This window comes from Pseudorasbora parva, chromosome 16 (assembly GCF_024679245.1).
Source record: "Pseudorasbora parva isolate DD20220531a chromosome 16, ASM2467924v1, whole genome shotgun sequence".
NCBI lineage: Eukaryota > Metazoa > Chordata > Actinopteri > Cypriniformes > Gobionidae > Pseudorasbora > Pseudorasbora parva.
In genome coordinates, this window is record NC_090187.1 from 1,027,130 (window position 1) to 1,099,218 (window position 72,089).

General features: G+C 44.6%; 3 protein-coding genes across 3 annotated transcripts; 1 reads left to right on the forward strand and 2 right to left on the reverse strand.

The window, feature by feature from the left end:
* Window positions 1–2,753: 2,753 nt before the first annotated feature.
* chrnb4 (cholinergic receptor, nicotinic, beta 4 (neuronal)) lies at window positions 2,754–36,242 on the reverse strand. The gene is made up of 6 exons (XM_067419004.1): window positions 35,992–36,242; window positions 32,204–32,349; window positions 30,450–30,494; window positions 29,475–29,584; window positions 27,240–28,302; window positions 2,754–5,753 (listed from the first exon to the last, which is right to left on the reverse strand). The coding sequence occupies exons 1-6, from the start codon at window positions 36,179–36,181 to the stop codon at window positions 5,580–5,582; spliced, it is 1,728 nt and encodes a 575-aa protein (XP_067275105.1). The 5' UTR covers window positions 36,182–36,242; the 3' UTR covers window positions 2,754–5,579.
* An 11,297-nt stretch (window positions 36,243–47,539) lies between these two features.
* Window positions 47,540–49,799, reverse strand: LOC137043762 (high mobility group nucleosome-binding domain-containing protein 5-like). Its single transcript, XM_067420178.1, has 2 exons — window positions 49,332–49,799; window positions 47,540–47,659 (listed from the first exon to the last, which is right to left on the reverse strand). Exons 1-2 carry the CDS (start codon window positions 49,797–49,799, stop codon window positions 47,540–47,542), a joined length of 588 nt encoding a protein of 195 aa, XP_067276279.1.
* A 1,301-nt stretch (window positions 49,800–51,100) lies between these two features.
* Window positions 51,101–52,079, forward strand: LOC137043763 (uncharacterized). Its single transcript, XM_067420179.1, has 2 exons — window positions 51,101–51,256; window positions 51,402–52,079. Exons 1-2 carry the CDS (start codon window positions 51,101–51,103, stop codon window positions 52,077–52,079), a joined length of 834 nt encoding a protein of 277 aa, XP_067276280.1.
* The last annotated feature ends 20,010 nt before the right edge of the window (window positions 52,080–72,089 follow it).

Sequence of the window (72,089 nt, forward strand, 5' to 3'; positions counted from 1 at the left end):
TCCATCATAAAAGTTCATCCATCCATCATAAAAGTGCATCTATCCATCATAAAAGTTCATCCATCCATCATAAAAGTTCATCCATCCATCATAAAAGTGCATCTATCCATCATAAAAGTTCATCCATCCATCATAAAAGTTCATCCATCCATCATAAAAGTGCATCTATCCATCATAAAAGTTCATCCATCCATCATAAAAGTTCATCCATCCATCATAAAAGTGCATCTATCCATCATAAAAGTTCATCCATCCATCATAAAAGTTCATCCATCCATCATAAAAGTTCATCCATCCATCATAAAAGTGCACCTGTCCATCATAAAAGAGCATCATAAAAGTTCATCCATCCATCATAAAAGAGCATCTATCCATCATAAAAGAGCATCTATCCATCATAAAAGTGCATCTATCCATCATAAAAGAGCATCTATCCATCATAAAAGAGCATCTATCCATCATAAAAGTGCATCTATCCATCATAAAAGAGCATCTATCCATCATAAAAGAGCATCTATCCATCATAAAAGTGCATCTGTCCATCATAAAAGTGCATCTATCCATCATAAAAGTGCATCTATCCATCATAAAAGTGCATCTGTCCATCATAAAAGTGCATCTGTCCATCATAAAAGTTCATCCATCCATCATAAAAGTTCATCCATCCATCATAAAAGTGCATCTATCCATCATAAAAGTTCATCCATCCATCATAAAAGTTCATCCATCCATCATAAAAGTGCATCTATCCATCATAAAAGTTCATCCATCCATCATAAAAGTTCATCCATCCATCATAAAAGTTCATCCATCCATCATAAAAGTGCACCTGTCCATCATAAAAGAGCATCATAAAAGTTCATCCATCCATCATAAAAGTGCATCTATCCATCATAAAAGAGCATCTATCCATCATAAAAGAGCATCTATCCATCATAAAAGTGCATCTGTCCATCATAAAAGTGCATCTATCCATCATAAAAGTGCATCTATCCATCATAAAAGTGCATCTGTCCATCATAAAAGTGCATCTGTCCATCATAAAAGTTCATCCATCCATCATAAAAGTGCATCTATCCATCATAAAAGTGCATCTGTCCATCATAAAAGTTCATCCATCCATCATAAAAGTGCATCTATCCATCATAAAAGTTCATCCATCCATCATAAAAGTTCATCCATCCATCATAAAAGTGCATCTATCCATCATAAAAGTTCATCCATCCATCATAAAAGTTCATCCATCCATCATAAAAGTGCATCTATCCATCATAAAAGTTCATCCATCCATCATAAAAGTTCATCCATCCATCATAAAAGTGCATCTATCCATCATAAAAGTTCATCCATCCATCATAAAAGTGCATCTGTCCATCATAAAAGTGCATCTATCCATCATAAAAGTGCATCCATCCATCATAAAAGTTCATCCATCCATCATAAAAGTGCATCTATCCATCATAAAAGTGCATCCATCCATCATAAAAGTTCATCCATCCATCATAAAAGTGCATCCATCCATCATAAAAGTTCATCCATCCATCATAAAAGTGCATCTGTCCATCATAAAAGTGCATCTATCCATCATAAAAGTGCATCTATCCATCATAAAAGTTCATCCATCCATCATAAAAGTTCATCCATCCATCATAAAAGTGCATCTATCCATCATAAAAGTTCATCCATCCATCATAAAAGTGCATCTGTCCATCATAAAAGTGCATCTATCCATCATAAAAGTGCTCCACACGGCTCCGGGGGTTAATAAAGACCTTCTGAAGTGAATTGATGCACTTGTGTAAGAAACATATCTGCAACACTTTGTATTAACTACAGCTTTCATTTTCAACTTACAGGAAAAGCATAACTGGCAGCTTTGCAGATGATGTTGGGTGTATTATAAGTTAAATAACGAAGGTGGTCCATTTTTTGGGCTTCAAATTTTGGGCTCCCATTCACTGCCATTATAAAGCTAGGAAGAGCAAGGACATGTATTAATATAACTCTGATTATGTCCGTCTGAAAGAAAAATGTCATACACACCTAGGATGACTTGAGGGAGAGGAAATTATGGAGTAATTTTTATTTTTGGGTGAACTATTCCTTTAATATTATTTGAGGAAGTCTTTATACCTCAGAGCAAAGTCCAACTGATAGCTCTATTTGTCCAACAGCTTCTGTTTTAAGTGGAGTAATGGCTCTAATCTAAGAGAAGATCATCTTGCAATCCATAGAGCAATAAACAGAGAAAGAAAACTGCTTCACACCGCTCCGCTCTCGTCTCAGTGTTAGTATGCGATGACCTCCAAATCAGAGTTATCCTAATGTTCCTTCCTGAGAACCAGCAGGATTGAGCCAGTGTGTGTGTGTGTGTGTGTGTGTGTGTGTGTGTGTGTGTGTGTGTGTGTGTGTGTGTGTGTGTGTGTGTGTGTGTGTGTGTGTGTGTGTGTGTGTGTGTGTGTGTGTGTGTGTGTGAGGGAGATATCCAGCAGGTGGCGCTGCACACTGTGAAGTTTCTGTCCACACCGTCCATCAGCTCAGCTCTAATACAGAAGATGAGAAGTAAAGCTCATCTGATAAAGCTTGTGTTCAGAACACACACACACACACACACTGACGAGACGACGAGGGTGAGATGATCCAACTAAAGCATCCACACACACATTTAAGAAGATGTTTTTATTTAAATATGGACATCAATAGTTGCAAATCTGATCAAACACCAGATAGTGATTCAAACCTTGAGTTGTAAGTTCCCTTCCACAAATAAATCTGACGAAGACCTGAATCTCATCAATAACTGCAGGTGTTATGGAAACAACAAAAGACAAACAATGCACATCCTCTACAATAAATAAATATAATAACTTATAATAACTGTGTCTATGAGAAAAAAATGATGTGGCATTGAGTCTCCGTCTTCTGTGGATTCCTCTGATGAACAAATCACATCTCAGAAAGAGAAAACATTATAGTTTACATGACACACACACATAACCATAAATACAAACCCGATTCCAAAAAAGTTGGGACACTGTACAAATTGTGAATAAAAACAGACTGCAATGAAGTTTCAAATGTCAATATTTTATTCAGAATACAACACAGATGACAAATCACATGTTTAAACTGAGAAAAAAGTGAAAAATAAGTTGATTTTAAATGTCATGGCATCAACACATCTCAGTAAAGTTGTGCCGTGGCCATGTTTCCCGCTGTGTGTCATCCCCTCTTCTTTTTATATCAGTCTGCAAACGTCTGGGGACTGAGGAGACGAGCTGCTCAAGTTTAGGAATAGGAATGTTGTCCCATTCTTGTCTAATACAGGCTTCTAGCTGCTCAACTGTCTTAGGTCTTCTTTATCGCATCTTCCTCTTTATGATGCGCCAAATGTTTTCTAATGGTGAAAGATCTGGACTGCAGGCTGGCCATTTCAGTGCCGGATCCTTCTTCTGCGCAGCCATGATGTTGTAATTGATGCAGTGTGTGGTCTGGCATTGTCATGTTGGAGAATGAAAGGTCTTCCCTGAAGGAGACGCCGTCTGGATGGAGCAGATGTTGCTCTAGAACTTGGATAGACCTTTCAGCATTGATGGCCTTTCCAGATGTGTAAGCTGCCCATGCCACACACACTCATGAACCCCAGACCATCAGAGATCAGCTTCTGAACTAAAACCTGAGAACAATTTGGGTTGTCCTTGTCCTCTTTTTGTCTGACCCCAGAACAGTTTTCCACTTTGCCACAGTCCATTTTAAATGAGCCTTGGCCCAGAGGAAACGCCTGCGCTTCTGGATCATGTTTAGATATGGCTTCTTCTCTGACCTGTAGAGTTTTAGCCGGTGACGGCGAATGGTATGGTGGATTGTGTTCACCAATGTTTTCTGGAAGTATTCCTGAGCCCATGTTGTGATGTCCATTACAGGAGCATTCCTGTGTGTGATGCAGTGCCGTCTAAGGGCTGAAGATCACCAGCATCCAGTTTGGTTTTGACCCTTGACCCTTACGCTCAGAGATTGTTCCAGATTCTCTGAATCTTTGTATGATATTATGCGCTGTAGATGATGATAACTTCAAACTCTTTGCAGTGTTTCTCTGAGAAACTCCTTTCTGATATTGCTCCACTATTGTCCGCCGCAAAATGTCTCACTTTCAACATTTGATATTTTATCTATATTCTACTGTAAATACAATAAAAGTTTATGAAATTTGTAAATTATTGCATTCCTTTTTTATTCACAATTTGTACAGTGTCCCAAGTTTTTTGAATCGGGTTTGTAAAAACAGTCAAACCAGAAGCAGCGTTTCTCACTCGAGGTAGATTCAGTTGAAACTGCATTAAACACAATCTCGAGAGTATGAAAGCATTTAATCGACTCTTCTGTGGAAGCGTTTTTACATATAATAGAATACAATCTGCTTTGTGTGCATCTCTTCATAAACCAGCTGCTGTTACTGATGACATTCAGGTGATTGGTTTCATAACGAGTACAATCCATCACAGAACCTTTGAAGAACAGAAAGAGTTGCAACACTAAAACATTATATTTCAAAAGTTGTAAATAAAATACTATTGGAGTACATTAAATTATATGATTTCAGTCTTTAAAATGTCACATTTAATTCAATGTGTTGCCGTTTCTTCCTAATTACTTGTGAAATTTACTAGCAATTTCGAATTGAAAGTACTTCAATAAAACGTCAACAAAAAAAAAAAAAATGTGTAAAAACATGTAGGATAATTAAAAGCGTGTCATTTCTGTCGACGTCAAAATAATCTTATCCCAGCTTTATATGCAGAGAAAACATAGGCCATTTGTGGATTTATTGCCTTGAAAAGTGACTAACAATGACTCAACCAATAAGATGAGTCGGTGGGTGGAGTTAACTACTTTTTCTGACCAATGGCAGACAAGGCGGGTGAAAACCATTATGAAAACAATCATAATTTCTGCAGTTTAGCGCCATTAGTCACCCGAGAGTCAAATACTGACATGTTCTGGGCATAGACTGTAATAAATATGGCCGTAGTGTTAGTGGCGTCACCCATAGGATTCCGATGAGCCGTTCTGAAGCGTAGAGACGAGTCGTCGCCATCTTGTGAGCGAGTCATCGCGCGTCACTTCCGGATAACAGGAAATGGGCAAAAAGGCGGGATGTGGGCGGAGCTTAGGTGACGCAATGACTATAGACGGCGGATAAATGGCTATCCACCTGTCACTCAAAGTAACCACGCCCTTAATTATGCAGAGCTTTAAGGCTTTATATAACGTAAACGAATGAGTTATAAAATAATTCACCCCCTCACTGTCGTCATGAAGGTCAAAATTAGCCGTGTAGACCAAAACCACAATTTGTCCCAGACTGTAAACATGTTTTTTTCTGCGGTAAAGTTGGGCATTTTAACATGAGGCTCAATGAGATTCTGCTCCTTCTGGAGCCGCTCTAGTGGCCAGTGGAGGAATTGCAGTTTAGATTACTTCCGTATGTCGCGGGAGGAGCCGCTTGGTTCTGGGTCACATGATTCCTGGTCTGAGGAAAACGCTCTACATTGCTGTGCTATATAACAGTAGATGCTCAGTCATATCCCATCCCGTCTGGAGCTCTCCGAGCCGGATTGCTGCATGGGAACGCCCTGGTTCTGGAAGAGCGGCTGGAGGAACAGACCCAGAGTTCCCACCACACACACGATCACAAAGATCCACAGAAACAAGCGGTCCACCACCATGGCCACATACTTCCAGTCCTCGATGACCTAGGCAGAGAAAGCCTCATTAATAACATTACTGACCGCTAATGAAGGACGAGCACACAGAACGAGTGCTCCATCCTCAGACTGATGACCTCTGCACTTCTTCTTTATTAGGAGTGCAAAAATTACAACAGAGTAAACACAGAATACAACAACAAAACACAAAAACAAAAATAAAACAGCAGTAATAGTAACAGCAATAAAACTAAAATAAGCAGAACTGACAAATAATAGTAGAAGTATTTAAATAGTAATAGCATGTATAATAATAATGATGATAAATGTAAAAAATATTTTTTGAACGCTCTCTCTCTCTCTCTCTCTCTCTCTCTCTCTCTCTCTCTCTCTCTCTCTCTCTCTCTCTCTCTCTCTCTCTCTCTCTCTACTTCCTGCTTCGCTACTGTTCGGACGCTCTTGCTTACTGCTCCGCGCTTTGCTCTATCGCTTCTATATTTTATCTCATAATTTTAACTTCAGCAAATCAACACAGTGCTCTAACAACAAAGCTTGACTTCAACGATAAAACTAGAAACTCTGTTGACTGGATTACTACAAAAAGTGGAACATTTCATCTGACCAGCCTCTCGCTGCCATCAGCTTACATTCCGGAAGGGAAAACACAGCTGCCTACTATCGAAAGGATAAGAAAATGCCTCCTCTAGCTAAGGAATCTTCTTGCTGCACAAACTGCCACAGACTTTTACAACGGATTGCAGTTCTTGAAACAAAGTTATTTGCGGAACCACCAAACCGGACGAATCACACAGCAGAGCTTCATCATGAACGCCCTCTGCACACAGCCGGTGAGTCCCATAAATTTAGTGCTACTCAACAGATAGAGAAACAAGAAACTGATCGACACACTAATCGATGGCACAAACAGGGGGCAAGACCCAAACGCACTCGAGACATCAGATTGTCACGAGCTTCATATATTGCTGCCGTTGCATGCTCTACCCCAGACACAAGGATTGCAAACTCTAGTTTCCGACCACCATCGATACATCTCGAAAACAGATTTGAAGTATTAATGAATGAGGGTGATGAATCCCCAAACGTGATGAATATGATCGAACACAGATTGCATCAGCCCGCAGCTAACACTAATGCTAACAGGCGCTCAAGGTCGAGCAGACAGCGGCCCTCAGCTCAGAGCACAGCCGAGCCAAGGACTCTGATAGTGGGTGACTCTACAGTCAGAAACATTCGCAGCAGAGATACAACTACATGCTACCTTCCACAAGCAACCATTTCTGATGTAAACAGGGAAATTGAGAACATTCTGATGAAACATAAGACTGCAAATCAACTTATAATTCATGTGGGGAAGAACGATATTCAGAGAGAGCAGTCAGAACTCATGAAGTCGGACTTCAATGAACTTTTTGAAACACTTAGAAAACTGAAAGTTCAGTCGTTCATCAGTGGACCACTGCCAGCAAGAGGAACAAATAGATTCTCACGGTTGCTTGGGCTTAATACATGGCTGCAAAAAACCTGTAACATGAATGGAGTGAACTTCATTGATAACTTCAATCTCTTCTGGAGTCAGAGACAACTGTTTACATCAAATGGCCACCACCCAAACAAACTTGGTGCAAGAGTGCTAAAGGACAATATTTATTTTTCCCTTCATCATCCTTCAGCTGTGTGTTTTAACCCACTCAACCTGATACAGAGTATGGATGACCACAGGACTTCATTTCATCTCCTGAATGGACACTCGGCTGACACATCCCACAAGGACAATGAGAACTCCACACAGTCACAACAATTGCTCACGGACACACTCCCAGCTGAGCCCTGCCCACAGAGCTCACTACAGACAGACTGTGAAGGATTAGAACTGCTCCAAGATTCAGCACCTAAAGATGACTTTCTTGAAAATGGACAGCAAAGCCAGGACAACATACTTCAACTTCCGATAACACCAGAGCAAGAGCCCCTCTCACCGGACATGTCATTCCTCTCTCCAGCATCCCCGCATCTGGGCTTCTCAGAGAAAATGGAGGAACTGATTTTTGTTGGAACTAGACTATCACACTCAATTGCTGCGAGCCCCCAGATATAAACCAAAAAGCGTCGAGCCCCACAACCACCAAAGCCTGTGGGCCCAGCTCCCCCTCCTCCTGTGAGATTTCTTCGGTCACAACGCCAGGGCCCACACCCTCCTCCATCTGTTGTAGGTGAACCAAAAACAACTGATTCCAGCTCTCAGTGATGTGTTTTGGGTCCCCGCTATGATAACAGTAACTTTATCAAATGTTTACAAAACAAGTGGGAACCCAGTGTGTCTCCCTCTTTCTCTATCTCTGTCCTGTTACGTGAAAGAAAGTCTAAGGCCTTGTCAGGCCGTTTAACAAACCAATATAATCTGCTGCCTGTTACCTGTCAAACTAAGACTAATGTGGGTGAAAAAATTAATACTGTTAAGTTAGCACTTTTAAACATCTGTTCACTTAAGAACAAATCATTCCTAGTCAGCGACTTAATAACCACTAACAACCTTGATTTTTTGCTTCTAAATGAAACGTGGTTAGAAGAAAACTGTAGTGCAACAGTCCTCAATGAAGCAGCCCCTCCTAACTTTACTTTTATGAGTGTTTGCAGAGCAGTTAGGAGAGGTGGGGGTGTTGCTGCTCTTTTTAAAGATGTCTATCAATGTAAGCAAGTATCATTTGGTGACTATTTGTCTCTAGAATATCTGGGTATTGTGTTAAAAGGTTCTCCACGCATCCTGCTTATCATTGTTTACAGGCCTCCAAAGTACTCTCCAGCCTTTATTGAGGAATTTACAGAACTGTTATCAATAATTTCCTCAGAGTTTGACTGTTTTGCTATTGCTGGGGATTTTAACATTCACATAGATAATATTGAATCCAGTACAACAAAAGAGCTCATGACTGTTCTTAACACTTTTGATTTGACACAGCATGTAAATGGACCCACACACAATCGTGGACACACCCTAGATTTAATTATCAGCAAGGGTCTAAACATTTCATCGATTGTTATTAAGGATGTGGCACTGTCTGATCATTTCTGTATTTTCTTTGACATATCAATCACTCCTGCCATTGAAGCTAGATCTGTCTCTGTCAAAAAGAGATGCTTAAATGAGAACACTAATGTGCTGTTTATGAAGGCTTTATCTCTAAAACCAAGCATATCTGCAGACTCTGTTGATTTTCTCCTTGACTCCTTTAACTCAAAAGTTAAGAGTGTAATGGATGATATTGCCCCTCTGAAAGTCAGGAAAAAGAGTACCAAACAAAAGGCACAATGGAGAAACTCAACAGCAGTTCAAATAATGAAAAGACAATGCAGAAAATCTGAACGAAAGTGGCGGAAGACAAAACTTGTAGTCCATTATAACATCTATAAAGACAGCCTTCATGCTTTCAATGTTGAACTAGGCAAAGCTAGACAGACCTTCTTCTCAAATATTATAAACAAACACATAAACAACACGCGCACTCTTTTTGCTACTGTAGACAGACTAACAAACCCCCCGAGTCACATTCCCAGAGAAATGCTCTCAGACAGCAAATGCAGTGAGTTTGCTTCCTTCTTCTCAGAGAAAATCAAAAATATCAGAAAGGCGATCAGCACATCCTCTAGTTGCTCTGGGGTCAGTCAGATCAGACCAAACCCTCGGAAAATTACTATGTCTGATTTCGAAACAATTGACGGTAAAATTTTAGAAGACACAGTACAGCATCTTAAAACATCAACCTGCACCCTTGACGCACTCCCCACTTCTTTTTTCAAAAGTGTGTTTAACTGTTTGGAAGCAGATCTCCTAGAAGTGGTGAACTCCTCACTTCTCTACGGGACTTTTCCAACCGCCCTTAAAATTGCAATAGTTAAGCCTCTTCTGAAAAAGAGAAATCTAGATAACTCCATACTGAGCAACTACAGACCAATCTCAAATCTCCCCTTCATAGGCAAAATCATCGAAAAAGTTGTTTTCAATCAACTAAACAAATTCTTAAACTCAAACGGATTCTTTGACAATTTTCAATCTGGTTTCCGACCGCATCACAGCACAGAGACAGCGCTCGTAAAGATTATAAATGATATTCGCTTAAATACTGATACAGGCAAAACATCAATTCTGGTTCTACTCGATCTCAGTGCTGCATTCGACACTGTTGACCACACCATACTTCTAGACAGACTGGAAAACTGGGTCGGGCTTTCTGGGATGGTCCTCAGATGGTTCAGATCATACTTAGAAGGGAGAGGTTATTATGTGAGTATAGGAGACCATAAGTCTGAGTGGACATCCATGACATGCAGAGTCCCACAAGGGTCAGTTCTAGCACCTCTCCTGTTTAACCTGTATATGCTGCCACTGAGCCAAATAATGAAAAAGAACAATATTGCTTACCACAGCTATGCTGACGACACCCAGCTCTACTTAGCACTGTCACCTAATGACTACAGCCCCATTGACTCGCTGTGCAAATGCATTGATGAAGTTAACGACTGGATGTGCCAAAACTATCTTCAGTTAAACAAAGACAAAACTGAAATCATTACATTTGGAAACAAAGATGAAATTCTCAAGGTGAACGCGTATCTTGAGGCTAAAGGCCTGATAACAAAAAATCAAGTCAGGAATCTTGGTGTAATTTTGGAGTCAGACCTGAGTTTCAGTAGTCATGTCAAAGCAATAACTAAATCAGCATACTATCATCTGAAAAATATTGCAAGGATTAGATGTTTTGTCTCCAGGCAAGACTTAGAGAAACTGGTTCACGCTTTCATCACCAGTAGGGTGGACTATTGTAATGGCCTTCTCACTGGCCTTCCCAAAAAGACCATTAGACAGCTGCAGCTCATACAGAATGCTGCTGCCAGGATTCTGAGCAGAACCAGAAAATATGACCATATCACACCAGTCCTCAGGTCTTTACACTGGCTTCCAGTTACATTTAGAATCGATTTTAAAGTACTATTACTTGTTTATAAATCTCTCAATGACCTAGGACCCCAATACATCGCAGATATGCTGATTAAATACAAACCCAACAGATCACTCAGATCAGCAGGATCAAGTCAGTTAGAAATACCAAGAGTTCACTCAAAGCAAGGAGAGTCTGCCTTTAGCTCTTATGCCAGCCGTAGTTGGAACCGGCTTCCTGAACAGATCAGATGTGCTCCAACAGTAGCCACATTCAAATCCAGACTCAAAACACATCTGTTTAGCTGTGCATTTACTGAATGAGCACTGTGCCACTGTACGTCCGACTGATTGCACCTTATCTATGCATCATTTTTTAAATTTTTTTTATTTATTTTTATTTATTTTTTTATAACTGTTTTAGTTTACCTGTTCTTTTCTTTGGTTATCATCATTTTATTACTTTTAATTCTCTTTACATTGTATTCTTTTTCTTATGCATTTTTTAGTCCTATTTTAATTCCTTTCTATGTAAAGCACTTTGAATTGCCATTGTGTATGAAATGTGCTTGTAGTAAGTTCGATAATGGAAGGAAGGAAGAGGACACAGGGGTCGGCTGGACGGTTGATACTTTCTTTATTTATAACTCAAAACTTGTAATAAACTTCACAACACACACTGCGGTGTGGATTCTCATAGACGCTCGATTACTTCCGGGTCGGCACTTCCGGCTTCCGGTAACTCAGTCTCTGTGCGCTCGTATCAACCGTCCGATCTCTCTCTCTCCTTGATCTCCGGTTCCACCGAGGTTTTATTCCCTCTCCGCGCTCATTACTAGAACAAGAGACAGGTGTTATTAATCTGCTTCCAATCCACTCACTTACCGCTTGTCCCGCGGCTCTCTCTCCCGCTGCAGACCTCGCTGAACCACGCCCCCCTTGCCACATACCCCCACCGCCCGACTCAGGCCGGGGAGCCGTCCGGCCTGCAGCCCCCCCCCCCCATTTCTGGAGAGGAAATCGGCCACAGCCATCTGAGCACCCGGCCTGTGGACCACCTGGAACTTAAAAGGCTGAAGAGCTAGATACCAACGGGTGATCCGCGCGTTGGTATCCTTCATGCGGTGGAGCCATTGGAGAGGAGCGTGGTCCGAACAGAGGGTGAACTCCCGCCCCAGAAGGTAGTAGCGGAGGGTGAGAACGGCCCACCTGATGGCAAGGCACTCCTTTTCGATGGTGCTGTACTTAGCCTCTCTCTTCGAGAGCTTACGGCTAATGTACAGCACCGGCCGCTCTCCCCCCTCCACCTCCTGGGCCAGGACTGCGCCCAGCCCCCTGTCCGACGCGTCAGTCTGCAACAGAAAAGGGAGAGAAAAGTCAGGGGAGTGTAAAAGCGGCCCGCCACATAGAGCAGCCTTAACTCGGGTGAAGGCCTGCTGGCACGGCTCCGTCCATTGGACCGTATCTGGTAGCCCCTTTTTAGTAAGGTCAGTCAGGGGGCTGGTGAGGTCCGAATAATTTGGTATAAACCGTCTATAATATCCCGCCAGCCCCAAGAACTGCCTTACCTCCTTTTTGGTCTTGGGCCTCGGGCAGGTCGCAATTGCGGCGGTCTTATCAATTTGGGGACGCACCTGTCCATGACCCAAGTGGAAGCCCAGATACCTTACCTCCACCCGCCCAATTGCACACTTCTTCGGGTTGGCCGTGAGCCCCGCTCCCCTCAACGACCTCAAGACCGCCCGGACATGTTGCATATGCCGCTGCCAATCGTGACTGTAAATCACGATGTCGTCCAGGTAGGCAGCAGCATATGCGGCATGGGGACGCAAAATCCTGTCCATGAGGCGCTGAAAGGTAGCGGGTGCCCCGAACAAACCGAAGGGAAGCGTGACGAATTGGTGCAATCCGAACGGCGTGGTGAAGGCTGTTTTTTCTTTGGACAATGGAGACAAGGGGATCTGCCAATAGCCCTTCGTTAAGTCCAATGTCGAATAAAATCGAGCCGTGCCCAGCCGATCAAGCAACTCGTCAACCCGCGGCATTGGATACGCGTCGAATTTCGACACTGCGTTCACCTTGCGGTAGTCCACACAGAACCTGACCGAGCCGTCGGTTTTAGGGACCAAAACGATCGGGCTCGCCCAGTCACTGTTGGACTCCTCTATTACTCCCATATCGAGCATTGCCCCTAATTCTTCCTGAACTACTTTTTTTTTGTGTTCAGGTAAACGATACGGCCGGCTGCGAACTACCACGCCCGGCTCGGTCTCGATATGGTGCTGAATTAAGTCGGTACGGCCCGGTAGTGGCGAGAACACGTCGGCGAATTCCGCCTGTAGTTTTGAAAGATCAGTGAGTTGGGACGGTGAGAGGTGATCTCCCCCAGGGGCCAGTGCGACCGATTGTGCTTTGATGCTCGCCTCTGGCCCGAGATCATCCTCTCCCCCGATCACTTAGATTAGAACTGCTCCAAGATTCAGCACCTAAAGATGACTTTCTTGAAAATGGACAGCAAAGCCAGGACAACATACTTCAACTTCCGATAACACCAGAGCAAGAGCCCCTCTCACCGGACATGTCATTCCTCTCTCCAGCATCCCCGCATCTGGGCTTCTCAGAGAAAATGGAGGAACTGATTTTTGTTGGAACTAGACTATCACACTCAATTGCTGCGAGCCCCCAGATATAAACCAAAAAGCGTCGAGCCCCACAACCACCAAAGCCTGTGGGCCCAGCTCCCCCTCCTCCTGTGAGATTTCTTCGGTCACAACGCCAGGGCCCACACCCTCCTCCATCTGTTGTAGGTGAACCAAAAACAACTGATTCCAGCTCTCAGTGATGTGTTTTGGGTCCCCGCTATGATAACAGTAACTTTATCAAATGTTTACAAAACAAGTGGGAACCCAGTGTGTCTCCCTCTTTCTCTATCTCTGTCCTGTTACGTGAAAGAAAGTCTAAGGCCTTGTCAGGCCGTTTAACAAACCAATATAATCTGCTGCCTGTTACCTGTCAAACTAAGACTAATGTGGGTGAAAAAATTAATACTGTTAAGTTAGCACTTTTAAACATCTGTTCACTTAAGAACAAATCATTCCTAGTCAGCGACTTAATAACCACTAACAACCTTGATTTTTTGCTTCTAAATGAAACGTGGTTAGAAGAAAACTGTAGTGCAACAGTCCTCAATGAAGCAGCCCCTCCTAACTTTACTTTTATGAGTGTTTGCAGAGCAGTTAGGAGAGGTGGGGGTGTTGCTGCTCTTTTTAAAGATGTCTATCAATGTAAGCAAGTATCATTTGGTGACTATTTGTCTCTAGAATATCTGGGTATTGTGTTAAAAGGTTCTCCACGCATCCTGCTTATCATTGTTTACAGGCCTCCAAAGTACTCTCCAGCCTTTATTGAGGAATTTACAGAACTGTTATCAATAATTTCCTCAGAGTTTGACTGTTTTGCTATTGCTGGGGATTTTAACATTCACATAGATAATATTGAATCCAGTACAACAAAAGAGCTCATGACTGTTCTTAACACTTTTGATTTGACACAGCATGTAAATGGACCCACACACAATCGTGGACACACTCTAGATTTAATTATCAGCAAGGGTCTAAACATTTCATCGATTGTTATTAAGGATGTGGCACTGTCTGATCATTTCTGTATTTTCTTTGACATATCAATCACTCCTGCCATTGAAGCTAGATCTGTCTCTGTCAAAAAGAGATGCTTAAATGAGAACACTAATGTGCTGTTTATGAAGGCTTTATCTCTAAAACCAAGCATATCTGCAGACTCTGTTGATTTTCTCCTTGACTCCTTTAACTCAAAAGTTAAGAGTGTAATGGATGATATTGCCCCTCTGAAAGTCAGGAAAAAGAGTACCAAACAAAAGGCACAATGGAGAAACTCAACAGCAGTTCAAATAATGAAAAGACAATGCAGAAAATCTGAACGAAAGTGGCGGAAGACAAAACTTGTAGTCCATTATAACATCTATAAAGACAGCCTTCATGCTTTCAATGTTGAACTAGGCAAAGCTAGACAGACCTTCTTCTCAAATATTATAAACAAACACATAAACAACACGCGCACTCTTTTTGCTACTGTAGACAGACTAACAAACCCCCCGAGTCACATTCCCAGAGAAATGCTCTCAGACAGCAAATGCAGTGAGTTTGCTTCCTTCTTCTCAGAGAAAATCAAAAATATCAGAAAGGCGATCAGCACATCCTCTAGTTGCTCTGGGGTCAGTCAGATCAGACCAAACCCTCGGAAAATTACTATGTCTGATTTCGAAACAATTGACGGTAAAATTTTAGAAGACACAGTACAGCATCTTAAAACATCAACCTGCACCCTTGACGCACTCCCCACTTCTTTTTTCAAAAGTGTGTTTAACTGTTTGGAAGCAGATCTCCTAGAAGTGGTGAACTCCTCACTTCTCTACGGGACTTTTCCAACCGCCCTTAAAATTGCAATAGTTAAGCCTCTTCTGAAAAAGAGAAATCTAGATAACTCCATACTGAGCAACTACAGACCAATCTCAAATCTCCCCTTCATAGGCAAAATCATCGAAAAAGTTGTTTTCAATCAACTAAACAAATTCTTAAACTCAAACGGATTCTTTGACAATTTTCAATCTGGTTTCCGACCGCATCACAGCACAGAGACAGCGCTCGTAAAGATTATAAATGATATTCGCTTAAATACTGATACAGGCAAAACATCAATTCTGGTTCTACTCGATCTCAGTGCTGCATTCGACACTGTTGACCACAACATACTTCTAGACAGGCTGGAAAACTGGGTCGGGCTTTCTGGGATGGTCCTCAGATGGTTCAGATCATACTTAGAAGGGAGAGGTTATTATGTGAGTATAGGAGACCATAAGTCTGAGTGGACATCCATGACATGCAGAGTCCCACAAGGGTCAGTTCTAGCACCTCTCCTGTTTAACCTGTATATGCTGCCACTGAGCCAAATAATGAAAAAGAACAATATTGCTTACCACAGCTATGCTGACGACACCCAGCTCTACTTAGCACTGTCACCTAATGACTACAGCCCCATTGACTCGCTGTGCAAATGCATTGATGAAGTTAACGACTGGATGTGCCAAAACTATCTTCAGTTAAACAAAGACAAAACTGAAATCATTACATTTGGAAACAAAGATGAAATTCTCAAGGTGAACGCGTATCTTGAGGCTAAAGGCCTGATAACAAAAAATCAAGTCAGGAATCTTGGTGTAATTTTGGAGTCAGACCTGAGTTTCAGTAGTCATGTCAAAGCAATAACTAAATCAGCATACTATCATCTGAAAAATATTGCAAGGATTAGATGTTTTGTCTCCAGGCAAGACTTAGAGAAACTGGTTCACGCTTTCATCACCAGTAGGGTGGACTATTGTAATGGCCTTCTCACTGGCCTTCCCAAAAAGACCATTAGACAGCTGCAGCTCATACAGAATGCTGCTGCCAGGATTCTGAGCAGAACCAGAAAATATGACCATATCACACCAGTCCTCAGGTCTTTACACTGGCTTCCAGTTACATTTAGAATCGATTTTAAAGTACTATTACTTGTTTATAAATCTCTCAATGACCTAGGACCCCAATACATCGCAGATATGCTGATTAAATACAAACCCAACAGATCACTCAGATCAGCAGGATCAAGTCAGTTAGAAATACCAAGAGTTCACTCAAAGCAAGGAGAGTCTGCCTTTAGCTCTTATGCCAGCCGTAGTTGGAACCGGCTTCCTGAACAGATCAGATGTGCTCCAACAGTAGCCACATTCAAATCCAGACTCAAAACACATCTGTTTAGCTGTGCATTTACTGAATGAGCACTGTGCCACTGTACGTCCGACTGATTGCACCTTATCTATGCATCATTTTTTAAATTTTTTTTATTTATTTTTATTTATTTTTTTATAACTGTTTTAGTTTACCTGTTCTTTTCTTTGGTTATCATCATTTTATTACTTTTAATTCTCTTTACATTGTATTCTTTTTCTTATGCATTTTTTAGTCCTATTTTAATTCCTTTCTATGTAAAGCACTTTGAATTGCCATTGTGTATGAAATGTGCTTGTAGTAAGTTCGATAATGGAAGGAAGGAAGAGGACACAGGGGTCGGCTGGACGGTTGATACTTTCTTTATTTATAACTCAAAACTTGTAATAAACTTCACAACACACACTGCGGTGTGGATTCTCATAGACGCTCGATTACTTCCGGGTCGGCACTTCCGGCTTCCGGTAACTCAGTCTCTGTGCGCTCGTATCAACCGTCCGATCTCTCTCTCTCCTTGATCTCCGGTTCCACCGAGGTTTTATTCCCTCTCCGCGCTCATTACTAGAACAAGAGACAGGTGTTATTAATCTGCTTCCAATCCACTCACTTACCGCTTGTCCCGCGGCTCTCTCTCCCGCTGCAGACCTCGCTGAACCACGCCCCCCTTGCCACATACCCCCACCGCCCGACTCAGGCCGGGGAGCCGTCCGGCCTGCAGCCCCCCCCCCCCATTTCTGGAGAGGAAATCGGCCACAGCCATCTGAGCACCCGGCCTGTGGACCACCTGGAACTTAAAAGGCTGAAGAGCTAGATACCAACGGGTGATCCGCGCGTTGGTATCCTTCATGCGGTGGAGCCATTGGAGAGGAGCGTGGTCCGAACAGAGGGTGAACTCCCGCCCCAGAAGGTAGTAGCGGAGGGTGAGAACGGCCCACCTGATGGCAAGGCACTCCTTTTCGATGGTGCTGTACTTAGCCTCTCTCTTCGAGAGCTTACGGCTAATGTACAGCACCGGCCGCTCTCCCCCCTCCACCTCCTGGGCCAGGACTGCGCCCAGCCCCCTGTCCGACGCGTCAGTCTGCAACAGAAAAGGGAGAGAAAAGTCAGGGGAGTGTAAAAGCGGCCCGCCACATAGAGCAGCCTTAACTCGGGTGAAGGCCTGCTGGCACGGCTCCGTCCATTGGACCGTATCTGGTAGCCCCTTTTTAGTAAGGTCAGTCAGGGGGCTGGTGAGGTCCGAATAATTTGGTATAAACCGTCTATAATATCCCGCCAGCCCCAAGAACTGCCTTACCTCCTTTTTGGTCTTGGGCCTCGGGCAGGTCGCAATTGCGGCGGTCTTATCAATTTGGGGACGCACCTGTCCATGACCCAAGTGGAAGCCCAGATACCTTACCTCCACCCGCCCAATTGCACACTTCTTCGGGTTGGCCGTGAGCCCCGCTCCCCTCAACGACCTCAAGACCGCCCGGACATGTTGCATATGCCGCTGCCAATCGTGACTGTAAATCACGATGTCGTCCAGGTAGGCAGCAGCATATGCGGCATGGGGACGCAAAATCCTGTCCATGAGGCGCTGAAAGGTAGCGGGTGCCCCGAACAAACCGAAGGGAAGCGTGACGAATTGGTGCAATCCGAACGGCGTGGTGAAGGCTGTTTTTTCTTTGGACAATGGAGACAAGGGGATCTGCCAATAGCCCTTCGTTAAGTCCAATGTCGAATAAAATCGAGCCGTGCCCAGCCGATCAAGCAACTCGTCAACCCGCGGCATTGGATACGCGTCGAATTTCGACACTGCGTTCACCTTGCGGTAGTCCACACAGAACCTGACCGAGCCGTCGGTTTTAGGGACCAAAACGATCGGGCTCGCCCAGTCACTGTTGGACTCCTCTATTACTCCCATATCGAGCATTGCCCCTAATTCTTCCTGAACTACTTTTTTTTTGTGTTCAGGTAAACGATACGGCCGGCTGCGAACTACCACGCCCGGCTCGGTCTCGATATGGTGCTGAATTAAGTCGGTACGGCCCGGTAGTGGCGAGAACACGTCGGCGAATTCCGCCTGTAGTTTTGAAAGATCAGTGAGTTGGGACGGTGAGAGGTGATCTCCCCCAGGGGCCAGTGCGACCGATTGTGCTTTGATGCTCGCCTCTGGCCCGAGATCATCCTCTCCCCCGATCACCGTCGCCAACAACACTGATTCGACCTCATTCCATTTCTTCAGGAGATTGAGGTGATATATTTGCCGTGCTCCGTTCCTATCGGACCGTATCACTTCATAATCGAGATCTCCAACCTGTCGAGCGACCTCAAACGGCCCCTGCCATTTCGACATTAATTTAGAGCTCGATGTCGGGAGTAATACAAGCACTTTCTCTCCCGGTGTGAATTTGCGTAGTCTCGTACCCCTGTTATACGACCGGCTTTGGCGGTCCTGGGCTTGCAACAAATTCTCCCTAGATAGCCGCCCCAAGGTGTGGAGTTTTGTTCGCAAGTCCAGTACATATTGAATTTCGTTTTTGGCCAAAGAAGGCCCCTCCTCCCAAGTTTCTCGTAGGACGTCCAGCACCCCACGGGGCTGTCGTCCGTAGAGAAGCTCGAAGGGGGAAAACCCCGTGGAGGCTTGCGGGACCTCTCGCACAGCGAATAAGAGGGGTTCTAACCACCGATCCCAATTTTTGGCGTCTTCCTGTACGAATTTACGGATCATGGATTTAAGAGTGCGATTAAATCGTTCGACCAAGCCGTCTGTTTGTGGGTGATAGACGCTTGTCCGAATCGATTTGATGCCCAATAACCCGTATAATTCGCTTAACGTGCGTGACATAAACGCCGTGCCTTGATCAGTGAGGATTTCCTTCGGAATCCCCACTCGGGAGATTAAACGAAACAGTGCGTCCGCAACACTCTTCGCCGAGATGTTGCGGAGAGCCACTGCTTCCGGATATCGTGTTGCGTAGTCCACGATAACTAGCGCAAAACGATGTCCGCGTGCGGATCGCTCTAATGGCCCGATGAGGTCCATCGCAATTCTCTCGAAGGGGACCTGCATTAATGGAAGGGGGCGCAATGGCGCTTTTGGGGAGGCCAGGGGATTCACCAACTGACATTCAGGACAAGACGCGCACCACCTGCGCACATTGTCGTGAATGCCTGGCCAAAAAAATCGGGTCATTAAACGATTCAGCGTGGCCGCCTGTCCCAGGTGGCCCGCCATTGGGTTAGAGTGAGCCGCCTGGAAAAGCATTTCCCGGCGGCTCTTTGGTACTAACAACTGGGTTGTATCCACTTTTGTCTGAGCGTCTTGGGTCACTCGATACAACCTATCCTTAATTATGGCAAAATAAGGATACGTGACGGGCAAGGCGGGTTGAAGGGACTGACCGTCGATAGTGCGGACCTGTTGGAAAGCATGTTTTAGAGTCTCATCTTGGGACTGCTCCAGAGGGAAGTCATCGCGGTCCGAGAGAATCAGTCTCTCGACCCCGCTCGTTTCCTCTGAAGCGGTTCCCGAGGGCCCCGCATCAGTCTCGCCAACCTGCACTCGCATCGCCCCGTTCCTAGCCTTGTTCTCCCAAGCGGCATCCGCGCATAACGACCCCAATAATGCCGGAAAGGCGGGCCAATTTGTCCCCAGAATTAGCGGATGCCGGAGGTGGGGACTAACCGCCACCTCAACACTATGATTTTCTCCCCTAAACTGTATCGTGACTGGGACAACCGGATATTCCACCACATCCCCGTGCACACACCGCACCTTAACCATGCGGCTTGTATCCAATGCCCCCGGTTGCATCAGGCTTTGATGGATCGAGGTTTGGTTACAGCCGGAATCCACCAAGGCCTGATATGTACCCCCCTTGATACTCACAGGAATTTGGTACTCTCCTGCTTGATCAGGGGTGGTCCGCTGGAAGTCCGGGACCCGGATCATTGTCCCGACGTCCATCATCGGACATCGGTCCACAAAATGGTCCGGGTCGCCGCACCGCCAGCAGGCCAGCCCAGGCCTGCCCGCCGCCCCTGCGGCGGGGAGTGGATTGGAAAATGAGCGCGGAGGGGGGGTGGAACCGGAACCGTTATCCCCGCCCGACCCCAGCAGCCCCGCCCCCCTGGGCGGGGCCCTCGAACTCCCGTATTGCCCTGGGCCCATTCCACCCCGACCTCTGGGGGGAATACGAGGGGGCCCTGGAGGGCGGGACCTAGGGAGAGGGACAGGGCGAGAAGGAGAGACAGAGGGGGGAGAGAGAGAGGGAGAAGTTAGTAGGGGCTCGCCGACCCCCGGGCACGCCACCAGATGGTCCTCCGCCAGGTTGATGGCCGTCGTCAGCGACGTGGGCCGGTGGCACTGGACCCACTCGGCGGTCTTCCTGGGGAGCCGAGCGATGAACTGCTCCAGTACCACCAGATTGACGATGTGGTCCACGTCGCTTCCACCGGCCAATAGCCATTTGCGGCACTCGTCCCGGAGCTGTTGGGCCATCGCGAAGGGCCGACCGGCCTCACCCCACGCCAGCGAGCGGAACCGCTGTCGATGCTGCTCGGGGGTCCGGCCGACCCGCTGGATGATGGCCCTCTTTAGGTCTTCATAATCCAGGAGGTTCGCCACCGGCAGTTGTTGAGCGGCCGCCTGGGCTTCTCCCGTGAGCAGTGGTATGAGGCGCACCGGCCACTGTGCCCGGGGCCACCCGCAGGCCTCCGCTGCCTTCTGGAACAGTTCGATGAAGGCCTCGGGATCGTCCTGTGGCCCCATCTTATGTAGGGGCACGTGGACCGGTGCGCTGGCGAGCCCGGCGGCTTCGGTGCAAACCTCCCGGGCTGTCCAGCTCCGGAACCTCTCGCGGTCCTCTTGCTGGCCGCGGACGATGGCCTCGAAACGGCGCTCCTGGTCCGCCCGCAGGTCCAGCATGGACTGGTGTTGTTCCTGGTGGAGGGCCGCGAGAGCGGTGATGATGTCCGCAAACGGCGTGGCGGAGGGCGTTGGTGTTGTCATGGCGGCGGCGCGGTCCTACTTCCTTCCCGGGTTTCGGCACCACTGTAGTAAGTTCGATAATGGAAGGAAGGAAGAGGACACGGGGGTCGGCTGGACGGTTGATACTTTCTTTATTTATAACTCAAAACTTGTAATAAACTTCACAACACACACTGCGGTGTGGATTCTCATAGACGCTCGATTACTTCCGGGTCGGCACTTCCGGCTTCCGGTAACTCAGTCTCTGTGCGCTCGTATCAACCGTCCGATCTCTCTCTCTCCTTGATCTCCGGTTCCACCGAGGTTTTATTCCCTCTCCGCGCTCATTACTAGAACAAGAGACAGGTGTTATTAATCTGCTTCCAATCCACTCACTTACCGCTTGTCCCGCGGCTCTCTCTCCCGCTGCAGACCTCGCTGAACCACGCCCCCCTTGCCACAGTGCTATATAAATAAACTTGCCTTGCCTTGCCTTGCCTCTCTCTCTCTCTCTCTGGCATTGATTTAAGCACACGATCGATGTGCTTTGGTCAAAGCGTGAATGTAACCTCTGTTTGCTAATTGTCTTTCCGCTGAAACCTGTTCTTTGTCAGATCTAAATGACATTCAGCTTTTAAAGGGTTAGTTCACCCAAACCTGAAAATTACCCCATGATTTACTCCCGCTCAAGCCATCCCATTTATTCATTTAGCAGATGCTTTCATCACAACAAGTTCCAGAAGTACTATGTTTTGGACAGTAGCATAAGCTAGAATAGGGAGTGAATAGATCTGTCCATCATAAAAGTTCATCTATCCATCATAAAAGTGCATCTGTCCATCATAAAAGTGCATCTATCATCATAAAAGTGCATCTATCATCATAAAAGTGCATCTGTCCATCATAAAAGTGCATCTATCATCATAAAAGTGCATCTGTCCATCATAAAAGTGCATCTATTCATCATAAAAGTTCATCCATCCATTATAAAAGTGCATCTATCCGTCATAAAAGTGCATCTGTCCATCATAAAAGTGCATCTGTCCATCATAAAAGTGCATCTATCATCATAAAAGTGCATCTATCCATCATAAAAGTGCATCTGTCCATCATAAAAGTTCATCTATCCATCATAAAAGTGCATCTATCATCATAAAAGTGCATCTGTCCATCATAAAAGTGCATCTATCATCATAAAAGTGCATCTGTCCATCATAAAAGTGCATCTATTCATCATAAAAGTTCATCCATCCATTATAAAAGTGCATCTATCCGTCATAAAAGTGCATCTGTCCATCATAAAAGTGGATCTGTCCATCATAAAAGTGCATCTATCATCATAAAAGTGCATCTATCCATCATAAAAGTGCATCTGTCCATCATAAAAGTTCATCTATCCATCATAAAAGTGCATCTGTCCATCATAAAAGTGCATCTATCATCATAAAAGTGCATCTATCATCATAAAAGTGCATCTGTCCATCATAAAAGTGCATCTATCATCATAAAAGTGCATCTGTCCATCATAAAAGTGCATCTATTCATCATAAAAGTTCATCCATCCATTATAAAAGTGCATCTATCCGTCATAAAAGTGCATCTGTCCATCATAAAAGGGCATCTATCCATCATAAAAGTGCATCTGTCCATCATAAAAGGGCATCTATCCATCATAAAAGTGCATCTGTCCATCATAAAAGTGCATCTGTCCATCATAAAAGTGCATCTATTCATCATAAAAGTTCATCTGTCCATCATAAAAGTGCATCTATCATCATAAAAGTGCATCTATTCATCATAAAAGTGCATCTATCCATCAAAAAAGGGCATCTGTCCATCATAAAAGTGCATCTATCCATCATAAAAGTGCATCTGTCCATCATAAAAGTGCATCTATCATCATAAAAGTGCATCTATCCATCATAAAAGTGCATCTATCCATCATAAAAGTGCATCTGTCAATCATAAAAGTGCATCTATCCATCATAAAAGTGCATCTGTCCATCATAAAAGTGAATCTATCATCATAAAAGTGCATCTGTCCATCATAAAAGTGCATCTATCATCATAAAAGTGCATCTGTCCATCATAAAAGTGCATCTATCATCATAAAAGTGCATCTATCATCATAAAAGTGCATCTGTCCATCATAAAAGTGCATCTGTCCATCATAAAAGTGCATCTATTCATCATAAAAGTTCATCCATCCATTATAAAAGTGGATCTATCCGTCATAAAAGTGCATCTGTCCATCATAAAAGTGCATCTATCCATCATAAAAGTGCATCTGTCCATCATAAAAGTGCATCTATCATCATAAAAGTGCATCTATCCATCATAAAAGTGCATCTATCCATCATAAAAGTGCATCTGTCAATCATAAAAGTGCATCTATCCATCATAAAAGTGCATCTGTCCATCATAAAAGTGAATCTATCATCATAAAAGTGCATCTGTCCATCATAAAAGTGCATCTATCATCATAAAAGTGCATCTGTCCATCATAAAAGTGCATCTATCATCATAAAAGTGCATCTGTCCATCATAAAAGTGCATCTGTCCATCATAAAAGTGCATCTATTCATCATAAAAGTTCATCTATTCATCATAAAAGTGCATCTATCCATCATAAAAGTGCATCTATCATCATAAAAGTGCATCTATCCATCATAAAAGTGCATCTATCATCATAAAAGTGCATCTATCCATCATAAAAGTGCATCTGTCCATCATAAAAGAGCATCTATCATCATAAAAGTGCATCTATCCATCATAAAAGTGCATCTATCCATCATAAAAGTGCATCTATCCATCATAAAAGTGCATCTATCCATCATAAAAGTGCATCTATCCAAGACATCCTATAACTTTGATTATATTTGTTTGAAAGAAGAATGACATTTACCTGGCAAACCTGGCAAAGAGTGATCAAAGTTCTCATCAAAGGTTGTGATACTCATGCGTTGTATTTCAGTTTTACAGTTTTAAATATGGGTAACCCCCGGACTTGTATGCACTGGTATGGACTTTAGCCAGGACATTTATTAATATAACTCTGATTGTGTTCGTCTGAAAGAAGAATATTTGGGGCTAATATCTGACTGTATATGCACAGAACTGAGAGAACTGTCCTGTAAATTCACAGCGCTAGAGCTAAAGAAACAGACTACCGTAGATACTACCGTCACCAACACATCACTCAATGAGGAGTCAGCAAGACTCACAAACATCATGTTTGGCACGTTGTTATTTTGCCACATAAGTATTTCTGTGTACCTTTTAGGTTAATATGAGCATTATGGCTTGTGTTTAACAAGAGAAACCATAAAAGTCTATAAGCCATTAATCACTATAGCTTTGGCATAAAATTGTGCTTAACATACACTTACGTTGAAATCGTGTTTAGAAATTAATTATTTTCATTCAGCAAGGACAGCAGTTAGGATGCACACACTTTTGGGCTCCCAGAGATCGGTTTTATTAGTGGTAACAGAAACTGAAAATATAAAAATATAATCTATTCGCCAGTTCACGAAAAGAGAGGTTATAGAGGGCAGAGAGAGAGAGACCCCAGGCTCAGTTCATCGAAAAGAAAATGATCTAACTAGAGTCGCTAGTTGTGTAGCCAACCATTACCTGATCGTCAACTCAATAACAGGGCTCCAGACTGCGATCAGGGCTGCATTTCCCAGAAGCCTAACAGCAACATTTCACACTAACTAAAGTTTGAAAGATGGAATCGCGAAGAACGGGACCTTTAAACAACGTGGAGCTGGACGTGAACATTAGAACTGCATCGGACTAAAACTAGCAGAAAACGCTTGCGTCTGGCGTCACATTGAGCCGGGTGTATAATAGGACCCTTTGTGCCAAACAAGCTCTTTTATTTAACAAAAAACAAAACAAAAGATGGAATTACCACTATAACCAGTAGGTGGCAGCAGAGGAGCACTTGTTTGACTAATTTACACTCCCATTTCCTAATATATGAAAAAAGTAGAAAGTCACAAACCAGGTCTGAAATCTAATTATGAGAGCACAGTTTGATTTCAGGCATTGATTTCACTATGATTTCAATCTCTAACATGGCCTTACAAAGAGATTCTACTTCAGATAAATGCTGTTCTTTTGATCTTTCTATTCATCAAAGAATCCTGAAAATGAAAATGTATGACGGTTTCCCAAAAAATATGAACTGATAATAATCATAAATGTGTGTTGATGATCAGATCCTCGTATGAGAATGATTAGTGAAGGATCACTGAAGACTGGAGTAATGTTGATAAATTCAGCTATGATCACTCAAGGAATGCGAAGCTGAAACCCGTGTCCTGCAGACGTCTGTGCGCAGCGGTTCTTAAAGCGCTGACTCCAGCTGCAGTCCACTCTTTGTGAATCTCCTCCACATTTTTGAATGGGTTTTGTTTCACAATCCTCTTCAGGGTGCGGTTATCTCTATTGCTTGCACACTTTTTTTCTACCACATCTTTTCCTTCCCTTCACCTCTCTATTAATGTGCTTGGACATAGAGCTCTGGGAACAGCCGGCCTCTTTTGCAATGACATTTTGTTTCTTGCCCTCCTTGTCTAAGGTGTCAATGGTCGTCTTTTGGACAGTTGTCAAGTTAGTAGTCTTCCCCATGATAGTGTCGCCTATGCTGCGTCCCAATTCGCCGACTTATACTACATCCTAAAAGTATGTTCTCTTTTTGTGAAGAGGTATATACTTTTGAGTGTGTAGCAGAAAAGTATGGAAGCTTCGGGACTACTTTGCCATCTTTAACCGACTCTGTCGTTTACGAGCATCCCGTAGCCGTTTATCTGCCCTGTCAATCATCGTCAGATTCGTCACAGTTCAAATTCTCCACATTCAGATTAATCTCCTGCCGTATCGGAGAGAAATGTAGCCGCTCGTTGATCTGCCGTGTGTGTGTCTTTAATGCAGAGACTCTCCTCGTGTGTTTGCAGTTTAAATATAATGATGCATTTAAAAGTTAATGGCCAAACGTGTCATTACAAAATTCTCAATGCTGCTGCAGGTGAAATATAATGTGGTCAACACTGAACAAATATATTTTTGACAGGTTAAATATTGATAGTTGGTCACTCAAACCCCTTTATCTAAACCTTTCTACTCAACCGTCAGACTCGCACATCCGCCATGTTTGTAGTTTTTTAACACTTTATCCGCGTTTGTAGTTCTAATCGATTCCTCGTCCAACTCGCAGTGGGTTGTGGGTAATATCAGCCATTAGAGTGCCCATCGATCCGCACTTTGAATTCGGACCGGAAATAGTAAACCATCCGGGAATCTTTGGAAAACTCTTTTCAACATACTACGATTGGGACACACTAATTCTATTTTCGAATACTATTTAGGATGGATAGTGTGTGAATTGGGACGCAGGGCTAGTCTGAGAGATCATTTAAAGGCCTTTGCAGGTGTTTTGAGTGAATTAACTGATTAGAGTCTGGCACCAGGTGTCTTCAATATTAAACCTTTTCACAATATTCTAATTTCCTGAGATCCTGAATTTGGGATTTTCCTTAGTAGTCAGTTATACTCATCAAAATGAAAAGAAATACACATTTTAAATATATCAGCCTGTGTGTAATGAATGATTATAATATAAAAGTTTCACTTTTTGAATGGAATTAGTGAAATTAATCAACTTTTTGATGATAGTCTAATGATATGACTAGCACCTGTATATTCACACAGAGACCCGCTATTTTAATTTCTAATAATATTTCTGAATTTTTGATTAAATAAATGAGCCTTGATGAAACTCTCTAGTGTCTCTGGGAAATAATAAAGTCACTCACACTTTGATCATCATCATTTTCCATCATGTGATCGGCCACGTATCGAACGCCATCCACCGCCTCCTGAACCTCGGATCCCCAGTCTGCGGCCCTGCTCCCCCTCAGGTCCTGTGAGGAGTTGTGTCCATTGGGCAGGAAGTCGGCAGGCCGTGGGTCTCCTTTCCGAGAGCTGTAGCCGTAATGTGGTTGAGGGCCCTTGTTGTAAAAGTGTCCCGGTGATGAGAGAGCCGAGGCGGGCGGCATAGCCAGCAGCGCAGATGCCGATGACGATATGCCGGATTTACGAGGATCTGCGTAACCGAAGCCCAAAAGCGATCTGGGATCGGGAAGACGACGCTTCTCCCGCAGGCACTGCCGAGCCGAATTCCCTTGAGGTCTCTGCATGAAAAGCAACGCTGGAAGCTTGACCAGGAATACAAGCTTAACCCAGGCCGGCATGCTGTGCGTGCTTGGGGAGCGATGGTGCACGTTCAGCACACACACACTCGTGATGATGGAAAACGTGACCAGGACCATGGTGAACATCAGGTACTTCCCAATCAGGGGAACGTCCAGGGACGTCGGCGGCACAATCTTGGAGATCAACAGGAGGAAGACAGTAAGCGCCAGGAGGACGGAGATGCACAGCGTCATCTTTTCTCCGCAATCCGATGGCAGGTAGAAGACCAGGATGGCCAGCGAGGTGATGAGCACGCAGGGGATGATCAGGTTGATGGTGTAGAAAAGAGGCTTGCGCTTGATGATGAAGTCATACGTCAGGTCCACATAAGTAGGGTCCAAATCGCTGACCGTCCTCCTTCCCGGAAGAGCCAAGATGTCCCATTCGCCGCTGGGAGTGAAGTCGTCCATGCTGGCCACCGCAGACTTCAAGACCAGATCGATCTCGGTGTGATCGTACGTCCAGGAGCGGAACTTCAGCGTGCAGTTCTGCTGGTCAAAGGGAAAGTGCTTGACCTCGATCTTACAGGCACTCTTGTATATGGCAGGAGGAAGCCAGGCGATGCTCCCGTTAAACAGGACAATGGCGTTGGTGAAGACCGTCACTTCATACGTCCCATCAGCACTGAGGAACGGAAGAATATATATCACACATTCAAATCAGAATTGTCAAATCTTTCTATGGTCGACCGATAGTGTGTGTGTGTGTGTGTGTGTGTGTGTGTGTGTGTGTGTGTGTGTGTGTGTGTGTGTGTGTGTGCGTGTGAATGGGTTGGGAGGGGCACGACACTAGTCAGCACGGGGGTAAAACAATTTTTATTTTCCTTCACACACTGCACACAGCAACAATTTTTAATAAAGTGACCAAAACTGCCTGCCACCTGACAGACGATCTGACAATGGCTTTCTTATTTAGGTTTAAATAAAAGGTAATGTGGTGGATAAAACATTTTCTCATAACATTTTAAAGCCGAGATCGAAATACAGAACATCACACAAATATATAAAAGAACGTTTTGATAAATAAACCTAAAAAAATACCAGCCTAGAGAGGAAAAGAACACTTTGAGTGTGTTTACTGCACGTTCTTAAGCTGATTGTGCCTAAAGGGGGTTCATTATATATAAATATATATAAATATATATACTAGGGACGGGTGTTGTGAACTAGCCCTGGCTATAAACACTGTGATACATGCATTTGATTGTTCTTATATAAATATAAATATAATACAAAACCTTAATATGGCACGGCAGGATTTTAAACAACTCCCTGAGTCGCCGCGGATAGGCACCGAATGCCGCCACCGGTGTGTGTTCACTTATTGAATGTGTTTGAATTTTAAAGGCGCGGTGCGAACCTCAGTGTTCTTAAAGAGGCCGCACTACGCCACTAAGTGCCACGCCACGTCTTTAAAATATTGAGCACCTCCCTATTGCCAAAATGGTATGATCCTCATTTCATAACACCCGCAAAGATTTGAGATCGGTGGTCGAATACGGCTCCGCATAACGATGCATCGAATCTTCGACTATTCGGGGTCACCCTGGTATATATATAGCAGATTATTTATCTTATTTTAGCAAAAACTCTCTTCATTTTTAATTTATTTTTCCCCGAAACAAGACAATTACTTTTGCTTCTCTAGTAAGTACTTCTTGTTTTATTTTATTTTTAGATGTTTGGACTAGAAACAAGACAGAAATACTGAGTAAGAAGAGCATTGTTAGCAGTGTTCAGTGAGCTGTGGTAAAGGTTAGTGTCAGTAGATGAGCCTGATCTCTTATGGACACTCACTTGTTGTACAGCACTATATCCGGCAGCCAGATGTGTCTGGACGGGATCCGGAGCTTGTCTATTCCTTCATATTCGGCCGGGTCCCACGACAGCCGATAATCATTCCAGTTCTGCAGATAACATTGCATTCGTCTTATTATTTCATATACAGTGAGGAAAATAAGTATTTGAACACACTGCTATTTTGCAAGTTCTCCCACTTAGAAATCATGGAGGGGTCTGAAATTGTCATGGTAGGTGCATGGCCACTGTGAGAGACATAATCTAAAACAAAATCCAGAAATCACAATATATGTTTTTTTTAAACTATTTATTTGTATGAGACAGCTGCAAATAAGTATTTGAACACCTGAGAAAATCAATGTTAATATTTGCTACAGTAGCCTTTGTTTGCCATTCCAGAGGTCAAACGTTTCCTGTAGTTCTTCAGCAGGTTTGCACTGCAGGAGGGATTCTGGCCCACTCCTGGCTGTGCTTCGGGTCATTGTCATGTTGGAAGACCCAGCCTCATACCCATCTTCAATGCTCTAACTGAGGGAAGGAGGTTGTTCCCCCAAAATCTTGCAATATATGGTGCCAGTCATCCTCTCCTTAATATAGTGCAGTCGCCCTGTCCCATGTGCAGAACCCCCCCCCCCCCCCCCCCCCCCCAACAAATAAATAGTTTAAAAAATCATATATTGTGATTTCTGGATTTTGTTTTAGATTATGTCTCTCACAGTGGCCATGCACCTACGATGACAATTTCAGACCCTCCATGATTTCCAAGTGGGAGAACTTGCACAATAGCGGGGTGTTCAAATACTTTTCCCCTCACTGTATGAGCTTTCCGTCGCTCAGACCAGCCACAATTACACACTTGGTTATCCGCCTGATGACTGGACGTGATGCAGACACGCATGACCCCGGACCGGCTGAAGGACACTGAGCTAAAGCGGATTTAATCCACGAATAATTGAAATATGATTGACTGACCTGAGTGAGCCAGACGTTTGTCGTCATGATCTGTTCTCGTTCATTCTGGAAACAAAGAAGTTATAAAGTTGACTTTTGAAATAATTATATAAGAATGAAGTGTTGCTGTGAATGCCGTGTTTTCAGCGGCATTAGACTATAATCATTATGATCAAAAACATAACTTGCAACTAACGGGATGAGAAAGTGAATTGAGATTATAGGTGGACCCGTTCAGACATTTAATACTAATATTGACTTCTTTGTGATATTAAAATTATTTATTTCCTTCAGCTTCCAAGGCAATATTTCTCAATTTTGTTTATTTTAAGGGTTAAATAAAAGTGAGACCATTTTTTTTTAAAGTTTCCGTTGCTTGAAATAAAATAAAATATAAAAATGTATTAATTTATTGTGATTTATAAATATATTTTAATTTAGTTTAACTCGATGTACTAAAATAACTAAGGACGTGTCACTACACTTCAAAAAATGCTCTTCTTACTCAGTCATTCTGTCTTGTTTCTGGTCTAAATATCTAACAATTCTTAAATCAAGATGGATTTACTAGATTAGTAAAATTACGTATATTTTTTCTTGTTTTGTTAGAAATAAAATCTAAATGAAGTGAGTTTTTGATTAAAACAGGCAAAATGATCTGCCAATGGGGTGAGAAAAATAATCTGATTTCTGATTGAAATCTTGTTTCCGTCCCAAACAGAAATAAGATTATTTTTAACTTTTTTATTTAACTTCAGTTTTATTTAACTATAATAACCCCTAAACTAAACTAAACAAAAATGAGAAATATTGCCTTGGAATGTGATGAAAATAAATAATTAAAATATTACAAAGAAGTCAATATTAGTATTAAATGTCTGAACGAGTCCACCTATAATCTCAATTCACTTTCTCATCCCATAACACGGTTTAACTAAAATTACTAAAAATAATAAATTAAAATGTAAAAACTATATAGACATGTTTAATAACAACTAATAATGGAACAAAATTACTAAAATTTAAGTGAAAACAAAAATAAAATCGAATTCAAAGTATTGACAAAAACTATAATAGTATATCAATGACGCTTAAAGGGTTAGTTCACCCAAAAGTGTAAATTCTGTGATTTCAGCAGTTTGACTCGCGATCCGAATCATGAATCAATTTACTGACTCATAACGGTTCGAATCATGAATCGATTCACTGACTCATAACGGTTCGAATCATGAATCGATTCACTGACTCATAACGGTTCGAATCATGAGTCGATTCACTGACTCATAACGGGTCGAAGCTTTGTTCTGAAATCGGCCATCACTATATAAGTCGTTATTTAGTGTTTTTGCGCACTAACTCTATTCTGGCCTCTTCATCAATGATTGTAGAGCCGCTGTAGTGAGATGGGCTTTGTAACGACGTCTTTAGTGCCTTTATGGGTCTTGAGAGAGGAAATGACATTGGTGTCAATGAAGGCCTTTCTGAGCCATCGGATTTCAACACTAATATCTTCATCTGTGTGTGAAGATGAGCGGAGGTCTGACGGCTGGCCAACCACAGGAGGAATTAATCACACAATTTACATTACTGGCTGAACTAACGCTTTAAATAACACAATATGATATTTCATCAGGACATATTACTGGTGTGGTCAGAGAACTGTTCTTTACTTGTCAGACATTGGATGGTGTTGAATGTGAATGAAAGTATCATCACAACTGATTAAACGTGCTTTAAACCTCTGATGTGTCTCTTAAAGGCGGAGTGAGACTGACCACGCTGATGAGCTGAGCCAGAGAAACCTGCAGGACGACGGTCACTCTCTCGCTGCGGTTCAGGGCCGGACGGATCAGCTTATTGTAGCGCTGTTTACCCAGCAGCCAGTTCATCAGACGCTCCTCTGAGTCAGCACACACTCCACCTGCACACACACACACACACACACACACACACACACACACATGTTGGTCTATGTGGTTTACAGGGACTCTCCATAGGCGTAATGGTTTTTATACTGTACAAACCGTATTTTCTATCCCCTTACACAGCCCCTAAACCTACCCATCACACACACACACACACACACACACACACACACACACACACTGCCCCTAAACCTACCCATCACAGGAAACATTCTGCATTTTTACTTTCTCAAAAAAACATCATTTAGTATGTTTTTAAGGCCATTTGAATTATGAGGACATTTGATATGTCCTCATAAACCACATTTATAGTGTAATACCAGTGTTATACCCATGTAGTTATACAAATTTGTGTCCTCATAAACCACATAAACAGGCTCACACACACACACACACACACACACACACACACACACACAATCACACACATGTAAGATCACGCCTCGTATCTCACACACACACACACACACACACACACACGATCACACACATGTAAGATCACGCCTCGCAACTCACACACACACACACACACGTAAGATTACGCCTTGTATCTCACACACGTAAGATCACACCTCATATATCACACACACACAAACACTTAAGATCATGCCTCGTATCTCACACACACACACACAATCACACACATGTAAGATCACGCCTCGCATCTCTCACACACACACACACGTAAGATCACACCTCGTATCTCACACACACACATGTAAGATCACGCCTCTTATCTTACACACTCACACACACACACACACACACACACACACACACACACACACACACACACAAACACTTAAGATCACGCCTCGTATCTCACACACACACACACACACACACGATCACACCTCATATATCAAACACACACACACACACAAGATCACGCCTCGTATATCACACACACACACACAAGATCACGCCTCGTATATCACACACATACACACACACACAAGATCACGCCTCGTATCTCACACACACACACACGTAAGATCACGCCTCATATCTCACTCTCACACACACACACACACACACACACACACACACACACACACACACACACACACACACAATCCAGGCATTAGTTCTGCTTCTAAATCACACCGATGGTGACCATATCCTCTGCACTGTAGAAAATGTTGGTTTAACTAAAGTAAGTAGCCTGGTGGCCTTAAAATTTTGAGGTTATTGAAATTAAAAATTTTAGTTGATACAATGAAATAAATCGGTTTAATAAATAGAAACTCAAAATAGTTGCCAGAACATTCCCTGTTAGCTGGGATAATGAACATTTACACTGAGTATATTTTACAAATAATTTAGTTTTATGAACAAAAATATTCAAGTGATGTGAAGAAGGAGGATTTAAAGTGCAGCTAACACCAGTGACGGTTCTGTTTTGAGTGTATTATCTGCATTCTGAATAAAAGCAAAATTTAATCTGTTTAAATTTTAATCTGTGTTTAATCTCAGTAAAAGTTCCAGACTCCTCGATGTTTCATCGCAATCCCCTGACAGTGCGGAGACGCGGCGGCGGCGGTTTCCTCTGAGGGCCACTGCAGACGCAGGAGGAGTTTTTATTGGCGTCTAATAAAATGAACATTTATTACAGATCTCTGACGTTTCTGACGCGCTCTACAGCCGTGTGTTTTAACAGCGCTGTATCGCCGAGCCTCGGGGCTTTAATTGTGATTAATTAATATTAATGAGCGCTGCATTAATCAGACACACCCAGAGCGCCGCTGTCAGCGTTCTCTTCATGAGGACTGATCAGCAGCCCAGAGGAAGTCAAACTAAAGGGATAAAAACACATCAGGGAACACTGGAACCTTCAGCAGCTCATTCACAGAGCCCTAATTATTCATTATAATTATATAATATACGCTATACACCGATCAGGCATAACATTATGACCGGTGAATAACACTGATGATCTCTTCCTCACGGCTCCTGTTAGTGGGTGGGATATATTAGGCAGCAAGTGAACATTTGGTCCTCAGAGTTGATGTGTGTGAAGCAGGAGAAATGGGCAAGCGTAAGGATTTGAGCGAGTTTGGCCAGATTGTGACGGCTAGACGACTGGGTCAGAGCATCTCCAAAACTGCAGCTCTTGTGGGCTGTTCCCGGTCTGCAGTGGTCAGTATCTATCAAAAGTGCTCCAAGGAAGGACCAGTGGAGAACCGGCCACAGGGTCATGGGCGGCCAAGGCTCATTGATGACCGTGGGGAGCGAAGGCTGGCCCGTGGGGTCCGATATAACTATAGAGACGAGACTGAAGTCCCTCAAATGACCAGAGGACAGTGAGTGGACATCTCACTCGCTCATGATTACTGACATGCACTGAAATTAAACTTCTGATGGAATATTTCTGCTTTATCTAAATGATGTATCCATGCACATCATTACTGCTCAAGTAAAAACCAACATCTTTACTGTTATGAAAATGTTGTAACTCAACATATTGGGAGGAGAGGGGGGGTGCATAGTAAAAACTTTGATAGCACTTTAGAATAATGGTCATCAGTTAACATTATTAATGTATTGACTAACATGAGCAGTACATGTGTTACTGTATTTGTCCATCTTTGTTAAAGCTACACTGTGTACCTTTTTTAGTTTATTCTTCGCTAAAAACACTTAGTTCTTTCAAAAATATATGTGCTCATTAATGTATATTTACTTCTTTCAAGTAATAAAGTATTCTCGTAGGTTTATAATCTGAGATGTTGAGGTGACGATGTACTGGGTGTCCGCTGTGACTCGATTCGGGTTCACGTGTCCGTGGCCCTGGGCTGCAGCCCATGTTGCCCATTAGGATAACGCGGCCCTGGTTACTCCACAACTCAGCTGGACGTATGACGACGTTTCAGAACGTTTTTCCGAGTATGGTCATGTATGACGTCAAAAAGAGCAGAACTCCTTATATGGGCACACACACACACACACACACACACACACACACACACACACACACACGCAAGCATGCAGTCCCACTCACGCATGCACACACACACACACACTCCCACTCACGCACGCACATGCACACGCACTCCCACTCACGCATACACACACACACACACACACACACACTCTCTCTCTCCCACTCACGCATGCACACACACGCACACACACGCACTCCCACTCACGCATGCACACACACGCACACACACGCACGTTTGTGTTCTGAAAGAATCGGTTCAGTGTATCTGTCTTTTATAAATATGATAAACTAAAGACTCTTGTGAGATATGAAGGATCAACACGAGATTAACACGAGACTGTGTGTGTGTGTGTGTGTGTGTGTGTGTGTGTGTGTGTGTGTGTGTGTGTGTGTGTGTGTGTGTGTGTGTGTGTGTGTGTGTGTGTGTGTTATGACCCTTTAATGACACTTGCCAAACACACAGTGCGTCTTTAAATAGTTCAGCTGTTTTACTCAAACGCATCAAACAAACAGAAACTGCAGTTTCTCCGAACATCGTTCGCATGATCGCGGCATCCTAAAGCGGCATCCAATATTTACATAAACAGTCACGGTATCTCACAATTTCAGCAATAAATCAGAAAAAAAAGCATTATTAAAGCTAAAGCAAACGCGTTAAACTTCTGTAAGTGAGGAGCGTCGTTGTTTGACTTACTTCGGATGAGGGTGAGCGCGCACAGGAGCACGGGCAGCGCGCGCGTCATGGTCGAGCGTCGGTTCTCCGAGATGCGTCGCGTCTCATCCCGCGGTTCAGAAGCAGAAGCGAGCCGGAGTTCTGGAGAGGAGAGGAGGATGAGGCGGAGAGGAGGATGAGGAGGAGAGGAGGATGACACTCCCGCCTCCATCAGCCGCGCGCACTCGCTCCCGCGCGCTCTGCTCGTCTCTCTCTCACCGGGGACCGGGGCGAGATGCCACGATGTTAGGTTTATGTGCAGGTTTGCGTTTTAAGGAAAATGCTTTAAAAGTGTCGGCTAAAAACAAATCTAGTGTTTTTGACCAGGAAAATGCTTTACAATTATTATTAAAAGGAGCGTTATTGACCAGTGGCCGCGTTACTCCGTAGCCTAGTTTTGACGTAAATGGGCACTACGTTACAACTTATGCACTACTAAATATTTTAATTGCACCATTAAATGACAATATCCTGGCCGGACTACTGCTGTCAGGGATATAAGTAGCCTCTTTGAAATTAACATGATTACTTAATGTCTAGTGACATATCAGAGAGATATGATTAATTAAAATGCATTTCTTACATACAGTTCCTTTAACTTCTTTATATAAAAAAATGCTACAATGTCCAGTTTCGTTCCTGGCCTCTGGAGAGTGATGGAAACGGGAGAGGGAGGGATGGTGAGGAGGATGGAGGTCAGGGTGACCCGAGCCGTGACCCGTCCGTCCGCTCAGGGTGTCTCGCGTTTTAATTCGTGTTTATGTTGCAGCTGGGGCATGTTGTCACAAAGGGTCACGTGTTCAGTGAACATTTCCCCATCCTGGTCAATAACGCTAGAAAATGTTTTTTTTGTTGTTTTTTTTGCTGCCAACACTTTTGAGCATGTTCCTGGCCAACAAAATTTTAATAATTTTAAAGCATTTTCCTGGTCAATAAAGTTAGAAAATGTCTTTTTTTTTCTTCAGCCGACACTTTTAAAGCATGTTCCTGGTTAGGGTTGCACCAGTCGTTCGTAAGCTCTTTCTTAAATTTGAACGTTAAGTCCACACTAGAGGCTTAGTAACTACTAGTTTGTAACTAACTCTCTACTTTTTTTGGTTGCACCATTTGATTTTAAAGGTGCCCTAGAATGTAAAACTGAATTAACCTTGCCGTAGTGAAATAATAAGAGTTCAGTACATGGACATCACACACTGTGAGTCTCAAACACCATCGCCTCCTCCTTCTGATGGAAATCTCGTAAATCAAAAACACCACGGGAAAATGAGTGCTTCTCAACATAACGCCAAATGTGACGCAAGCGTTGGGGATCATTAATAAGCACGCCCCCAACATTTGATTAATGACATTAATGACAAAGGGGAATATTATTTTGTATTACAAAATACAACCGTAGATACTTTGCTTACAGATCGTTCACTCGATCCTTCTAGCAAACGTCTCCTTTTCCACCATATAAGTTAATTAATATTCATGACTCTTCCCAATGAGGCAAAAACAGAGCATTACATCCTAGGGATGATTTATAGGGTTGTAAATGGAGCTGTAAAACCGTATCTGGACAATGTTTCCCCTTAAATAAGCCACACATCCTCTGTGTAGATATCAGAGAACAATTGAACATATTGATCAAATCATTCTACGGCACCTTTAAGGCAGAACGTAGCTAGTAGGTCGTAAGCTCTCCGTGAAGTAATGCGTATTCGCAGAGTATGACGTTTACCCTCAATGATCCAATAGCAGCCTTCAAATGTGAGAGCTGAAGTTGTGTTTAAAACTTCGAGATCGACGGCGTCTCTGATTGAAGTCTCAGGATTTTTAGGAGCAGATTGTTTAATTTAATTTAATTTAATTTAATTTAATTTAATTTAATTTAATTTAATTTAATTTAATTTAATTTAATTTAATTTAATTTAATTTAATTTAATTTCCATAACTGTTTATTTCACAGCAATATAATTAATTGTTCTGCATCTGTGAGAGTGTGGGCGGGCTTTGATATCGCCGGTGTACTTCCTGCTCTGCGCAACTCGGGACTTTTTAATATTTACTGTTGCACTAAAATCCAAAAGTGAAGACTTGATGTCATTTATTCCTTGATTGTTCAAGCTACCTCACACAAGTGCTCAGTTTGTTAACAGAGTTGTTGAATGTTAAAATAAGGTGAATTAAACAAAAAACAAGGAACATCCTGGTTCGTTTTTTCACTCCTCTTTATTCTTTTTTTATGTATTACAGAAGTATCGGATCGGGGCTGCATTTCCCGAAACCTTCTTAGCTCTACGTCATTCTTAAGTTATACCTTAAGGTATCCCTTAACTTTAATATGTGTTTCCCGAAACAAACTTAGTTAAGAATACCTTCTTTAAGTCATACTTTCGTAAGGTTGGTCTGGACCACTCTTAGCTATACCTTATCACTATTAACAGTTCATTCCACTAGTGGCCACCACTGTGAAAAAAAGCTTCTTTATATGTCAGTCTATCCGAATATAATTCCGAAGTTGTACTATACACCCAGTGTTCAATTAGGTTAGTTGAATAGTTTTTTTATTTTTTTATTTTATGCAAGGATTAAAATTGTCATACGAAATTTCATAAATTTCATTGTCATAAAATTTCATTACAAACACTAATGGTTGTTAGCTTTTTAATTATATTATCCTAAGGTACATCAGCTGGCAAAACATTAGACAGGAAAGGCTTAGGAGCCTATTTAAAGGGAATGATTGTGGAGGGGAGTTTAGTTAAACTTTGGCAGCGAGGCATCGAATATAATTGTGCTAAATCAAAGACGGCGCCGTCCGCGGAGCCATTTAGTGTATGGGCACTATTTCATATGTGAAAACTTTAGTCCCTGGCTACCATGTCTGAAGCTGCTATTAAAAATAAATTTTGCCTACCACGACAGCAAATTCAGCAGATTTTAGATCTTGTTGGACCAGCTTTGTCGAGACAAACTGGACGGAGCTCAGCTACTAAAATCAGCTGCTGGCGGCTCTTCTCTTTCTTTATTTTTTCTCTGCCATAGTAGCAGCTGATTATATGTTTTGCGTGTTGCATTTTTATTGAGTAGGCCATCTAATAATAGATGGCCATCTAATAAAAATAGTTATTTACACAATAATGTGATGCAGCTGCTGCATGGTCAATCATCCCTGGTTGTGGATTAAATCGAGACACTATGGGAAATATATTGTAATAATTTAAATGACGCGTGATGCTCATGGTGCGGTTGAGCAAGAGATTGCTGGTTCGTGCACTCATTTCAGAATTATGTAGAATTTAGGTGCAATTTTGTATGATAAATGAAAGTTCAACTATTTCTGAAGTGTTTCTTTTATAAAGAACATTATTTTTTTCGCATAACGCAGTGAAAAAGCCCCTGAATAGAGTAAATAATCGATTCTTGAGCCATCGATATAAGCCAATTCAGCACCGCGGCCACGGACAGCACCCGCTAACGTCGCACTTAAGAAGGGTTACCTTAAGCGACCTACTAAGGTATAGTTCGGGGAACACACCTAGAAATGGTATACCTTCAGTTAAGTTATACCTTTAGAGTCTTCTTAGCGCGTTAAGAGACAACGTTATCGGGAAATGCAGCCCAGGACTCGGTATCGGCAGATACTTTGAATCAAATGACTCGGACTCGGGGGCAATAAAACCTGATTTGGACATTTCTAATTATTATAACTTATTTTGCCTCATGTAGGCTAACCAACGATAAAAATGCATTTCCATTAAATACGATAATTAATTTAACTTAAATGTAAATCAACTTAAGTGATTGTATACAAATAACATTCAGAAGCCTAACAATAGGCTATGTCCAGAAGGATATAACAATAAATAAATACTGAATATTTAGTTTATACGTAGATTTACGCTTCACTTAAGTTTAAAAGTTGTTGTTGCAGCTCAGCTGATGTTGATGATGTCATGTTGTGTTTTGGTCTGAAGCTCCGCCCTCCACCTATCGACCAATCAGGAAGTTAGTAGTGTTTCAGGTTGCCAGATCTGCTCTAGTCTCCACATCTGCAGATCTACACACGTTCTGCTGATCCTGCAGCCAATCTGGCAACCTCGAGTCAGGGGGAGGGGGAGGGGGAGGGGGAGACACCGCTCTACAGGCATCTGAAAGGGACTGCAGTACCAGTTTTGGCCACAATCTTACACACACTTCCTTTAAAGCACACACAATTAATGAGAGGATGTAGGGTAAGATGAGCCAGTGGGTAAGTTGAGCCACCCCTTTATCTTGGCAGCTGTACACTGTTATTTATACTGTCATTTAACTAGTATTAGCCTGAATTGGTAAGCTGGCTAGTTTTGTCCAAAATGGCAGCCATGAGGCAAAGTGAGCCAGATGCTGTGGGGTAAATTGAGCCAGTGTTTTAACTTACTCCACCATAAGGCACTGTAGTTACGCTAAATCTACTGATATGAATGATGCACAAGTACAGAATATGATTAATCATATCTCTAATGTTCAATATCGCTGAGAAACTGCCATGCCAAGAACTGTCTAATTAACATGTTTATTCGTTTCATTGACATTTATTCATTCAACCCAATTCAGTTTGTATTTAATTTTACTCCACAAACTCAGTTTAGTCTGTTTTTGTGAAGGTTACACCTTTAACATGTTTCAGAAATGCAGAGTTAAAGACATTGACACTTCAACTTCATGTGGTCGGTTTAATGTTCCTTAAGTGCTTAAGAACAGAAATATGACTATCGGTAAAGGGACATCTGATTATTAAGATTACATAAAAAAAGGTAAATTATCTTATCAATCTCACATGGGTTTGATTCAGATTCAGTCAGATGGTCCGTTCACACCCAGATGGTGAAGCTTACCCACTGACTCGGCTCAACTTACCCCTAACCTGGGGTAAATTGAGCCATTAGGACCTTTTTTTTTAATAGGAAGCCATATTTTCAGATCCCTTTGATCATTGGGTCCAGATCCTGATCATTTATAACGATAGCAAACACCCTGAAATTACTTCAGATCAGCTTTTGTTGCACTTCTGCCTAATTTGTTCTTATCTTGAGGACCACATAAGTAATAAATGGCTCATCTTACCCCAGTCTCTCCCTACTCCATGTCAAAGGGAGTTGTTGTATAAATATAGTGGCACAAAGTGTAAAACTGTTCATAATAATGCATGTCCCAAATGATAGTCATAATTTAAGTGATTTAAATGATTTACAGTTAAATGAGCGGAGGGGGTAGTAATTCATATTCTGAAAAGGGAAAGGTGTCACGTCATCAGCAGTTCACGTGTGTGTCGTTCATTAATAACTTTTTTGAGTCATGAAAAGATTCAGTTGCACATGTTTCTGATGTTTGAATAATTATGATTATCAGTGAAATGTATAAAGTTGTAGAAATGTGGGAACTGCATTGCTGTTATAGTGAGACGGTTACCAGAAGGTCTGAATGTCAGTAATAGACAGGCAGAGGGACTGAAGGTGCTAAAATCAGATTAGTGGCAATACCGGTTTAATTATGAAGCTCATATGGAGGAATATATGATGCTAATGATATGTAAGTGATTTAAAATATATGTGTAGGGGCATCTGGAGGGTGTAGTAATTAATATTTAGCCTTTAATAAACCAGGAGGAAGATACTTAATCTGTCGAGCACAAGTACCTGCATCCGAAGCGCTCAGATCCCCAAACGAACTGTTGTTTTCTCTTCCTCCCCTCCTCTCCTCCTCTCCTCCTCTCTTCCTCTCTTCCTCTCCTCCTCTCCTCCTCTCCTCCTCTCTTCCTCTCCTTCTCTCCTCCTCTCTTCCTCTCCTCCTCTCCTCCTCTCTTCCTCTCCTCCTCTCCTCCTCTCCTCCTCTTTTCCTCTCTTCCTCTCCTCCTCTCCTCCTCTCCTCCTCTCCTCCTCTCTTCCTCTCTTCCTCTCCTCCTCTCCTCCTCTCCTCCTCTCTTCCTCTCCTTCTCTCCTCCTCTCCTCCTCTCCTCCTCTCTTCCTCTCTTCCTCTCCTCCTCTCCTCCTCTCCTCCTCTCTTCCTCTCCTTCTCTCCTCCTCTCTTCCTCTCCTCCTCTCCTCCTCTCTTCCTCTCCTTCTCTCCTCCTCTCTTCCTCTCCTCCTCTCTTCCTCTCTTCCTCTCCTCCTCTCCTCCTCTCTTCCTCCCCTCCTCTCCTCCTCTCCTCCTCTCCTCCTCTCTTCCTCTCTTCCTCTCCTCCTCTCCTCCTCTCCTCCTCTCTTCCTCTCCTTCTCTCCTCCTCTCTTCCTCTCCTCCTCTCCTCCTCCCCTCCTCTCCTCCTCTCCTCCTCTCCTCCTCTCTTCCTCTCTTCCTCTCCTCCTCTCCTCCTCTCTTCCTCTCCTTCTCTCCTCCTCTCTTCCTCTCCTCCTCTCCTCCTCTCTTCCTCTCCTCCTCTCCTCCTCTCCTCCTCTCCTCCTCTCTTCCTCTCCTCCTCTCTTCCTCTCCTCCTCTCCTCCTCTCCTCCTCTCTTCCTCCCTTCCTCCCCTCCTCTCCTCCTCTCCTCCTCTCTTCCTCTCCTCCTCTCTTCCTCTCTTTCCTCCATCAGATCTCCTGCTGTGATCAGAGGTCAGGTTAAGGACACTCCTGAGGCTTTATCTGTGATAGTCTCCGGCACGTCCAATCCCAGAGAGCCTGATTTATGACGACCGACTCGCACCTTCACCAATCATTACTGGATGAATGGGGGAAGGAATGGGCGACCCTCGAATCTCAGCTGATCTGACGTTGAGTTTGACATTATGTTGCTGAGATGATGACATGCAGGGTGGAGTCGGCCCACCCTCTCTAACAGCTCCAGCTCTTCTGGGAAGGCTTTCCTCAAGGTTTAGGAGTGTGTTTATGGGGATTTTTGCCCATTCTTCTAGAAGCTCATTTGTGAGGTCAGGCACTGATGTTGGACGAGAAGGCCTGGCTCTCAGTCTCCGCTCTAATTCATCCCAAAGCTGTTCTATCGGGTTGAGCTCAGGACTCTGTGCAGGCCAGTCCAGTTCCTCCACACCAAACTCCTCATCCATGTCTTTATGGAGCGACGCTTTGTGCACTGGAGCGCAGTCATGCTGGGACAGGAAGGGGCCGTCCACAAACTGATCCCACAAAGACGGGAGCGTGAAATTGTCCAAAATGTCTTGGTAAATGATAATCCCCCCTCCACCAAACTTTGCACTTGGCACAATGCAGTCAGGCGAGTCCCGCTCTCCTGGCGACGGCCAAACCCAGACTCGTCCATGGGATTGTCAGACTGAAGCGTGATTGGTCGCTCAGAGAACACGTCTCACTGCTCTAGAGTCCAGTGGCGGCTGCTTTACTCCACTGCATCCCACGCTTTGCATTGCTCTTGGTGATATAAGGCTTGGATGAGCTGCTCGGCCATGGAAACCCATTCCATGAAGCTCTCTCCGCTGTTCTTGAGCTCATCTGAAGGCCACAGAAGTCTGGAGGTCTGGAGCTGTTGACTCTGCAGAAAGTTTGAGACTTCTGCGCACTGTGACCCTCAGCATGCGCTGACCCCGCTCTGGGATTTAACACTTCGTGGCTGCGTTGTTGTTGTTTCCAATGGCTTCCTCTTTGTTCTAATCCCACTAACAGTTGAGCGTGGAATATTTAGTAGAGAGGAAATGTCAGGAATGGACTTATTGCACAGGTGTCAGCCTATCACGGCCCCACGCTTGAGTTCACTGAGCTCCTGAGAGCGACCCATTCTTTCACTAATGTGTGTAGAAGCGTCTGCAGGCCGAGAGCTGGAGTTATACACCTGTGGCCATGAAGAGACTGAACACCTGAACTCAGGGATCTGGAGGAGCGGCCCAATACTTTTGGCAATATAGTGTATTTCAAAATAAAATAAAAACAATTACTGGACTGCTAAAAGAGTCTGGTCACATAATTCTTGCCAAACAAACCCCCTTCTGTCATCATATAAACAGCTTCTGAAAATGAAAAGCCTTGAAAGACAACTTGTCAATAAAGAAAATATATCTGCCGCTTCTCAGTTAAAGCCGGATTTGGGGGAGGGACATTATCACCGTCCAGGGCATTTGATTGGACAAAAAACGTCCATGCTATTTTAGTTTTTCATATTTATTTGGTAATTTTTGTAATCAACCTTTAGCAGTATTCCAGCTCACAGGGAATGTTCTACTAAGGTTCTCTCAAAGTTATGAACAAACGTTCCTCCAGTAGTGTTAAAGGGGCAGTAAAACACGATTTCACTTTTCTAACTTTAGCTAGTGTGTAATATCACTGTTTGAGCATAAACAACATCTTTACAACGTTCAAAGTTTAAAGCAAAGAAGCCAATTTCTAAGGACTACAGCAAACGGCCGGTGGAGAACTACAGACATTCCTCCAGGGTTGATGACATCACCAGCCCAATATTTACATAAACCCCTCCTCCGAGAATATTAAATAAGGGGGCGGGGCCATTTTTATTGCTGTGGAGAAGAGTTGCTATGCCGAAGAAACGCTGTTGTTTTCATCCGGATTGCAGGTCCACTTTGTTCGGTGAGTTCGGGATCAATGGTTAATTTATTTTTAACTCGTCCCTCATAATTATAATCCAAATCTCGCTCTGAGCTGCACATTTTACGGAGGAAAGCTTCCACAATCTCTGCGAGTTCAATGCAGGATTCGCACAACGGCTTGTCTGAAAGATGGAGCAGTTCCAACTTTAAAAACGGCCACAGCCCGTGAGTATGATTCATTTTTCATTGATGTGTTTTCCTGTAATAGTTCGTATTGTTAATTGTACGCTGTAGCAAGGAAGTAATCAAATGACAGCGCAGTTTGTTAAATGCTCATTCATACTTAACGTTATCCAACAAACACCTAACGTTACAAACTTATTTTAAATCTCAACAGCGAACTGGCTTGGAATAAGTGTAAATTATTCTTTGATTAGAGCTTTGATGTATTGTTTATCTACATCTACTTCTGTTTTTGATTTGGCTACTATAGTTAACCCAATGTTTAGTGTTGGTTTGGGTTAATAGCTCTTGCGTCAGTTCTTTCTTCAGTAGCGATCACTATAGATCCGCAGTCTTTACGGTAAAGGGGAGGGGTTTCTGAAACACGTGCACTAGGCCATTAGCCAATCAGAACACAGCTGGGCCAGCTAACCAATCAGAGCCCATTGCGTATTTTTGAGGGACCGGCTTCATAGAACCCGGAAACTATAAGGTCGTTTTCAGAAGGAGGGACAGAGCAGTGTAGAATAAAGGTAAAATATATGGAAAATAATGCCTTTTTTTTAAACGAAGCATAAACACAATCAAGCCTTCGAGAGAATGTGTTTTACGTTTGTTTAAAGTTATCTCTTTAATAATGTTTCTCAAAACGTTAACACAAAAACATTATTAATACAACGTTTGAAACGTTTTAGTTGTTTCAGAACATTCAAAGTAATGTTCCCATAATGTTTGAAGAATGATATGAGATATAATGTCGTAACAATGAAACTTAAAATGAATATTAACTAAATGTTCTTAGAAACATTTTTTTGTTACCTGAAGGTTAATACGCTTCAAAAAATGCTTTTCTTACTCAGTATTTTTGTCTATTCTAGTCGAAATATCTAAAAATTCTTACATTAAGAAGTATTTACTAGTCAAGTAAAATTATTGTCTTGTTTTGGGGAAAATAACTCAAAATGAAGAGAGTTTTTGCTTAAAATAAGATAAATAATCTGCCAATGGGGTGAGAAAAATAATCTTAATTCAAACAGAAAACAAGATTATTTATCTCACCCCATTGGCAGATTATTTATCTTATTTTAAGCAAAAACTCTCTTCATTTAGAGTTATTTTCCCCAAAACAAGACAATAATTTGTAAATACTTCTTGTTGTAAGAATTTTAGGAGGTTTGGACTAGAAACAAGACAAAATTACTGAGCAAGAAGAGCATTTTTTGCAGTGTAGAGGAACTCAGATCTGGATGTTAAGACCTGATGAGATTATAACCAGAGTTTATGCAACAGAACAGAAGTTTTGCACAGAGAGTCGAGGTGATGGAAGAGAAATGACCAATCAAAGAACTGCTGCGGTGGCAGAGTGTGTTTCCGTCTGGACTCTCAGATATATCAAACAGGCAGTTCATTACCTCGAGTGCTGGATCCTATAGCATATACTGAGCTATTGATTAAACCCAGAGCTTCTGCAGCAGGACAGGAGTATACTGCACTCGCTACACACACAGCACGAGATCGTCTGGAAACATGCATCTTTATGAGCGATTCAATGGGTTTATGAAGTTAAAATACATTCTGCGATCAATAAAGACAATATACATACTGGATTGGAGGTTAAGTGTGTGTGTGTGTGTGTGTGTGTGTGTGTGTGTGTGTGTGTGTGTGTGTGTGTGTGTGTGTGTGTGTGTGTGTGTGTGTGTGTGTGTGTGTGTGTGTGTGTGTGTGTGTGTGTGTGACCTGGTAATCCCTACGTTATGGGGACAAAATGTCCCCACAAAGATGGCAATATCCGAAATCCTTGTCCTTGTGGGGATATTTTTAGGTCCCCATGAGGAAAACATCTTATAAATCACACAGGAGGAGTTTATTTGAGAAAGTAAAAATGCAGAATGTTTCCTGTGATGGGTAGGTTTAGGGGCAGTGTGTGTGTGTGTGTGTGTGTGTGTGTGTGTGTGTGTGTGTGTGTGTGTGTGTGTGTGTGTGTGTGTGTGTGTGTGTGTGTGTGTGTGTGTGTGTGTGATGGGTAGGTTTAGGGGCTGTGTAAGGGGATAGGATCTACAGTTTGTACAGTATGAAATCCATTACGCCTATGGAAAGTCCCCATTAAACATGAAAGCACGACATATGTGTGTGTGTGTGTGTGTGTGTGTGTGTGTGTGTGTGTGTGTGTGTGTGTGTGTGTGTGTGTGTGTGTGTGTGTGTGTGTGTGTGTGTGTGTGTGTGTGTGTGTGTGTGTGTGTGTGTGTGATTAAAGTCAGATAATCAATGGACAGCAGGGGTGTGATTCTCAGCATGATAATCTGTTCACTCATGAGTCGCCTCAATCGCAAACATTTTACATTTTCTGTTCATTTTGAAGCGCATGCACTGCAAAAAATGCTCTTCTTACTCAGTATTTTTGTCTTGTTTCTAGTCCAAACATCTAAAAATTCTTAAAACAAGAAGTATTTACTAGACAAGCAAAAATTATTGTCTCGTTTTGGGAAAAATAACTCAAAATGAAGAGAGTTTTTGCTTAAAATAAGATAAATAATCTGCCAATGGGGTGAGAATAATAATCTTAATTCAAACAGAAAACAAGATTATTTATCTCACCCCATTGGCAGATTATTGATCTTAGAAACAAGACAAAAATACTTAGTAAGAAAAGTTTTTGCAGTGCAAAATAATGTCACAATCTCTAGAGAGACATATTCAGACATGAAAATGTTTTCAAATAATCAATGTAAAAGTCATAATTGTATAGTAAGTATAAGAAAAGCATTTTTCTGCAGTGTGATCCTCATTCATACTGAGAACCGGCTCAGAGATCCACTGAATGAGCTGAGGTTATCTCTAACTCAGCTGAAGCCCACCTCATATTTCTTGAGGTCCAACACGTCCTCCACTATTATTGTGTTAATTTGCACTCTTTTCTCAGCTGCCTGATCATGATTAAAGCGCTCATCTACATCGTTCCTCTGCGTGTAAGATGGATGGAGCCATTAGGCCTTTAACGGGTGTTAAAGATTATCCTCCGTCCGGAGAGCTCTTTCTGTAGAGCGCTTCTCATCCAAACCCTTCTGATGGACTTATTCTCATGAAGAGCCTTAACCTGGGGAATGAATTCCACATCGTTTATTTACGCAAATAAAATATTCCTCATTTTAATTGCATAATAATTTACATAGTTAATATAATTTTATACTATATTTTTAATCATGTTTTATTTATCATTCATTCTTTTTTGTTTTTTTCTTTTATTTTATAGCAGTAATACTGGAATAGCTGTGTGCAGATTCTACGAAAGGGTTATTTGTGACATTATTAAGTCACAGTTTAGCAGATGATTTGTATCCAGACAAACTGGCTGGAAGTTCATGTGTTGTCCACGGTTTGTTCGAGGTCATGGTCCATCTGTAATCTGCTGTGTGTGTGTGTGTGTGTGTGTGTGTGTGTGTGTGTGTGTGTGTGTGTGTGTGTGTGTGTGTGTGTGTGTGTGTGTGTGTGTGTGTGTGTGTGTGTGTGTGTGTGTGTGTGTGTGTGTGTTCAAACAATATTGGATCCTATTGATTTTCAGGACATGGACAGAATCTCATTTTCCAGAACCTCTTCTTGTGTTGCTCATAGAGGAAGGGACTCTGGAGTGAATAAATGATGTCAACAACTGATTTTTGGATGAACTGTCCTTTTAAAATGAAATAAGACTTTGCTTCTGTTTTTCTTTTGTTTTAAATTAAATGTAAAAGCTTTTATAAACCAAATCCTGTCTATCATAGCTGAAAATGTTCCATGATGATACTGAAACAGATTCTGTCTGTAAGCCGTCCATTCTGAAGGTCAATCCGCCTGTGTTTAATGTTCAGACTGACCGGCCGCATGCGGAACATGGAGCGCTAACATGGCTATTAGAAATGCAAACACAGCCAGTAAAATGTTTACAAGTCGGCTGGATTCATAGAGCCCATTATCTTTGTGGAAACGGGGACAGAATGGCTCTGTGGAGACTGTTAGTGTAGTTTTACAGGAGCGTGACGCCAGCAGGGGTCAAGGACAGGCAACAGAAGCCTTAAAAACACCTCATAACACACACAATGATAGAACCGAGAGTAGGGGCAGAGCACTAAATCATCTACACAAATTCCTGTCCTTCTGTGAGTCCTCCAGTTTTTTTTCCAATTGCTAACACACATTTTTACAAAGTAGGTTGGTTTTATTAAAATACTTTACACAATTCACAAAACCACACACCCCGACTGCAAAATACCTCATGTATCTGACAAAATTAAGCACTGCAGCCAAAACTACATAGAGCGTCATCAGAATCAAACTTTTGCATGAAATGGCACACACTTCATTCATATTGCCAGATTTTTGTCTGACCAGCAACACACCGTTGAAAATCTACACACTCATACTGAAAGGCACTCTCGTCTTTAGTATGCTTTGCCATCATACTAAAATATATAACAAATTCTTCAGATTGTTCACATGCACAGAAATATTTGCAGATACACACACTTTCCGTTTCACACAAGTTGAAACATTTATATTTTTACATTTTCACCAAACAACTTAGTGCCACAGATCTATTTACATTGGACTGAACAAAAAAACATGCGCAAAAAACTGTAAACTAAGAAAGAAAATTGCATCCTTCCTCTTCCTCTTCCTCTTCCTCTTCGTCTTCCTCTTCCTCTTCCCCTTCCCCTTCCTCTTCCCCTTCCTCTCTGGCTTCTTCTTCCCCTTCCCCTTCCCCTTCCCCTTCCTCTTCCCCTTCCCCTTCCTCTCCCCCTTCCTCTTCCCCTCCCCCCCCCTTCCTCTTCCCCTTCCTCTTCCCCTTCCCCCCCCTTCCTCTTCCCCTTCCTCTTCCCCTTCCTCTTCCCCTTCCTCTCCCTCTTCATCTTCATCTTCCCCTTCCTTTTCACCTTCCTCTCCTTCTTCCTCTCCCCCCCTCCTCTTCCCCTTCCTCTTCCTCTCCCCCTTCCTCTTCCCCTCCCCCCCCCCTTCCTCTTCCCCTTCCCCCCCTTCCTCTTCCCCTTCCTCTTCCCCTTCCCCCCCCTTCCTCTTCCCCTTCCTCTTCCCCTTCCTCTTCCCCTTCCTCTCCCTCTTCATCTTCATCTTCCCCTTCCTCTCCCCCTTCCTTTTCACCTTCCTCTCCTTCTTCCTCTCCCCCCCTCCTCTTCCCCTTCCTCTTCCTCTTCCCCTTCATCTTCCTCTTCCCCTTCCTCTTCCTCTTCCCCTTCATCTTCCCCTTCCTCTCCCTCTTCATCTTCATCTTCCCCTTCCTCTCCCCCTTCCTTTTCACCTTCCTCTCCTTCTTCCTCTCCCCCCCTCCTCTACCCCTTCCTCTTCCTCTTCCCCTTCATCTTCCTCTTCCTATTCCCCTTCCTCTTCCTCTTCCCCTTCCTCTCCCCCTTCCTTTTCACCTTCATCTCCTTCTTCCTCTTCCCCTTTCTCTTCCCCTTCCTCTTCCCCTTTCTTTTCATCTTCCCCATCTGCTTCCCTTTCCTCTTCCCCTTCCTCTTTCCCTTCCTCTTCCCCTTCCGTTTCCTCTTCCTTTTCCCCATCCTCTTTCCCTTCCATATCCTCTTGTTATTGTTGTTATTTTAGTGTGTTAGCAATTGGAAAAAACTGTAAAAGGAGACAACAAACCTATTCACCCGGAATGTTTTTAATGTTCATCTCAAAATATAAGCCTTGCTTTAAATGTTAATGAATTTCTCTCTGAAGCTCAGAGCAGCAGTTGATATTATAGCACAATAAAAGGAAAATACAAGAACTGTCAGTAATTTCATCTCAAATCATAAATTTTTCACACGATTATGAGAAAATATTTTAATTCGAACCTCAATCCCAGGGTTGTAGAAGCATGTGAAGGAGAAGCAACATAATTCAATGAGGAAATAGAGTTTTGGGGGGTTGAACCCTGCATGAACTTTGAGCTTTGACGTATTTCATGCACTCATCACTCTCACAGCTCTAAATCACTGAGTCGCCATCTTAACTAGCGGTTTGTGTTCTCCAGAGGATCGTTCATCTCCGACTCATGCAGTTCAAGACGTGTGTGTGTCAGGGTTATGCTCTGTTTTTGATTTCCTTGTGTTCACTCTCTGTTTGCTCGTCTTCCTTTGACCCAGTTTTCCCTTTGATTCTTTGGTTCATGATATTCTCCTGTCCCTCGTTAATGAACTCATCATCTCCTTTGTTTCCCCTGTGTATTTAAGCTCTCAATTTCTGTCAGTTCCTTGTCCAGTATTGTTAAAGTCTATGTGTAATGTGGTTGTGATGTCTCCAAATTATTCTCCTGTTTGTTGTGTTTATTATAAGAGTAATTGTCAGTATTGAACATCTCCTTCGTTGTGCGCTTCATTACAGCCACCAACCTTGTCAGAATACAGGACCAGAATAAAGATTGAAGGATGAACTTACCAGCAGTGCAGATGTGCTGCCTGGAACAACAGGGAAGAACCCTCGAGGACCACACAAGGGATTTTCTACAACTGGCATGCCTAAATCAGTTTCCTGAGTGCTCATTAAAGGTGTTCTACCACACCAGCCTTATTGAGCAGATGAAGGTACCGTCAATGGACTTTGGGAGACCTTTGTGAAGTTCAAAGTTTTTACTAATATACTAAAATTATTTTATTATATTTATTATATTAAATTATTATATTACTAATATAAAATTAATATAAAAATATACTTTAATATACTCCAGAGTCCCCTCCAGCCCCTGTGTCCACCCCAGAGTCCCCTCCAGCCCCTGAACCCACTCCAGAGTCCCCTCCAGCCCCTGGGCCCACTCTAGAGTCCCCTCCAGCCCCTGAGCCCTCTACAGAGTCCCCTCCAGCCCCTGAACCCACTCTAGAGTCCCCTCCAGCCCCTGAGCCCTCTACAGAGTCCCCTCCAGCCCCTGAGCTCACTCCAGAGTCCCCTCCAGCCCCTGAACCCTCTCCAGAGTCCCCTCCAGCCCCTGAGCCCTCTACAGAGTCCCCTCCAGCCCCTGAGCTCACTCCAGAGTCCCCTCCAGCCCCTGAGCTCACTCCAGAGTCCCCTCCAGCCCCTGAGCTCACTCCAGAGTCCCCTCCAGCCCCTGAACCCACTCCAGAGTCCCCTCCAGCCCCTGAGCCCACTCCAGAGTCCCCTCCAGCCCCTGAGCCCACTCCAGAGTCCCCTCCAGCCCCTGAGCTCACTCCAGAGTCCCCTCCAGCCCCTGAGCTCACTCCAGAGTCCCCTCTAGCCCCTGTGTCCACTCCAGAGTCCCCTCTAGCCCCTGAGCTCACTCCAGAGTCCCCTCCAGCCCCTGTGTCCACCCCAGAGTCCCCTCCAGCCCCTGAGCCCACTCCAGAGTCCCCTCCAGCCCCCTGGGCCCACTCCAGAGTCCCCTCCAGCCCCTGAACCCACTCCAGAGTCCCCTCCAGCCCCTGAGTCCACTCCAGAGTCCCCTTCAGCCCCTGAGCCTACTCCAGAGTCCCCTTCAGCCCCTGAGCCCACTCCAGAGTCTCCTCCAGCCCCTGGGCCCACTCCAGAGTCCCCTCCAGCCCCTGAACCCACTCCAGAGTCCCCTCCAGCACCTGGGCCCACTCCAGAGTCTCCTCCAGCCCCTGGGCCCACTCCAGAGTCCCCTCCAGCCCCTGAACCCACTCCAGAGTCCCCTTCAGCCCCTGAGCCCACTCAAGAGTCTCCTCCAGCCCCTGGGCCCACTCCAGAGTCCCCTCCAGCCCCTGAACCCACTCCAGAGTCCCCTCCAGCCCCTGAACCCACTCCAGAGTCTCCTCCAGCCCCTGGGCCCACTCCAGAGTCCCCTTCAGCCCCTGAGCCCACTCCAGAGTCCCCTTCAGCCCCTGAGCCCACTCCAGAGTCTCCTCCAGCCCCTGGGCCCACTCCAGAGTCCCCTCCAGCCCCTGAACCCACTCCAGAGTCCCCTCCAGCCCCTGTGTCCACTCCAGAGTCCCCTCCAGCCCCTGAACCCACTCCAGAGTCCCCTCCAGCCCCTGAACCCACTCCAGAGTCCCCTCCAGCCCCTGAACCCACTACAGAGTCCCCTCCAGCCCCTGAACCCACTACAGAGTCCCCTCCAGCCCCTGAACCCACTACAGAGTCCCCTCTGTTTAAATATATTCCAATAATCTAAGTTTTGTAAATGCTGTTTCTGAATGTCAAAATGTTTTGGGTATGTGTGTGTTGTTGTTTTTTCTTGGTTATGTGAGTGTTAAGAGAATTCTCCATTTTATTATTCTTCAAACATTATGGGAACTTTACTTTTAATGTTTTTTAAATGTTCTGAAACAAGCACTAACATTTATTCCTGTTAACTGTCAAGTTTACAGTTTTAATTGCGTGCTACTTCTATCAATCACATATTGTAGTAATCATCATTAAGGAGGTTCTTGCGTCTCACTGATGGGACTGTAGAAGAGAATCTGATGAATGATGGAAAAGTCACACAGAGTGTGATTAGGAAAGGGATTGTGAAGGATTTGGGTTGTCTTCAGTGCATACAGGCATGAAATATACCAGAGCTATTAATGCGCCACACATTTCTTGTCATTCTTGATCTTGACTTGATTTTGAACTTCTTTTATCTCATTAGGGGATGGTAATGAAGCTGGGCACTGAGACAGAGTTGGGTCAGGTAACGTCCTTCACTCCAGTCAGATTGTGTTTGATGTTTCTGCTTTGTCTTGCCAATCTTGAGGTAAATTACCTGTGTGCTTCGCTCCTGGCCGGAGTCCAGTCTTAAAATGTGTCTGTCCTTATAGTGAATGAGATCAGCTTTGAGCTGCTCAAACTTTAGACTGATAGCCTGTGTATCTCACCAGTATCTGGCCTGCAGTGAGACACTGAACGGGTTCTTTAGCGCCGCTTAACACATGCAAATGAGGCTCAGTCTACCACTGCACTGCAAAACATGCTTTCTTGCCAAGTGATTTTTTCGCCTTAATGAAAATTAAGGCAATTTGTGCCTTAAACAAGAACAAATATATGTCAGTGTGGCAAGAACATAATCTTAATTCAAAGGGAAAACATTTTTTCCTGTTTGAAGCAACAGCTCAATTAATTTTGGCACATTGTTCAGACTCATGAAAAATACATGAGTACAGACTTACATATCTTCAGTCATTTTGCTTCTGCAGTAAATGTCTTGATTTCAGAATGTTTGACCCCTTTCTCCTTCAGAACTGCCTTAATTCTACGTGGCATTGATCATCAAGCTGCTGAAAGCATTCTTTAGAAATGTTGGCCCATATTGATAGGAGAGCATCTTACAGTTGATGGAGATTTGTGGGATGCACATCCAGGGCACGAAGCTCCTGTTCCACCACATCCCAAAGATGCTCTATTGGGTTGAGATCTGGGGACTGTGGCGGCCATTTTAGTACAGTCAACTCATTGTCATGTTCAAGAAACCAATCTGAAATGATTCGAGCTTTGTGACATGGTGCATTATCCTGCTGGAAGTAATGCGCACAAATATATATATATATATATATATATATATATATATATATATATAAATAAATAAATAACCTATCGGCCCCAAAGTGCGTCGGCCCACCGGGAAAATACCCGGTATGCCAGATTACCAGTCCAGCCCTGAGTACAGGGTGGTCATAAAGGGATGGACATGGTCAGAAACAATGCTCAGGTAGGCCGTGGCATTTAAACGATGCCCAGTTGGCACTAAGGGGCCTAAAGTGTGCCAAGAAAACATCCCCCACACCATTACACCACCACCACCAGCCTGCACAGTGGGAACAAGGCATGATGGATCCATGTTCTCATTCTGTTTACGCCAAATTCTGACTCTACCATCTGAATGTCTCAGCAGAAATCGAGACTCATCAGACCAGGCAACATTTCTCCAGTCTTCTACTGTCCAATTTTGGTGAGCTTGTGCAGATTGTCGCCTCTTTTTCCTATTTGTAGTGGAGATGAGTGGTACCCCGGTGGGGTCTTCTGCTGTTGTAGCCCATCCGCCTCAAGGTTGTGTGTGTTGTGGCTTCACAAATGCTTTGCTGCATACCTCGGTTGTAACGAGTGGTTATTTCAGTCAAAGTTGCTCTTCTATGAGCTTGAATCAGTCGGCCCATTCTCCTCTGACCTCGAGCATCAACAAGGCATTTTCTCCCACAGGACTGCTGCATACTGGATGCTCTTCCCTTTTCACACCATTCTTTGTAAACCCTAGAAATGGTTGTGTGTGTAAATCCCAGTAACTGAGCAGATTGTGAAATACTCAGACCGGCCCGTCTGGCACCAACAACCATGCCACGCTCAAAACGGCTTAAATCACCTTTCTTTCCCATTCTGACATTCAGTTTGGAGTTCAGGAGATTGTCTTGACCAGGACCACACCCCTAAATGCATTGAAGAACTGCCATGTGATTGGCTGATTAGATAACTGCATTAATGAGAAACTGAACAGGTGTTCCTAATAATCCTTTAGGTGACTTTATATATATATTGTGACAAGTGTCCCGAGCGCTCATCAGCGTCGCCCTGGAAACAAGGCGGGAACACCTGCACCCGCTCATCACAGGCTGAGCCGTCACAGCTGCAACTCATCAGCGGGCGGCTTTATAAGCCTGCCCGCCGCCCAAAGAGGTGAGAGATGTCTCCAGAAGACTCGGCTAACTGTTGTCTCCATTCTCCCTCCAGAGAGCAGCGTGTGACGGCCAGCACTCACTCTGAGCACGGATCCAGATCACCGCGAGCACCGAGGACGCAAGAAGAGACCACACCGAGCACGGAGCACCGCACTCAACGCACTTTCACCTTCACTTTGTTCAATAAATCCACCCTTCGGGGAAATTCACCTGCCCTCCTGTGTCGTGTACTTCTTCACCCCGTCACACTGGTGGAGAATGCGGGCAAGAGTGTGAAGAAGTACCGACATCAGGTTCACGTGGAGTGGTTCCCGTTTCCCCGAGACTTTTTCCCTGGATTTATTTTTTCCCCACACTCATTGGTTTTTTCCCTCTGTTTCCCCAGGTGGCGCTCCTCCCTGCAACGATGGACGAACTGTTGAAACACCTCACCGAGGTGAGCATCCGCCAGCAGCAAATTATGGAGCATATGGCCTCTCGACAAGACACTACCGAGCGGGAGCTGCTCACACTGCGGGCGGCCGCGGCCCAACGCGCTCCGCTGCCTGACCCTCGCGCCCAAGCAACCCAACTCATGCCACGGATGACCGAGCACGACGATGTCGCCATATACCTGGAGATGTTTGAGACCATCGCTACCCGCGAGGCGTGGCCAGAGGATGAGTGGGCTCGCATCGTCACCCCGCTGTTGACCGGGGATGCGCAGCGGGCGTACTTCGCGCTTCCCCCTGCGCAAAGCACTTCGTATGCGGTGCTAAAGAAAGAGATCCTGGGCCGTGTCGGGCTATCCGCGATCAGCGCTGCACAACTCTTCCATGACTGGTCCTATGACCCACGGCGCCCGCCCAGACTCCAAGCCGCGGATCTCTCCCGTCTGGCACAACACTGGTTGCTGGCCGAGGGTTCCACCGCCATCCAGGTAGCGGAGCGCGTCGTCATTGACCGCCTCCTGCGCGCGCTCCCGCGCCACCTCCGTCAAGCCGTGGGGATGCGGAAGCCCGCCACCAAGGATGAGCTGGTCGAGGCTATTGAGCTGGCGGATGCCACCTTCCACCGGGAGGTCGGGGAGCGAGCGTCGCCTTTTCCCCGAAGGGTGGTCCAGGAGCGACGCACGCCGGAGGGTACCTCGCGACCAGTAGGCAGGCCGGCGGTTCCCGGGCCTCCGGACGAGCCCATGCCCACCGAAGCCCCGCGATCCCCTGGACGAGCATGGCTGGCAGGCTGCGCCGTGCACACAGAGAACGCGCCGCGGGCGGAGGTGAAGATTAACGGCCGTCCCTTCCTGGCTCTCCTGGACTCCGGCAGCGCCATCAGCCTCGTACAGGCGGCAATCCTGCCGCCGCGAGGAGATTCGAAGACCTCCGTCCCCATTGTGTGTGTGCACGGCGATACCCGAGAAGTCCCCGCACGTCGCGTGTCCATCGAGGCCGCCCCGGGCACCTGGGCCATCGAAGTCGGGATCGTCAAGGATCTGCCGGTCCCCGTGTTGCTCGGAAGGGACTGGCCGGGGTTCGACCGTCTCCTCACCGCCGCCACTCAGCCTGTCAGCCAGCCCGGGAGCCGCCCAAAGCGCCGGACCGCGCGGAGACCCAGACGGCGTCCTGTGCTGCTGGCTTCGGACAGCCCCCGAGATGGTGAGTCCACCCCCCAAGCTGCTAACCTATTCTATGATCTCTTCCAGCAGGTCTCGGGGGCCGGGGCGTTCGCCCGCGAGCAGCACGAGGACGACCGTCTGAAGCACTGCTGGGCTCAAGTACGGGTCGCGGAGGGGAAGGACCTACAGCCCGCGCCGCACCCTACGCCCCACTTCAGAATTGAACAAGGCCTGCTCTACTGTGTCGCTCAGCGAAGGGGGGAGGAAAAAAACCTGCTCGTCGTGCCCCGCAGCAAGACCGAGGCAGTGATGGAGATCGCCCACGCACACCCCATGGCAGGCCACCTCGGGGCTCAAAACACCATCCAACGGATCCGAGATCGCTTCCACTGGCCCGGCCTGGAGGCCGAGGTGAAGCGCTTCTGCCAAGCCTGCCCCACCTGCCAGCGGACATCGCCACGAGTTCCTCCCCCCAGCCCGCTGATTCCGCTGCCCATCATAGAGGTGCCCTTCGAGCGAATCGGAATGGATCTGGTGGGACCGCTGCCGAAGTCCGCCCGGGGGTTCGAACACATCCTCGTCATCGTGGACTATGCCACCCGCTACCCAGAGGCCATTCCCCTCCGGAAAGCCACCACCAAGGCCATCGCCCAGGAGCTCTTCCTTCTGTGTAGCCGGGTGGGCATCCCCGCCCAGATTCTGACTGACCAGGGCACCCCGTTCATGTCCCGGATGATGGCAGATCTCTGCAGGCTCCTGAAGGTCCAACAGCTCCGCACAACGGTGTACCACCCCCAGACCGACGGCCTCGTCGAGCGGTTCAACCAGACGCTCAAACAGATGCTGCGGCGGGTGGCCGCCGAAGACCCGCGGGACTGGGACAAGATGCTGCCCTACGTCCTCTTTGGCATCCGGGAAGTCCCTCAAGCGTCCACCGGCTTCACCCCGTTTGAGCTCCTCTTCGGCCGGCAACCTCGCGGACTGCTCGACGTGGCCAAGGAGGCCTGGGAGCAACAACCGGGGGTACACCGTTCCACGATAGAACACGTGCGGCAGATGCGCGACAGGATCGACCGCGTGATGCCCATTGTCCGGGAGCACCTGGCCAAAGCCCAGCAGGCCCAACGGAGGCACTACGACCGGGCCGCCCAACCCAGAGAGTTCCAGCGCGGGGACCATGTCTTGGTCCTGGTCCCGACCGCCGCCTGTAAATTCTTGGCCACCTGGCAGGGTCCCTTCACGGTCGCCGAGAAGGTCGGGCCCGTCACCTACCGGGTCCGACAGCCTGGGAAGAGGAGAGCCGACCAGCTGTACCACGTCAACCTCCTGAAGCGCTGGGTCGGGACCGGGCCCCAGCTCTCCGCGTTCACGGACTCCCCACCCGTGATGGTAGACATGGACCCCCAACTGTCGGCGGCCCAAAAGTCGGAGCTGCAACACCTGGTCAGTCAGTTTTCTGCGGTGTTCTCCCCTCGCCCCGGGCGGACTCACGTCTTGGAGCACGACGTCCGGACGGCCCCAGGAGTCGTCGTTCGGCAGCGGCCCTACCGTGTTCCGGAGGCTCGGCGACACGCCATTGAGGCAGAGGTACAGGAGATGTTGAGGTTAGGGGTCATCGAACCATCACGCAGCCCGTGGTCCAGCCCGATTGTGATGGTCCCAAAGCCCGATGGCACCTTCCGCTTCTGCAACGACTTCCGCCGGCTCAACGAGGTCTCGGAGTTTGACGGCTATCCCATGCCCCGCGTAGATGAGCTGCTGGACCGCCTGGGGAGGGCGCGGTACATCTCCACCCTCGACCTCACGAAAGGGTATTGGCAGGTACCCCTCTCCGCTCAGGCCAAGCCAAAGACAGCCTTCTCCACTCCGAGCGGCCACTGGCAATACCGCGTCCTCCCTTTCGGCCTGCACGGAGCACCCGCCACCTTCCAGCGGCTCATGGACATCCTGCTCCGACCCCACCAAGCCTACGCGGCGGCCTACTTGGATGACGTGGTGGTACACTCCGAGACCTGGGAGGACCACCTGGACCGGCTGCGGAAGGTGCTGTCGGAGTTGCGTCGGGCTGGGCTGACCGCCAACCCCCGGAAATGCCACCTAGGACTCGCGGAGGCCAAGTACCTCGGCTACCAGGTGGGACGGGGCCTGATCCGACCCCAGGAGAAGAAGGTCTCGGCAATTCTCTCCGCTCCCCGTCCCGCCACGAAGACGCAGGTACGAGCCTTTTTGGGGTTGGCGGGTTACTATCGGTGCTTTATCCCTGACTTCTCCTCCTTAGCCTCTCCCCTGACAGACCTGACCAGGAAGGGGCTGCCAGAGAAGACCCAGTGGAGCACCGAGGCGGAGGCGGCGTTCCACCGCATCAAGTCGGCCCTCACCTCGGCACCGGTCCTACGAGCGCCCGACTTCAATAGCCCCTTCCTGCTACAAACGGACGCCTCCGACACCGGGTTGGGAGCCGTCCTCTCCCAGGTCACCGACGGCGAGGAACACCCGGTGATCTACATTAGCCGAAAGCTGACCCCAGCAGAACAGCGCTACGCAACCGTGGAACGGGAGGCGTTGGCCGTCAAGTGGGCAGTCCTGGAGCTCCGGTATTACCTCCTGGGCCGCCACTTCACCCTGACCACTGACCACGCACCACTACAATGGATGGCCCGGGCCAAGGAGACGAATGCCAGGGTGACGCGGTGGTTCCTGGCGCTCCAGGACTTCAACTTCACCGTCCAACATCGTGCCGGGACGGCCAACGCCAATGCCGATGGTCTTTCCCGGATGTGGTCAGCTTTCGCAGGTCTGTCAGGCTCCACTCCCCAACCCCCCCCAGTTTCCCCGCTTCTCCGCAGGACCAGGACGTCGCTTAGGGGGGGGGAGTGTGACAAGTGTCCCGAGCGCTCATCAGCGTCGCCCTGGAAACAAGGCGGGAACACCTGCACCCGCTCATCACAGGCTGAGCCGTCACAGCTGCAACTCATCAGCGGGCGGCTTTATAAGCCTGCCCGCCGCCCAAAGAGGTGAGAGATGTCTCCAGAAGACTCGGCTAACTGTTGTCTCCATTCTCCCTCCAGAGAGCAGCGTGTGACGGCCAGCACTCACTCTGAGCACGGATCCAGATCACCGCGAGCACCGAGGACGCAAGAAGAGACCACACCGAGCACGGAGCACCGCACTCAACGCACTTTCACCTTCACTTTGTTCAATAAATCCACCCTTCGGGGAAATTCACCTGCCCTCCTGTGTCGTGTACTTCTTCACCCCGTCACAATATATATATATATATATATATATATATATATTTCTCAATTAAATGGTACTTTCTTTCTTGCCTTATAGAGTTTTTAATATATTTGTAACTCTGTGAGGCTGATGTTTTTCCTTGTGCTCAGAATCAGTGTGTGACGAGTGCACTGCAAAAAAAAGTATTTTCTTACTCAGTATTTTTGTCTTGTTTCTAGTCAAAATATATAAAAATGCTTACATTAAGAAACATTTACTAGTCAATAATAAAACTAGCTTTTTTTTTTTTTTCCAAAAACAAGACAATAATTTTTATTGACTAGTAAATGCTTCTTGTTTTAAGAATTTTTAGATGTTTGGACTAGAAACAAGACAAAAATACTGAGTAAGAAGAGCATTTTTTGCGGAGTGAAAACACACACAGTCTGGAGGTCAAACAGTGTCTCTGCATCTGATCCGCAGGTGGACGGAGATTATATTTGTCATGATGAGCGGCGCTGAAAGCCTCCTCGTCTTCGTCTCGCTGCTGGAAATGTAAGAGTCTGAGCGCAGATGCCATATGTTCCTGCCCGCTTTCATTACTGGAGCCTTTTCTGTGCCTGTGAAAACTCACACAGAGAGAATGTTTCATCTCAAAGCCACAGAAGGTTATTTATTACTTCCTGTTAAAAGGACAACAGCCGAAGTAGAGTAATTCATAAAAGCAACAAAAAGCAAAGTTCTACTGGTTTCTTCATATCAGAAAGTCAGAATCATTTTTTTATAAAAAAAAAATTCTATGTTATTAGAATTATATGGTTATCCTATAGTCATATACTGCTATTTTCTCATATTGATGCAAAATTTAAAGTGACCAAATGTGGACGATTTCAGCAAATCATTTCCATTCGAGTCTTTTCTGGTGTTTTTTTGTCTCCTGGTCAATATGAACTAACCAAAATATGTTCTAAGAATATTTTACTAACGTTCCCATTGAGTTATGAAAACATTATCTATGATTATTGGTTATGCGAATTTAAAAAGAAACATTCCATTTAAAGGTAGGGTGGGTAAGAATGATCTAAAACACTTTTGTCCAAATTTGTTTAAACTTTCTTTATATGTCAATACATAATTCAAATGTAAGTACTCTGATAAAGAGAGTGTAAAAATCGAGTGACTCTAGACTTTTTAATCTGCAATAAACACAGCTCATTATTTTCATTGGGGAAGAATCAAGTGATTGGCTGGGGCGACTGTCACTCTCTCGCTACCATGGCAACCACAGGATCCGCCCACATGCACCAAAGAGCATTCAAAATGCACAGTGCCGGGTTTTGCAGTCAGCGAAGGCAAACAATGAAAGGAAGACAGTACGAGAAAAGGCAATGCTGTTTTCGCTACAGGATCCTCCAGCCCCTGAGCCCACTTTACTACACCATGTGTAAAAGCTCGTACACCGCATCCAGGAACTTTTTCTAGAACTAAGTTAGCTTTAGCTACTGCTAATCAACAATGCTTTCATCACGGAAACTCTTACATGCTAAACATCGTATATGTTATGAATCTCATCTTCATCACAGTATAACTGATGTTATTGGAAGAACATGTATCAATGCTACCCGTGTGTTAGCTTTGCCTTATAAATATAACTAGCTCGTTATCGAATCAAACACAAATATATTTTAAACTTTACAAATTTGGAAAAAAAGTTTTTTTAACCAATTCTTACCTACCCTACCTTTAATAACTTTGCTAATGATAATTTAAAACTTTCTGAAACTATCTTAAAGAATACTAGACAAGCAGCTGAACTATTTCATAAAAATGATCAATGTATAAATAGTTTGTGTGCAAAGGTTTGAGAACATTAATAAAGAGCCGTTAACCCTGAACAAAGGTTTGCTCATAACCTCGAGAGAACTTCTTCATGAGCAGAACACACTTCTGCGTTTGTGTTTGAGACGACATGTATGCGAGTAAATCATGACTGAGTTTTAGATCTTTTATTCCAGTATAATACAGGAACACTCAGCGGAGGCTGTACACACACCGCCCATGTGTAAATGAGCCAAAGAAACCCGGCCGCTGATAAACTGTGTAATGTGATTTAACACACACGCTTTGAGGGAAAGCGCAGGTCATGTGAAGGGAACAGAAGCACTCAGTGTGAAGCTCATCAGCAGCAGCTCGGGTTTCTGAACACAGAGGAGAGACTGAATACACACACACACACACACACACACACACACACACACACACACACACACACACACACACATTCTCTCTCTCCTGTGGCTGGAGTCAGTGTGAGTCTCTGCTGGACTCTGATGAAGGTGTGTGTGTGTGTGTGTGTGTGTGTGTGTGTGTGTGTGTGTGTGTGTGTGTGTGTGTGTGTGTGTGTGTGTGTGTGTGTGTGTGTGTAGGGGGATAGAAAATACGGTTTGTACAGTATAAAAATGCAGAATTGATTTACATTACAAACATCAGAATTTCATATGATTTAATTTAGTTAAGAGAGAAGATTTAATTTTGATTTCATGTCTTCTTTGCTTGTATAATAGACGTATGGCTACACTCTAAAAAATGCTGGGTTAAAAACAACCCAAGTTGGATTTAAAATGGACTAGCCCAGAAATTGGGTTGTTTTAATCCAACGGTTGAGATGTTTTAACCCAGCCATTGGGCTCTGACTGAAGCGTTTATCACTCTTAGAAGAAAAGGTTCCATCAGCAATACGTAGTTGGAACCCCTTAAGGGTAAACTGCAAAAAATGCTCTTCTTACTCAGTATTTTTGTCTTGTTTCTAGTCCAAACATCTAAAAAGTCTTAAAACAAGAAGTATTTACTAGACAAGCAAAGGTAATTGTCTTGTTTTGGGGGAAAATAACTCAAAATGAAGAGAGTTTTTGCTAAGATAAGAAAGGCATTTGCTGCAGTGGTCTATATAGAACTCTTTAAGAGCCAAAGGGTTCCTTCTTGTCATTCTAGGATTAATTATAGTACATTCTGTGGAGTAAACTCAACTATACTTCTATATTGAACATTTTAGGGGTTCCAAATACGTATAGAAAATTTTCTGCTAAGAGTGATATGAAGCTGGTCTCTCGTTGGCATTGTCTTTGCTGCACTGCGCTCTCTCTCTCTCTCTCTCTCTCTCTCTCTCTCTCTCTCTCTCTCTCTATCTCTATCTCTCTCTCTCTCTCTCTCTCTCTCTCTCTCTCTCTCTCTCTCTCTCTCAATTCAATTTTCAATTCAAGAAGCTTTATTGGCATGACAAAAACATACATTTTGCATTGCCAAAGCATTAAGACAACATAAAGTGATTTGTAACAACTGATCATAAAAAACTTAACAAAATATTAATAATAAAATAAGTTAATAATAAAATAAATTAATAATAAAAACAACACAAAATTCAGAGTAAAATAAATTAATAATAAAAACAACAAAATATGAATAGTAAAATAAATAAAGATTTATGATAAGAAAATCAAGCTAATTTTAATATAGAAAACATGTAAAGGCTGAACATATATACACTATATACATGGGTGCAGGTCTAAAGGGAGTGTGTATTGGCTGTGAGAGAGTGTGTGTTTATGGGCTGTGTGTTTGCTCGTCCCTCAGGAGATGGCAAGAGGATACAAATCTTGCAGCTATATTTGAGCATTTGGCTTCTTCACCAAGAATGTAGCTCAGTTTTTGGGTTGGGCTACAGGTGCTGAAATGGGGGAATATTTTATTAATTTGGGGGTAATAATGATCTCTAATATTTTTGTATTTTGTGCATTCTGTGAGGAAGTGCAGCTCGGTCTCTGTCACTCCCAGAATGCAGTGCGAGCAGAGTCTGTCCTCACGGGAGAGCCAGGTCTGTCTGCGCCGGCCCGTCTCTATGGCCAGACTGTGCTCGCTGAGTCTGTACATCGTCAGGGTTTTCCTGAGGCTCACGTCCCTCACTGAGCTCAGGTACTGCGCTACGCTGTATTCTCGATTTAGGGCCGAATAACATTCCAGTTTGTGCTGGTTTTGAATGGTGTGTGTCCAATGGGTGATGTACTTTTCTTGTTCTGTGATGATAATTTTTGAGGGCCGAATGTGTGCGAGTGTGTGTGTGTCCTGAGGCCGGCTGATCTCTGTGTGTGTGAGCTCAGTCAGTCTCAGCACCAGCTGACACAGGGGACTCCTCATCACGCTCAGCTCTTGGTGTTTCAGGGCTTTGTAATGGTATGTGTTGGGGTCGCTTGTTTTCAGGTGTTTCCAGAATTTGATGGCTCTTTTTTGGATGTTTAGAAGGAGAGGGTATTGGCCTAATTCTGCCCTGCATCCGTTGTTTGGCGTCTTTCTTTGGACTTTGAGGATTCTTTTACAGAAATCTAAATGTAGAATTTCAGTCGGATGTTTTTCCCAATTTAAGAAATCAAATTTTATAGAAGGACCCCACACTTCACTGCCATATAAAACAATTGGTTCAATTATAGATTTGAAGAGTTTGAGCCAAATTTGGATTGGGATGTCGAATTTAATGGTTCTTTTAATGGCATAGAAAGCCCGTTGAGCTTTCTCCTTGAGTTCATTCACAGCCAGAGTAAAGTTACCCGTTGGAGTTATTTTGAGGCCGAGGTAAGTGTATGCTTTGGTGGTCTCAATGGTTCTGTGTGACAGTGTGAACGTGTGTGTTGGTCCCTGAGATCTGGAGCGCTTTTGGAACATCATGACTCTAGTTTTCTGGAGGTTAACGGTCAGGGCCCAGGACTGACAGTAATCCTCCAGCAGATCCAGGCTGTCCTGAAGCCCCTCTTTAGTGGGCGACAGGAGAACCAGGTCATCTGCATAGAGAAGACACTTAATGTCTGTGTCGTGTAGCGTGAGACCTTGAATGGGAGCATCTTCTAATATGTTGGCCAATTGGTTGATGTAGATGTTGAAGAGGGTGGGGCTTAAGCTGCAGCCCTGTCTCACGCCACGCCCCTGGGGGAAGAATTCTGTCCTTTTGTTTCCGATTTTAACAGCGCATTGGCTGGCCGTGTACATTGATCTGATCAAATCATAGAATTTTCCCCCTATTCCACTGTCAATAAGTTTTAGGTATAATCCTGTGTGCCAGATTGAATCGAATGCTTTCTTGAAATCAACGAAACAAGCAAAAATGTGTCCTTTGTTTTGGTGTACGTATTTATCAATTAGTGTTTGTAGTGTAAAAATATGGTCAGATGTGCGACATTTTGGAAGAAAGCCGATTTGACATTTACTCAAGGCATTGTGCTTCATAAGGAAGTCTAGAAGTCTGGTGTTTAAGACACTGCAGAGGACCTTCCCCAGGTTACTGTTCACACAGATGCCTCGGTAGTTGTTAGGGTCTAATTTGTCTCCGCTCTTGTGGATGGGGCTGATGAGGCCCTGGTTCCAGATCTCAGGGAAGAAGCCGACACACAGAACATCATTGAACAGCTTTAGCATGGCAAGTTTGAAGCTTTGGTCTGTGTGTTTCAGCATCTCGTTCAGGATGCTGTCAACACCACAGGCTTTCTTGGGCTCAAGGGCCCGTAATTTGTCTTCCAATTCTTCCATTGTTATGGGGAAATCTAAGGGGTTTTGGTTTGCTTTAATTGATCTTTCCAAATTGTCTAGTTTATTATTTATATTATTTTGGTTAGAATTTTGGATTTTAATTGGGCTATATAATTCTTGGAAGTGGGTTTTCCATGTCTCCCCATCTTGTATTGCCAGAATTTCTTGATTTGGTTTGTACAATAATTTAAATTTTTCCCAAAATTTGTGTGAATTTGTAGATTTTTCTATTTCTTCAAACTGGTTTTGCAAAAACTGTGCTTTTTTCCGCCGCAGTGTGGCTTTATATTGTTTTAGCGCCTCACAGTAATGAAGGCGGAGCTCCGGATTGTCTGGTTGGCGGTGTTTTTGGTTTGATAAATTTCGGAGGTTTTTTCTCAGAGCCTTACAGTCCAAATCAAACCATTTGTCTGTGTCTAGATGTTTTTTCTTTCGTTTAAAAAAGGTCAAATTACTCTTTTGTGCTGTTTTGTAGAATAGATTGTTAAGATGTTGAACTTCCTGATTGATGCCGAATTGATTTTTAGGGAATACCTGTGTTTGAAATGAATTTAAGAGGGATTGTATTTCTGTGGATTCGACTGCGTTAGTGTAATTAGTGGCGCTGTTTTCTGTCCATTTAAATGACATAATTTTGCTCATTTGATATGGTGTCCTAATTGGTTTGGGTGATGTTTCAGATTGTTTTACATAGAGTGTGATTTGGCTGTGGTCTGAGAAAGGTTTCAGGGGTTTGACTGTGAATGCCCTCAGGGAGGAAAGCTCGAGGTCTGTGATGGAATAGTCCACAGTGCTGTTACCAAGAGCTGAGCTGTAGGTGTATTGGCCGAGCGAGTCCCCGCGCAGTCTCCCGTTGGCGATGTACAGAGCCAGTCCTCGGCAGAGCGGCAGAAGCTGCCGTCCGTGAGCATTCACGGCCTGATCGCGGCTCTGTCTGGCAGGGTAAGAGGGGTACAGGTCATTATAGCCAGTAATAAATCTATTGCCTTGTGGATCTAAAAAATCAAATTCCTCTCCTGTTCTGGCGTTTAAATCACCCATCAGCAGCACATTTCCCTGGGCCTGGAAATGGCTGATTTCCCCTTCTAAGTTCTGAAAAGTTTCCTCTTGGAAATAAGGAGACTCGAGGGGAGGTATATATATGGCACAAAGGAAGACAGGCTGGGATGTTGAAATTATTCCTTTGTTAATTTTCAGCCACAGGTGGTACTGGTCTTTTTTAACTAGTTCTATGGCCAGGTCGGCTTTGGTCCAGATTATCGTCCCCCCCGAGTCTCTTCCCTGTGTGACTGATGGGTGTTTAACTGATGGTAGTAATATCTCTCTGTATCCTGAGGGACAGCCAGTAAACACATCTGCTCTACACCAGGTCTCCTGTAGGATGATGACATCTACGTCTTCTAGCTCACGCATGAAATCAGGGTTTCTGCTTTTAAGGCCAAAGACTGAGGAGTTTAGACCCTGGATGTTCCATGATGAAAACCTAAGGGATTTCATCATTAATGTTTACGTTGAAGTAATCTATGTATGGTAAGTTTGCCTATTTGAGAAATAAGAGATGGATATTATTATTTTATTTTTTTTCAACTACAAAAAATCTAAGGAAAACAATGAATAGTTGAGGTCAATGTTAAATGAATGCAAAACATCGATAGATGGGCTATACACTACTAGTGCTAACAGTGGTCATAGTAGTGTGTGAAAATCATTATTTATTTATTTATTTATTTATTTATTTATTTTTTTTTGTTTGTTTGTTTGTTTGTTTGTTACCACTGTCCACTGTGTGTAAGTAGGTGGGAGCAGATGATACCCAGCATATGTTGGATGTCGTGGAGTTCAGTGTTCGCTCGGGTCACTCCTCCACTGACCGCTTGGGCGTAGCTCGGTCTGCTGGGCTGGGCTGGGCTCTGCTGTGGACGGGCTTCGGCTGCTGGAGCTGTGGGGCTGCTGTAGGGCAGTCTCTGCCTGTATGGATCCGGTCCAGGTGCTGGAGCTCTGTGCGGTGTTCTGGGAGGGGCTCTGGATGGGGCTCTGGGTGGGGTGTTGGCTGGGGCTCTGGATGGGGCTGGGATGTAGTTTCCTGGGGTGTGTCTCATTGGCTTGGCTGGGCTAGGGCTGGTTCTGCTCCACCTGCTAATGTTTGTCAGGTTGGTCCTATTTAGGGCGACATCTTTGAGTCTCTTTGCAAGTATATGTACTAGACTCTTGTAAAGGTGGACGTGGTCATATAGGCAGTCGGTGTCCAGGTCTGGATGGTGGGCCAAGTGGACGTTAGGCAGGAGGGCACAGTGTCTGGAGATGCTGGAGTTTATTTTAAGAATTGTGTTGGGGTGGAAGTCTTTCCTCTGGAGAAGAGTGGACAGGATAATTTTTGAGTTGGGGAAGGTTTTTCTGGCTTTCTCCACGACTGCTTTCTCTCTCTCTCTCTCTCTCTCTCTCTCTCTCTCTCTCTCTCCCTCCTGATTTAAGCCAGGTCTGTCCTCTTAGCTAATTGACTTACACCAGGTCTGTGTTCCCTGTTGTCGGTCTGTCAGGCCTCATAAACTACATTAACTGTGTAAGTCCGAACTCCAGCTTTATACATTCTGTATGTGACGTGATGAGAAGTGATGTGTGTGTGTGTGTGTGTGTGTGTGTGTGTGTGTGTGTGTGTGTGTGTGTGTGTGTGTGTGTGTGTGTGTGTGTGTGTGTGTGTGTGATGGGTAGGTTTAGGGGCAGTGTGTGTGTGTGTGTGTGTGTGTGTGTGTGTGTGTGTGTGTGTGTGTGTGTGTGTGTGTGTGTGTGTGTGTGTGTGTGATGGGTAGGTTTAGGGGCAGTGTAAGGGGATATGAAAATACGGTTTGTACAGTATAAAAACCATTACGCCTATGGAATGTCCCCATATGTCACAAAAACAAACGTGTGTGTGTGTGTGTGTGTGTGTGTGTGTGTGTGTGTGTGTGTGTGTGTGTGTGTGTGTGTGTGTGTGTGTGTGTGTGTGTGTACTTACACAGACACAAGCTGTCCATGTCGTACGTGACCAAAGCAAGCAGGCTTGGCCATGGGATCAGATTATGTCCACGTTTCCTGCGTTAGAGAGAATGCAGAGAGGCAGACCCACTGCCCCATATTGAAGCCCTGATAAGCTTTATGTGATTACACAGTCCCAGCGCACTCCATTATTCTATTACACATCTGCAGTCTTCAAAACACACACTGATAACCCGTATTACAGGACAGGAGACAGACATGACCAGCTTCACAAACCCATTAGAACACAAGCCGTATATATTGGGTTTCTCTTCGTCTGAAAACGCAGATCGTTTGTGGTCTACACTGCAATAAACGCTCTTCTTACTCAGTCATTCTGTCTTGTTTCTCAATATCTAACAATTCTTAAATCAAGATGCACTTACTAGATAAGATACAAGTAAAATCAAAATGAGTTTTTGCTTAAAACAGGCAAAATGATCTGCCAATGGGGTGAGAAAAATAATCTTATTTCTGATTGAAATCTTGTTTCCGAACAGAAATCAGATTATTTTTCTCACCCCATCGGCAGATCATTTTGCCTGTTTTAAGCAAAAACTCTCTTCATTTAGATTTTTTCCCCCAGAAAACAAGCAAAAGTATCTTATGTCATTTTACTGATCTAGTAAATGCATCTTCATTTAAGAATTGTTATATATTTGGACTGGAATGAAGAAAATAATACTGAATAAAAAGAGCATGTTTTGCAGTGTAGAGGACCTTCAGTCGAGAGGATAACCTGTGGTAAAATTAGACGGAGTGTATTATATGTTCTTTGTGGTTTTCCAGCAAATTGTGAACGGTTAAAGGCTACAAACTGTCCTTTTGGAAATTGCATTTACATATTAACGTCTCTCATGAGTGTCATAAAACACTTAGATGTCTCTTTTCTTTTCAAGCTTAATGAGACTGCATTTCCTGTCCTCAAACAATAGCTTGATGTAATTTTGCCATGCCTTTATTATTCATTTTTACTACTTTTGTAATGGTTTTATTGTTTAATCCAGTGTTGGCGGTAATGGACATATTGAGAGGAATTAGGAGTGCAAACTTAAAAATGTCCTCACTACTAAATATTCCACGCTCAACTGTTAGTGGGATTAGAACAAAGTGGAAGCCATTGGGAACAACAGCAACTCAGCCACAAAGTGTTAAATCCCAGAGCGGGGTCAGCGCATGCTGAGGGTCACAGTGCGCAGAAGTCTCCAACAGCTCCAGACCTCCAGACTCCTGTGGCCTTCAGATGAGCTCAAGAACAGCGGAGAGAGCTTCATGGAATGGGTTTCCATGGCAGAGCAGCTCATCCAAGCCTTACATCACCAAGAGCAATGCAAAGCGTGGGATGCAGTGGAGTAAAGCAGCCGCCACTGGACTCTAGAGCAGTGAGACGTGTTCTCTTAGCGACCAATCACGCTTCAGTCTGACAATCCCATGGACGAGTCTGGGTTTGGCGCTCGCCAGGAGAACGGGACTCGCCTGACTGCAGTGTGCTAAGTGTAAAGTTTGGTGGAGGGAGGATTATCATTTACCAAGACATTTTGGACAATTTCAGGCTCCCGACTTTGTGGGATCAGTTTGTGGACGGCCCCTTCCTGTCCCAGCATGACTGCGCTCCAGTGCACAAAGCGTCGCTCCATAAAGACATGGATGAGGAGTTTGGTGTGGAGGAACTGGACTGGCCTGCACAGAGTCCTGAGCTCAACCCGATAGAACAGCTTTGGGATGAATTAGCGGAGACTCTAAACACACTCCTAAACCTCTCCTAAATTGAGCATTTACATTTATGCATTTAATAAACACTTTTTCACATTTCATTACCAGTTCATGCTTTGCCTGGGAATCAATCCCATCAGCTCCAGTGACGTCTCTTCAAAGGTTACCATTCTGCTGTGAAGCTTTAGAGCTCAAAACAAAAGCTGGTGTATTCTGTGATATTGAGGTCACACACACATTCAGCATCCCACACTCGGCCTTCCTTCAGGCAAGACGGATCTCCAGTCGTTTGCAAAAGAAAATTGGATTGCTCTTGTTGTGTTGTTGGGAACGGTTCTCTCCAGAATGACAAACTGCGATGGGGAATCCGCGTCCGGAGGGGCTTCTGAACACGTGACGAAGAGCTGCTGCCTCTCAGCTACACCTCCTGAACTCACACTGGCCGTTATAATAGGTTACAGTGACACTGCATTATATGGAGCTCTTCTGTCATCTCGATCGCATCTCGCTTGCTCCACTTTGTGTCAGAGAGACGTTTACGAATGAAACCTCAGCGGCCATTAGACGAACACTGAGCAGAGCATCGCCTCACGCTGGAACGATCCGGATTTGGCAGCTTGGACGAATCTGTGTGTCTTTAACGTGGCCAAGTTATTAGAAGTTCATTAGACACCAGGCGCTTCGCCAAAGTTTCAGAAATGTCTCAAAGATGTTGTGCTATAGTGCAATTCAAGCTGTCCGAGCCTTAATTGATTCCGTTTTATTGATTTATTAAGACGTTAAATATGTCATATCACACATTTATCATTTACAAATGAGTTGGTGATGTGAGTCGAGACGCTCGGAGTGATGAGACTCTCACTGAATGATCTTTATTACTACAGTGAGTGAGGGCGGGGCTAAGAGATGCTGCTCAACCAATCACGACCAGAGGCAGGTGTTATGCAAATTAACTACAGTGAGTGAGGGCGGGGCTAAGACATGCTGCTCAGCCAATCACAACCAGAGGCAGGTGTTATGTAAATTAACTACAGTGAGTGAGGGCGGGGCTAAGACATGCTGCTCAGCCAATCACAACCAGAGGCAGGTGTTATGTAAATTAACTACAGTGAGTGAGGGCGGGGCTAAGACATGCTGCTCAGCCAATCACAACCAGAGGCAGGTGTTATGCAAATTAACTACAGTGAGTGAGGGCGGGGCTAAGACATGCTGCTCAGCCAATCACAACCAGAGGCAGGTGTTATGCAAATTAACTACAGTGAGTGAGGGCGGGGCTAAGACATGCTGCTCAGCCAATCACAACCAGAGGCAGGTGTTATGCAAATTAACTACAGTGAGTGAGGGCGGGGCTAAGAGAGCCGCTGCTCAGCCAATCACAACCAGAGGCAGGTGTTATGCAAATTAACTACAGTGAGTGAGGGCGGGGCTAAGACATGCTGCTCAGCCAATCACAACCAGAGGCAGGTGTTATGCAAATTATCTACAGTGAGTGAGGGCGGGGCTAAGACATGCTGCTCAGCCAATCACAACCAGAGGCAGGTGTTATGCAAATTAACTACAGTGAGTGAGGGCGGGGCTAAGACATGCTGCTCAGCCAATCACAACCAGAGGCAGGTGTTATGCAAATTAACTACAGTGAGTGAGGGCGGGGCTAAGAGAGCCGCTGCTCAGCCAATCACAACCAGAGGCAGG

Coding starts and splice junctions, on each gene's coding strand:
- chrnb4 (XM_067419004.1), bottom strand. CDS start 36,181: ATGGAGGCGGGAGTGTCATCCTCCTCTCCTCCTCATCCTCCTCTCCGC. Junction 30,495..32,203: donor TGGCTCAGCTCATCAGCGTG/GTCAGTCTCACT, acceptor CTTTGTTTCCAG/AATGAACGAGAACAGATCAT. Junction 5,754..27,239: donor AAAATGATGATGATCAAAGT/GTGAGTGACTTT, acceptor TTCTCTGCCTAG/GTCATCGAGGACTGGAAGTA.
- LOC137043762 (XM_067420178.1), bottom strand. CDS start 49,799: ATGAAGATGAAGAGGGAGAGGAAGGGGAAGAGGAAGGGGAAGAGGAAG. Junction 47,660..49,331: donor GGAAGAGGAAGAGGAAGGAT/GCAATTTTCTTT, acceptor TCTTACACGCAG/AGGAACGATGTAGATGAGCG.
- LOC137043763 (XM_067420179.1), top strand. CDS start 51,101: ATGAACTTACCAGCAGTGCAGATGTGCTGCCTGGAACAACAGGGAAGA. Junction 51,257..51,401: donor GCCTTATTGAGCAGATGAAG/GTACCGTCAATG, acceptor TATACTCCAGAG/TCCCCTCCAGCCCCTGTGTC.